This window comes from Musa acuminata, chromosome BXJ3-10 (genome assembly GCF_036884655.1).
Source record: "Musa acuminata AAA Group cultivar baxijiao chromosome BXJ3-10, Cavendish_Baxijiao_AAA, whole genome shotgun sequence".
NCBI lineage: Eukaryota > Viridiplantae > Streptophyta > Magnoliopsida > Zingiberales > Musaceae > Musa > Musa acuminata.
The window spans coordinates 5916926-5989014 of record NC_088358.1 but is presented as its reverse complement, the minus strand read 5'-3'; the positions used below and the strand labels follow the sequence as shown (position 1 = coordinate 5989014).

Sequence of the window (72089 nt, the reverse complement as noted above, 5' to 3'; positions counted from 1 at the left end):
ACACCATTGAGCTGAGGTGTATAAGGAGGTGTCCATTGGGATAATATCCCATGGTCCTTGAGGAACTGAGTAAACTCTGTACTTAAGTATTCACCTCCTCGATCAGATCGAAGAGTTTTGATACTCTTTCCAGTCTGGTTCTCCACCTCATTCTTATACTCTCTGAATTTCTCAAAGGCCTCGGACTTGTACTTCATTAAGTACACATATCCATACCTTGAGAAATCATCAGTAAATGTAATGAAGTAGGAGTAACCTCCAATGGCATGAGTTGACATGGGTCCACACACATCACTATGTATGAGTTCCAACAACTCATTGGCTCTCTCTCCAGTTCTACTAAACGGAGATTTGGTCAGTTTTCCACGAATGCAAGGCTCACAAGTTGCATATGACACATAGTCGAATGGATCTAGATATTCATCATTTAGCAACTTTTGAATCCTTCTTTCATGGAAGTGACCTAGCCTATAATGCCACAGGTATGCACTGTTCAACTCATCTCGTTTCCTTTTGGACACATTTACATTCATGATATGTGGAGTGGTGTATAACATAAATAAACCATTATGCAATGTTCCTTTCGTGATGATCTTATCATCTAATAATATCGAACAACCATTATTCTCAAAAACAAATTTATATCCACTAACTGTTAAACATGAAATGGAGATAATATTTTTGATAATAGAAGGAACAAAATAACATGCATCTAATGCAATAAAAGCTCCACTAGGCAGATGTAGGGCGACCTCGCCAACAACTAATACAGCAACTTTTGCTCCATTACCCATCTTGAGGTCCATCTCGCCTCTCTCTAGTCTCCTAGGCCTTGCCAGAACCTGCAACGAATTGCATATATGATAAGCACTACCGGTATCCAATACCCATGTGTTATCATAAGAGTCTGACAAATGGAGACTGATCATGAATGTACCTGAAGCTTCATCAAGCTTTTGTATCACCCTTTCTGCAAGGTACTCTTTGCAGTTTCTCTTCCAATGCCCATCTTTACCACAGTGGAAGCACTGGCCTTTGTCCTTTGCTGGGTCTTTCTTAGCAACCTTTGCTTTACCTTGTTTGCCCTTGCCCTTTCCCTTCTTAAGGGACCTTTCTGCTTTCCTTTTCTTTCTGGTCTCACCAGTGTAGAGAACTGGCTTCTCTTTCTTAATATTACTCTCTGCCTCCCTCAACATATTGAGGAGCTCTGGGAGAGTCACCTCAAGCTTGTTCATATTAAAATTCATTATGAACTGTGAAAAGGAATCTGGTAGGGACTGAAGCATAATGTCCACACATAAGTTATCCTCTAGGACCATTCCTAGACCTGTGAGTTTCTCTATCCACTCAATCATCTTTATGGTTCTGAACCAGTGTCCCCTCAGTCATCCTAGCGCGGAAAAGGCTCTTGGATATCTCATATCGTTGAGTCCTTCCCTATTCCACAAACAATTTACGGACATGTAGAAGAATGGATCTGGCATCCATCTTTTCATGTTGTCTCTGTAACACTGGAGTCATAGAGCCCAACATATAGCACTGAGCAAGAGTGGAGTCATCAATGTACTTCACGTAGCGAGCGATCTCATCCTCGCTTGCCCCTTCTTCGGGCGTAGGCATCACTGTATCAAGGACGTACACGATTTTCTCCGCTGTGAGAACAATTCTCAAGTTACGGAGCCAATCCGTATAATTTGGACCAGTGAGGCGGTTGACATCAAGTATGCCACGTAAGGGATTTGAAAGCGACATTTTCTGAAAATAAAGATGTAGCAGAAATGAATAACATACAGATTTTACAAAAAATAAACTATCAAGATATGGACTTCTATCTTAATATGCTCCCACTATTTTACTAACGAGTCACGCGACACCCTCAGCACGTGAAACGGAAGTCTCCGGCAGACTTCTAGTGGGGATCAGGATCCAATCAGCGTCTTAGTGTAACCTCGAGGGACTCGACCAATCACACTAAGCCTAAAAGGTAGGCAACTCTTGCCGATCACAACTCCTTGTGATTCCCGTCCTGTTCGGCCTCCGAATCACCATGGCCTCGAGGGACTCGACCAACCATGATGCTCGGTTAAGTCAACACCTTCGTTACAAGATGAGTCTGATTTGATGATATACCCTCGAGGGACTCGACCAAGCATACTATGCCCTCAGGTCACCAGTGACATCTCTATGTCGTAAGCAAGATAGCGAATCGCGATATAGGTGAGTCTCGAGGGACTCGACCAACTCAACCTACACCGGGAATCGGTTCCTACTCATAACGATGGAAGGCCACGTGGGTCAATCTAATTGCATCACGTTTACCGACTTAATATTATCGAGAGATGTTTCTATAATTTGGTCTCCTAATATGACATGTCACACATATACATATTTAATATATATCTATATCGCATGCAAATATATATACATATCTAGTATGTGTATAAGCAATCACATCAGATGATCATGGACCACAACCTAATATGATTAGGCCCGAGCCAGTAGGCCTAATCACTCACATCAAGATCTATGTGTGCAACGGTGCATCTCCATGCCCTGTGATCGTCCATCTCGTCCTCGTCGGTTCCGTCGACATCTTGATGCATCTCCATGCATCACGATCGTCCGTCTCGTGGGTCCCGCTATCGTATCCACGCTCCCGCTGCGCCTCCTCATGTGATTACAACTTAATCATAAGCACGCAGGCCCGACAATAAATGAGAAATATAATGGAGGTTCGCAGACCTCAATAATAATAATCACAAGTACACACATCACACGGTCCATGATCATCCGTCCACACATCATACATCACATATATAAATAATCATCATCATGTAGGATTACTAGATAATAATAAAAATAATAATCAACTAAACCTTTTAATTAATTAATATTTTTCTGAAATCAGGGACATGCAGGGAATTTCTCAATTCCTAAGGGTATTTTCGTAATTTAGACAAAAGACAGAAACTGGAATTTCTCAAATTTCGAGGGGCAAAACTATCTTTTGCCTAGAAAACCCTAATACCCTTTCCCCTTTTCGCTGCTGCCGCCGCCGCCACCCTGATGGCGGCGGCCTGTGCAGCGGGGCGAGGGCACTGCCCTCGCCTGCAGACGGCACGCCCGCTGGCGGCGATGCCGCTGCGGGTGGGTGCCCCCTTCGGGCGCCGCTGCCTCCGCAGACGGTGCTGTACCGCCGGGCGGTCGCCCCTGTGGGGGGGTTTCGCCCGCTGGAGCAGCGGCGGCAGGCGCCGTTGCCCTGCGGCGCCTCTGCCCGTGGGCTGCCAGCCCCGCCAGCAGCAAGCCTGCTGCAAGCAGATCGCCGGCCGGTTGCTGCAGGCACAGCGCTTGCGGATGCGCCGGCGCTGTGCTGCCTGGCTGCGGCTGCGGCTGCCGTTGCAGGTGGCCGCAGGCATGCAGATCGAGGGTAGCAACTATTGCTGCCCTTCCTCGCTTTTGCGTCAACGATTTTGACGTCAATATTCTTCCTAAAGACAACACTCGCAGTTCAAAATTAATCATTCACACGAATAACCTGGCTCTGATACCACTGTTGGGAAATCATGGGGGGCGACATCATATGCGCAGCGGAAGAACAAGAAAACAAAAATCCCCGATTTCCAAAAGGATGTTCATCGTCGTGCAAAGATTGGTGCGCAAAAAATCCGCAAAACACAAAACTACGTATAGAGATTGTGTTACCTAGGGAGATCGTATATCCCTGTTTCCTTGCAGATCCTTAGGAGAGGGTGAAGGAGGTCAAGCGTCCTCCTCTCTAGCGGTGATCCACACAGCAGGGTTGCGACGACGCTCCTCAAAACTCCAGGCCTACTCTGAGGTGGAGAGGGAGAGGAGAATAGGAAAGGCAAGCAAAGACTCTAGCCTATGAGGCTGTGAATCCCTCCTATTTATAGAGATCCCGTGTCAAACCCTAATGGGTCCTTCCCTAGTGGGTATTGGATCTGCATCCAATAAGACAAGGGCTCCGTCGGATATCTCATATCCGAACCTCTACTCATCGCAATGCCTACCATATGTGTGTGACCCTCTAGGCCCAATTTCGAGCTGGCCGTGAGTCATACCTGTTAGAACTCCTTCTAACTCAGTGAATTATTATCTCTGTAATAATTCACTCGACTCATCGACTACGGACGTACTAGGCCACTATGCCGTAGTCCACAGACGATACAGGGGAATCCAATCCATTGGACCTGTCTGTCCTCAGTTACCATGTACCTATAGTCCCTCATCCATCTAATATCCCAGAGACCGTATATCGAGCATGGTGCTGTCAGACCCATACGGTTTCTACTCAAGTCTCGCTCTAATCGGATTCTCCTGGAGAACTCTTTCTCTCTCAACCCGAATGACCCTAGCCAGGGATTTGTCTGAGCAAGAACACATGGGATATTCCTCTCATGACGCCGAGAGTGGATGATCCTCTGTCGACACTCAATAGCCCTCGTAAGGTCGACTACCACTCCCAATGACTAGCTGTACTAGATCTGGGACAGCCAAACCTATAAGTCTGGTATCAAAGAGTGGAGCACTCATACAGGACATCCTTGGTGTCTCAAGTCTAAGGACCAGATACACCACTAGGACTACAAAATCGCTGTCTGACAATAAGGCATCATCAACCATCCAGCATTCCATAAGCGGATCAATCAGTGAACTCATTCTCCAATGAGCACCTGTACTGTATCCCTAGTGTCCCTACACGAGCAGCTATGAGACCAGCTGTATCCATCATATGGACGGGTATACAGCACACCAGTCTATCCGGTTATCACGATTTCCCTCTCGAGTAACCTATGACCGAGATTATTTAGGATATGTGTTTAAAGGTGAATCGATCTCATTATCGTGATCTCATCACGATCCGATTCTCATTGCACAAATCCAAGGACATCACAATATATATATGCATTTATGCAATAGTTATAAAGTGATATACGCCAAAATATAATAAGCAAAAAGATTCTGTATCAAGTCACACGTGCCATCACTCACGTGATTAGCTTGCTGGGCACCTATGACTAGCAGCATTCATATCATTCTTATCCATAGCATATCAAACATACAGAAGGTGAAGTAGGACCATAACATAATATGGTATATCCATTTCTGAATGACCACCAAACATAAGTCTCCCACGTCTGGGAGCTCCATCCACCCACGTCTAGGTGAAGTCAGAGGGGGCCGACAGAGCATCGTAGGCTCTATTCATAACTCCCTTTACCATTTCAATGACATGTTCCGGAGCATATCAATGACATGGAACATTTTGAAGTGTAACAATAATAGATGAAACATTTCGGAGCATATCAATGGGATATGAAATATTTCGGAGCATATCAATAACAAATATCAAACAGAAGCTCAAACGTCGTATTTGACGTTGCATTCATATCATTCTTATCCAAAGCATGTATAGAAACACATAACCAAAGCTCTGGATATCATATCAAACATACAGAAGGTGAAGTGGGACCATAACATAATATGGTACATCCATTTCTAATATGCTCCCTCACTACCACTTGGAATAGTGAGAATAGGAGCACTAGTCAATCTTCTTTTTAACTCTTGAAAACTTTGCTCACAATCATCACCCCATACAAATTTCACTTAGCCCAATCTTAACATTTAAACAAGCGACAAGTTATCCTGAAAAATTTATACAACAACGGGGTGAGCATATAAAGCTCAGCAAGTAACTAACATATCCATGTCAAAAGAGGATAATTTCCAAAGAGATAAAGTTTCAAAATGCAAGGCAGAATATAAGAATTCATAGACGTAATATCATTAGATGCAAAATCATAAATGACATTTTAATCAAACATATTTGGTTCATAACAGATGGAGCATAGAGTAATTGGAGCATATCAACAACAAATGAAATATTTCGGAGCATATCAATAACAAATAAAACATTTCGGAGCTTATCAATGGCATATGAAATGTTCCGAAGCATATCAACGGCGTATGAAACATTTCGAAGCATATCAACAATGAATGAAACATTTCGGAGCTTATCAATGGCGTATGAAATGTTCCGGAGCATATCAATGGCATATGGAACATTTCGAAGCATATCAACAATGAATGAAACATTTCGGAGCTTATCAATGGCGTATGAAATGTTCCGGAGCATATCAACGGCGTATGGAATATTTCGAAGCATATCAACAATGAATGAAACATTTTGGAGCATATAAATAACAAATGAAATGTTTCGGAGCTTATCAGTGGTGTATGAAATGTTCCGGAGCATATCAACGGTGTATGGAACATTTCAGAGCATATCAATAACAAATACCAAACAAAAGCTCAAACGTCGTCTTTGACGTTGCATTCATATCATTCTTATCCAAAGCATGTACAGAAACACATAACCAAAGCTCTGGATATCATATCAAACATACAGAAGGTGTAGTGGGACCATAGACAGAATGTGATTCATCCATTTCTGAATGACCACCAGACAGAAGTCTCCCACGTTTGGGAGCTCCATCCACCCATGTCTAGGTGAAGTCAAAGGGGGCCGGTAGAGCATCGCAGGCTCTATGTATAACTCCCTTTACCATTTCTGGCAAAGGTACATTATCCCACAACACCAGAGTACAAAAGGGTAGTATGAACAATAATAGCATATATTGGAAGCACACGCGGAACAACAAAACATACATGTGCCTTTACGAGTCAATACGATGTAAGCGACAATCTCTCACAAATGTATTCAGATTATAAAGGAAATGAAAGCAAGAGTATACACGGATTCCAAGCAATCATATATAGCTCAATTCAAATAAGAAGGTTAGATGAATTCAATATCCAAAGGAATAAAACTAGGATAGGCATATATCGAAAGCAAATGCGGAACAATGAGATATACATGTGCCTATATGAGTCAATGTGATATAGCATAAACATTACACAAAATATTTCAAGAATGTAAATAATTTATAGACAAGAATAAACCAGAATTCAAGCACTAACATAAGCCTCAATTGAGTAGAGGGAACTGAATGGAATTAATTTCCAATGAATGAAACAGAATACACGAAATCGACCAAAGCTCGATTTCTAACAGAATTGAAGAGGCACATTGAACAAATACTTCAGATTATCAATTATGCTACAATACCCTTAAGAAAGCTACTGTTGAAAGATATATAAATCTATTTTTTGATGAAATAAGTTTCATATGAATCAAGGTTTCCAACAAGGAGTTACCATTGATTTAGTGACCAAAGGTCAAAAACTAAATCACTATTTTACAGAATCCATAGGGTGGAATCAATAGATAGCAGAATAGGCATTTGAATTCTAAAATTTTCAATCTATATATCAAAAGAAAGATTCATAAGTCTAATTTCAAATGAAATCAGTTTAGTACAAATCAGAATTTCCAACAGTGACTTATAGGCATTTTAGTATCAAAAGGTCAGAAATTTTGATCCCTGTTTTGCAACATCCATATGCTTATTTGAAACAGATGTTTAGGTAAGTATTCGGTGTCCAAAATTTTCAAAATTAGTGTTAAAAGAAAGATATAAGAGTCTACTTTCAAATGAATAAGGTCTTGCCTAAATCCACGTTTAGTGCTAAAAATTATGGCTGAAACAATGTATAGGGGTCAGTTTACCGAAAAATTTTAGATCCATGATTTTGTATCTAACAAGAGAAATATCAGGTTCTAGGCTGAAATCTTTCGAATAATTCAGAATAAATATGAGATCAAAGACTAATAATTCTGTAGGATGGGATTAGAACACTTGTCTTTGAGAATTATGACCCTAAATGAGAAGATTTGAGCCTCAAAGCCCCAAATTTTTTCTTCTTCTTTTTTCCCTTTTTTTTTTCTCTTCTTCTTTCTTTCTTTCTCTGTTCTTCCACGCAGCTGCCTTCTCTAATTCCTTAAGAATGAAGGCAGAGAGGCTTAAACGGTGGAATTTGTAATTTTATGTATTTTATAGTTTAATCCTTGTATTATTATATTTACGATTAGATCCTTAGTGTTTATATAGATCCTCAGATTTTTCTTTTTTGAACAAATTCCTCGAATATTATGAATAAGTTCTCAGATTCATACTTTGACTCTTTTATTAAATTTAAAATAGATACCTACATTATAACTAGAAACTTATACGAAAATTCAGAAATGAGAGATGTTACAGTTAACCTATAAGATTAGAAAATAAAACATACATAGGAGATATATCAACACTAAAAAAGTTTCAAATATATTGATTGATGTCTCAAACCTTATTGTATTCATTCTAAAATGATAAAATTTAAACAATGTAAAATGAGATTTACATTACATAATATGAACTAAAATAGGATGATGATTGGAACACATTATAGGTAAGTGTTTAACCACATAATTCCCAAACAGATTGACTATTGATAATTAGCAAAAACTGGATCCTAGTAGACAAGAAAGCATTTCCCCTATAGCCAAATCACATAACCTAGCATCTGACAAAGAAAAAATTATTAAAATGTCTAACCAAAGAGCATTAAAAAAAATACAAGTGAAGCATCAATCTTATCTTGAGTACCAAAAAATACAATTAAAACTCACAAAAAGAATCATCCATGGAAAATCATACACGCGAAGCATACCTAATGCATTCAATAGTAAAGTTCACTTAATAAGAGAAATATTTGGATAATTGCTAGATAAAATCCAAGGCTCAGAATCTAGATATTAAACTACAATATGCAAAGAATGAGCTTCGTTGATAACACCTTAACTTTGACAGAGATAAAGTTCCACAAAGATGCCCTAACCGTCAAGCCACTCTATAAAGAAACTTATTATGGAATGTGTCTCATGTAAGATAAAATGTTGATAATCTATAATGGATTTTTCCTTAGCCCTCTATAATTCTAACGTAAAATGTTTATAAGATTACAAAAGAGGATAAGAAAAAAATATCCTGAATAGAAGAGTGAGAGTTCAAATCGATATCAACCATATAAATCCCTTAGTGGTGAAAAGATCGCTAACTTAGTGTGGTAGAAAGATTAATCTTTGTGCACGCATTTACTAATCAACTACGTTCAAACTTCAAAACTGGTCATCAATTTTAATAGGACACCACAACACTTTCATAATTACAAATAAATATTCTTGATTTGAATACTCACAAGGTGTTGGGAAGAAACCTGTTAAAGCGAAATAATTCTTTCCCTCTTTGTGTATCAAAATAGGTTCCTCATCAAAATACCAACTTGATATCCAAATGAAAATATCAACCAGCACAGCATAAACAATAGAGCAAAAATCAATCACACAGTGAGACCAAATCTTTTTAATGTGGAAAACCCAATGTGGGAAAAACCACAGGACCGTAGTCCACCTCAAACTTCCACTATCAATAATAATGATAACAGGTTTACAGTAGGTCTTCTCTAGAATAACTAGAGGATCAGAATAACATCAAGATCATAGATCTTGGCTCAAGAATAGCATATCTTCATCATATATGATGGATCTCCTCAAAAGAGAATTCTAGGTCTCACAAAGTGGATATCACATGAAAGTACCTTAGAGAGGGTAAACTGCAGATCAACACTATTAGGATTGTAGAGTTTGCTGCAAGGATTCTCCACATAAAATTTGGGCCGAAACTGACAACGTTTGGCCACCGATCGTCAAGCAGAAAACTCAGAAACCTAATCTTTCTCTCTCTATTTCTCTCTCCTCTGCACGCCGCACACTGCAATATGATCTCTATTTCTCACCTTCTCTCTCCTCTTTTTAATTTCTTTATTTGCTGATTTGGGCTCAATAGGCCCAATTGACCAAGCCCACATATGGCCTGGACCCAACAATTCTCCCCCTCCAGCTCATATGGTGGGCTGTACCAAGCCCGCTCTTTGTCTACATGCTTCAAGCTTCTCCTTAGGCAAAGACTTTGTCAATATATCTGATCCATTCTCATTAGTATGCACTTTTTCTAACTGTAATTCTTTCATCTCAAGCACATCACAAATTCAGTGATATCTCACATCAATATGCTTGGATCTAGAATGGTATATTGAATTCTTAGAGAGGTGAATGGCACTCTGACTGTCACAGTAAACAGTATATACTTCTTGTTTCAAGCCCAATTCCTGTAGAAACTTTTTCATCCATAAAGTTTCCTTACAGGCTTCAGTAACTGCTATATATTCTGCTTCTGTGGTTGATAGAGCAACACACTTTTGTAACTTAGACTGCCAAGAGACTGCTCCTCTTGCAAATGTCATCAAGAATCCTGAAGTGGACTTCCTGGAATCAGTATCACTTGCCATGTCTGCATCTGTGTAGCCTTCTAACACAGGTTCATCACTGCCAAAACATAAACACAACCTGGAAGTACCTTTTAGATATCTTAATATCCATTTCACTGCTGCCCAATGTTCCTTTCCAGGATTAGAGAGAAATCGACTGACAACTCCAACTGCATGAGCTATATCTGGCCTAGTACAAACCATAGCATACATCAAACTGCCTACTGTAAATGAGTAAGGCACTCTGGACATTTCTTCTTTTTCTTTCTCACTTGTAGGACATTGTTTCGAACTAAGCTTGAAATGACCTGTAAGTGGGGAATAAACTGCTTTGGCTTTACTCATATTGAATCTTTCAAGAACCTTTTCAATGTAAGTCTCTTGAGATAGTCAAATCTTCTTTTTCTTCCTATCACGAAGAATCTTCATGCCAAGTATTTGTTTCACCGATCCCAAGTCTTTCATGGCAAAAGACTTACTTAGCTCTCTTTTAAGCTTTCCAATTTTTCCAACATCATGGCCAATAATCAGTATATCATCAACATATAGCAGTAAAATAATAAAATCATCATCTGAAAATTTCTTCATAAACACACAATGATCAGATGTAGTTCTATCATACCCTTGGCTCATCATAAAGGAATCAAACTTCTTATACCATTGTCTAGGTGCCTGTTTGAGTCCATATAAGCTTTTCTTAAGCTTACATACCAGATTTTCTTTTCCCTTGACTTTGAAACCTTCTGGTTGCTCCATGTAAATTTCTTCTTCTAAGTCACCATGAAGAAATGCTGTTTTTACATCAAGTTGTTCAACTTCTAAATTCAAGCGGGCAGCCAAACCAAGAATAACTCGGATAGAGGACATTTTTACAACCGGAGAAAATATTTCTTCAAAGTCAATACCTTTCTTTTGACTGAATCCTTTCACGACTAGTCGTGCCTTGTATCTTTGTTGTGAGCTATTATTTTCAGTCTTCAATTTATAAACCCACTTATTCTTGAGAGCTTTCTTCTTTTTAGGAAATCTTACCAAGTTATAGGTATGGTTCTCAAGCAAGGATCTCATCTCTTCTTGCATGGCATTAGCCCACTCATTCTTATTCTCATGTAGAATAGCTTCTTGGTAAGTTTCTGGCTCTCCCCCATCAGTAAGCATAACATAATCATGTGGAGGATATCTGGTAGAGGGTTGTTGCTCTCTAGTGGATCTTCTCAATGGAATCTCAACTGGTGGTGGAGGTGCTTATTCAGTTGGTTCAGCATCATCAACTGCAGGTGTATCATCACTGGTATTCTCACCACAATCTTTATGTTCATCTCCCCCATGATCATCATGAACTACAGGTGAAGGAACTGGACCCAAACTCCAAGGAATATAAATAGAGGTTTTTGGCTTCTCAATATTATCACTATCATCAAATAATTGGTCTTCAAGAAACACAACATCTCTGCTTCTAATAATCTTCTTGTTCACTGGATCCCATAATCTGTACCCAAACTCTTCATGACCATATCCCAAGAAGATACATGCTTTTGCTTTACTATCAAGCTTGGACCTCTCATCTTTGGGAATATGAACAAATACTTTACACCCAAAGACTCTCAAATGATTATAAGATATATCTTTTCCTCTCCATACTCTCTCTGGAACATCACCTTACAGAGGAACTGATGGAGAAAGATTTATCAGGTCAACTATAGTTCTCATAGCCTCCCCCCAAAATGACTTCGGTAACTTGGCGTGAGAAAGCATACACTTAATCCTTTCTTCAATGGTTCTGTTCATCCTTTCTGTCACACCGTTCTACTGAGGGGTTTTAGGAACTGTTTTCTCAAGCCTGATACCATGAAACCTACAATAATTCTCAAAAGGACCCCTGTACTCGCCACCATTATCTGATCAAATACACTTTAGTTTTCTGCTAGTTTCTCTTTCAACATTGACATGAAACTCCTTGAAAGCATCGAGTACCTGGTCTTTAGATTTCAAAGCAAAAGCCCACACTTTTCTAGAATGGTCATCAATAAAAGTAACAAAATAAAGAGCACCTCCAAGAGTTCTAGTTTGCATAGTACAAACATCAGTATGAACTAAATCAATAACATCTGATCTTCTAGATGATGGATATGTCTGAAATGCAACTCTATGTGTTTTTCCAGCTAAGCAATGATCACAAGATTTAAGAGATGTACCTTGCAACTCTGGTAAGAACTGTTTTCTAGCAAGAGTTTGAAGTCCCTTCTCGCTGATATGTCCAAGCCTCTTATGCCAAAGATCTATACTTTCACCTTTTTGAATTGCATTAATATCTCCTTTGTGTATCTTAGCTTCTATGACATAAAAAGAGTTAATCTTCTTTCCTTTTGCCACAATCAGAGAACCTTTAGTGAGTTTCCATTTACTTTCACCAAAATAGTGTGCAAAGCCCTCATCATCAAGTCTACCTGTAGATATCAAGTTAAGATGAATATCTGGAACATGCCTTACATCTTTGAGTATCAATTTGCTCCTAATACTGGTCTCCAAGCAAATATCTCCAATACCCACAATCTTAGATGTACCACTGTTTCCCATTCTGACATTACCAAAATCACCAACAGTGTAAGATCTAAAGAAATCTCCATGAGAAGTGATATGAAATGAAGCACCAGAGTCAATTACCCAATTACTGTCCTGAGCTACAAGACTAACACAACCTTCATCACAGACAATAGTGATATTACCTTCAGCAGCAACTGTATTGGTTTCTTTCTCATTTTTCTTCATTTCATTCTGTTCTCGCTTCCAAAACTTATACTCTTTCTTCATATGACCTGGCCTTTTACAGTGAAAACATTTGATATCTCTTCTAAACTTGGATCTTCCTCTATAACCATGTGGATTTCTGCTATGACTTCTTCCACGCCTTTCTTGTTTTTCAGTAACAAATGCCCCAGAAGAAGATTCACCCTGTTCTTTCCTTCTGGCATCTTCATTTAGCAAACTGTCTTTAACCATATCAATAGTTAGAGTTCCCTCTAATGTGGAGTTACAAATAGTCACCACATACGTTTCCTAACTTTCTGGTAAAGAGCTGAGAAGTAATAATCCCTGCATCTCATAATCTATATTCATTTTCATAGCAACCAACTTATTTGCAAGACTCTAAAATAGGCTTATGTGCTTAACAATGTTACCACCATCTTTATACTTCAAATTTACAAGCCTTTTGAGGAGAGAAATTCTATTTCCTACTATCTTTTTCGCAAAAAGATTTTCTAACCTTTGCCAAACAATATCAGCTCTGATTTCATCTGAAATATGCTCATGCAAGTTTATATCAATCCATCTTCTAATATAGGCAATAACTTTTCTATGTTGAACTTCTCATTCTTCATATTCCATAGTCTTCTCATTCTTCATATTCTATAGTAGAAGGTTTATCTTTAACCTTGATAGGCTTATACAAATCTTTGCCATATAGAAAATCTTCCATCAGACGCCTCCAAGTAGAATAATTTGATGAGTTCAATTTAATCATACCATCAGACTCCATTTCAATCACACAAGAAAAACTAGCACCAAACAACCTGATGCTCTAATACCACTTGTTGGGAAGAAACCTGTTAAAGCGGAATAATTCTTTCCCTCTTTGTGTATCAAAATAGGTTCCTCATCAAAATACCAACTTGATATCCAAATGAAAATATCAACCAGCATAGCATAAACAATAGAGCAAAAATCAATCACACAGTGAGACCAAATCTTTTTAACGTGGAAAACCCAATGTGGGAAAAACCATAGGACCGTAGTCCACCTCAAACTTCCACTATCAATAATAATGATAATAGGTTTACAGTAGGTCTTCTCTAGAATAACTAGAGGATCAGAATAACATCAAGAATAGCATATCTTCATCATATAGGATGGATCTCCTCAAAAGAGAATTCTAGGTTTCACAAAGTGGATATCACAAGAAAGTACCTTAGAGAGGGTAAACTGCAGATCAACACTGTTAGGATTGTAGAGTTTACTGCAAGGATTCTCCACATAAAATTTGGGCCGAAACTGACAACGTTTGGCCACCGATCGTCAAGCATAAAACTCAGAACCTAATCTTTCTCTCTCTATTTCTCTCTCCTCTGCACGTCGGATGCTGTACGCTGCAATCTGATCTCTATTTCTCACCTTCTCTCTCCTCTTTTTAATTTCTTTCATTTGCTGATTTAGGTTCAATAGGCCCAATTGTCCAAGTCCACATATGGGCTGGACCCAACACAAGGCAACCCAACCCCGAAAGTTTGATTCAAACAAAACTACACTTGAAGGTTTCGATTAAAATTTGGATGTGAAGGAAACATATGAAGAAACTAGCCCCTAAGGGACTAAGGTCCAAGAATAAGAACATTAAGCACATTAGCTTTAGAATGAAAATTTAAAAAAAAATCCATTAATCATATCTAAGACCAAAGAAGGAAAGGGAGAAAAAAATCTGTTAATTATATCTAAGATTAAAGGAAGAGAGGAGATGATACAAGCCTTAAACACAAAATCATTAGGGATGTGCAAGGTAAGAGGAGTAAGAAGCGTGTCTTTGCTATCCACAAAACTATCATCAAAGGATTGTTTAATTTTATTAAAAATTAAAACAGATAATAAGGAACCAAAAATTCTCTTTGTACCTCGACCAACCAGCAAAGGTCACCCATGAAATAATATTATTGTTGGGAATGATGGGATATAAAGAGAAATAATTTTTGTATATGAACAAATACTAGCAGGTTATGCAACGGAATTAAATAAAATTACAATCAAATAGAACACCAAGATATACAGTGAAAACCCCTCCAATGTGAAGGGTAAAACCCACGGGGCAAACTAGAGATAATCCACTATAATAATAATGAATATAAAAATCTCAATCTCTTGCCCAAAACCTTAGCAACAATCACAAGAGAATAACTGAGATACAAGAATCACGTCATTGTGCACAATATCTAAATCATCACTAATTCTCTCCAAGTAATCACAGTAAGAATCTACTGTAGATCTGATCTAACCTAAGATGAAGGCACAAGATTGTGTTGTCCTTATCTTCTTCCCTTTCTTTCTCTTCATTTTCTACCTTGTTCTCCTCCTTTTCTTTAGAATCTCGTAACTACCAAAAACTACCTTGTTACTACCTTTTTCTACCTCTCTTTATAGCCACCATACCCCCTCCTCCAATATAAATTAGGGTTAGGTTAAGAGGAGGTGAGTTGTGGGCTGAATATGGGCTGTCAGCCCAACATGGAGCATTTATATGTGATGATAAAGTCTCCTCGGTAATTCTAATAATAGCCTTGAATGAAATAGAGTAATTCTAATAATAGCCTTGAAGGAAATAGGTACCTCTATCAGAAAAAAACATCGTGCAAGAGGGGTGATCCCCAAAGAGAAAGAAGTAGCCAAGATAAGAGTCAGAGAACTCAACGAACCCTACCAATATGAGTCTTGTCACACTACAAAGAAAGAAGTGAGGGTCTCTCTAGAGGCATGAGAATCCTTAATAAGATAATTGAAATAACATATACATCAAACAATCGACGGGATAAGTCAAGAAGATGAGGGCGTTGATGGGATTTTTGATCACCCACGAAATTGTCTGTTAGTGTCACTTAGAACCTATCTAAATAGAGTAATTAGATTTTACTTCATTCAAATTCTTACTATTACATAAATATTGTTAATAAGATTTTTTGTCAGGACTTGATGAATCATATATCTTGAGAGGAAAATAGAGTGGTTGATTACTTAAAAAATCATCCATGATTTAACTAGATTAATTATTTTTGTAGGAAGATTTTCTCTTAAGCTTTATGTTCTATTACTCTCAAAGGTAGAGGACAATATGCATAGTCACTCCTTATGACCTAATACAAGTTTTTTGATAAAAAAAAATATTTTTAATGATAATTAATTATTTCTATTAAAAATATTTATTTTAAAGGAAATTAAGTTTTTTTATTCTATTACACTTATGTTATTAAATCCACGTTCACATTATTTTTTGTTTTAATGTGCAAAAAACAATTGAGATGAAGATGTTGAGGGTGGCCAAATTCGATAAAGTTTCAAATGTTCACTCCATAAAATTTCATTTAAAAAAATAAGAAAATAAATATAATTATATATATATATATATCAATAAATGAGTTTATTACTATTAGTTTGCGTCTATTGCATGTGATGTATTTTGAACTCTAGATTTAGTATACTAATGAGTTGAGGTATTAACTATTTCTATTTTATAGCAGGAGTCGAATTGTTTATTGTTCGTTTCCGCAACGTAAATGATTTCGTCATATTTGACAACTCCACTGTATGACTACTACGTCATATTTGGCTTGATATGAGCTCAATTACAATATCATCTTATATATATATATATATATATATATATATATAGTTTGGACGGTTGATGCAGAGTTAAAGGACATAAGACCGTCTTATGCTAATAATTGTCGGATTTTAATCTAACGATTGAGATTTCTTCAAGAGCCCAACAAATAGGTCAATCAAATTAGAAGCACTAACCCTTTCACTTGAGTTAGCTTGTGTTCGACTCGGACTCCGTCTGTGAGATGTAGCCCAGGCCGACGAGTCCGATTCGAACCCAATGAGGGGTTCGGTCGCATCGATTTAGATGTCTTGCCACGGCGTCCAACTTCGTCTCTCTCTCTCCCTCTTTCACATCGATTTATAGGTATTGGCCCGGGTTCCATCTCTCTCTCTCTCTCTCTCTCTCTCTCCTGCGGCAGCGGACACCGAGTTCGCTCATTTGCTGTCCATTTGTTGGAGGAGAACCACCGAAGACAGGTGTCAGCGGGAGGAATCCGTTTCCGCATCCATCGTATCGATCCGCGTCGTCGTCGAATTCCGTTTTCTTTTATCGGATTCGAGCCGATCGGCCGTCGCCATGCCGGGCGCCGGATCTGCCGCGGCATCTCGCAGTTGGCTTCTTCTGGTCCTTCTGCTCCTCTCCGCATTCGTCGCCCCGGCCGCCGGATTGGGATCCGCCAAGAAGGTTTTCATGAGGGAGAAGGTCCGGAAGATGTGAGTGGAATCGTCAATTCGCCTCCGTTCCTTGGGGTTTCGTTTGTTCGATTCAAGTATTGTGAACTGGTATTGGGATTTACTTGCCGTCGTTCTAAATCGTGGATTAAAGGTTTGATTTGTTCGATTTAGATAAAAAAAGGCGGTAATTTGGTCCGATGAGATGAATATTTAGATAGGGTGCTGTAGAATGATGGGTCCAAATTATATGAGTTTATGTAATTAGCTCATCCATTCATGACAAGTTACAGATCCTCGTGTATTAGGCCCCGTGTCAGTAAGATCTCAGCTCCTCTTCGTGTTTATGTAGATTTAGTCCTTGTTCTTGAAAGATGGTGGCAGAAGGAAGACCTACGCCCTGTACCTCTTCACCGCACTGCGCTACAGAGTTCACTGTACTGCTTAAGCTTGCTCTTATTTAGTCAACTGACGACAGATATTAGGTGCTTCTAGCAAGAAAGATACAGAAATTTAGTACCACATGATGCTGATGGCTGGAGGACAGTTGTTTTTTTTGGCATCAATTGAACTTGGTGGTGTGGCAGGGATCTGTAGATGTTGATGGTATACCTTTTTGTCCTACTTCAGCTTTTTCTGGTCTAATATTAATATTAGGGATTGAAATTTCCACCCATTTCCGGTACATGTAAGCAATCGGATTGGTAGGGTATCAATACCATACAAGTGTATCGAGTTGATACCAGTTGGTATCAACCAGATCACTGCAAGCAGGGAGATATAGAGAGAGAGAGAGAGGAGGAGGCTAAGCAAGAGGAGGCAATGACTTAACAACATGGCCAGGAAGAGGTGGAGGAGGGTTGGTGGTGGTGGGAAGGAGGTTGTGATACAGTGCCAAGGAGAAGCAGAGCAGTGGAATAAGAGAAGAAAAAAGAGAAAGAAGAGTGGTGCAACCGTTCCAGAACTAGGCAACATGCTCATTGCTAGGTACAGCCGGGTATAAGTCAACTTACCATGTCATAGTCCAGTATGGTAAGCAACTTGACGGTTAGACTAGTCCTGAATTGTACTGGGATTGTCCAGTCTGAGTACTGGTCAACTGTTGGACTGTTAAAAACTGGTTGTACTGGCGGTACGATTGGGTTTTAAAATCTTGAGTGATATTCTAGGGAAGTAGGGTACTTCCGAATCATAACTTTGTTAATATGCAGTTGTTTATGAAAATTGCATATTTTACACTGTCATGATCATATCAAAGATGAAGTTGTCTTTTCTTTTCCCCCAAGGTATGTATTTTTCTTTTCACAATTATCACAAATATACTTCTAAAATTCGATAATCATTTGCTTATTAATGAAGTGATACATTGTAACTTCAAGATAGAGTTGTTGTGCTCATGCTTTATCTCATTTTAATTGAATATGAATGGTCAACCATCTATCCTCATGTTGAGATTGCTTTTATTAGAACTTCTTGAATTGATTACTAAAGCATTGATTATAACTGATACAAGAACAACAATCCCATAATGTCCCAATTATTTGGAGTCGGCTACGTAGTATTCTTAATTAGATTAAGAATATTTAAGTCTTTATTTATAGTTTCTAATAGGGTTCCTCAATCTCTTCTCATGCCATTAATAGGCCTTATTAGCACATGTCCATACTATTATAAATGATTATTCTTTATTTTATCTCATTTTATCCTTTATCGAGATCACATTTGAAAAAAATTCTCTTAAAAATTTTTCCTAGTAACACAACATAGTCATCTCAATATTCTTATTCCAACGACATAAAGTTTTTGTATATATTGATTTTTAACTGTCCAACACTCAAATCCATAAAGTATCGCTGGTCGAACAATGATCTTCTAGAGAATTTTTTTTATATATGTTGTTTCTTAATTGGCCAATACTTGGATTCACAAAGCATTACTTACAACCGATAAAAAAACATAATTTGTCATTTTTATCTGACAATGAATTTCTTTTAGGTACTGCCATGCATATGAAAACTACATGATTTCCAGTGAGTGTTATAGCCATATGACAATTTCTTTATCCATTTTCTTTGATGTTGTTTGATGTTTTCGTTTCAGGTTTTACCATGCATATGAAAACTACATGGTTCATGCATTTCCAGTGAGTTTTGTAACCATATGACAATTTCTTTATCCATTTTTCTTTGATATGTTTTGGTGTCTTTGCTTTATCAAATATGGAGTACTTTAAATTGCAATCTTCTTGTTTTACAGCATGATGAGTTAAAGCCTCTCACTAAAACTTTCACAGACTCACTCAGTGAACTTGGAAATTTAAAGGTGGTAACATTCTGATATGTGTCGTATCATTTCTCGGTTGTGATATCCAAATAAACTGTTTGCTCAAGCACCTGTTCATCTGTCTTGTTTTAGCTGGAACGCTTGCCCCAGAATTACAATGGATCGGCATTGACACTTGTTGAATCATTGTCAAGGTATCTATTTGGTCTAGCAAAAATTGTATTTGGTGATACTAAATGTAGTTATTGAGTTTTCGGTGTTTCCTCTCCAGTTTTCCTGATCTTATTCACCTGTTTTCCTAATGACTTTCCATTTAATTGAGATTCAATTATTACTGGAGCATCATTTTGATTGAAATTTGGATCTAATAAAAGACTGTGCATATATGTACAAAAACTGATACAGTAGACAAGCCAGAATTCTTTGAATAGCTCATGTGTGGTTACATTAGAAGAGCTTTTATGTGCATTAAGATTGTGCATCCACATGATATATGCTCTGTTTTCATTGTAAAAGTTGGGTTTTGCTCTTGGGAGGATGTCAAGTTCACATATTCTTTTTCTTCGTTTGTTTCTTTAATTTTATTTAATAGTTGAATAGATGATGATCCTCCTTTTTCTGTAGTCTCGTTGTCTTAGGTAACTACACAGAATTTGAAAGAGGAGTTCTTTGGCTTTCTGACAACCTTACATTTGATGTGGATGCTCGTGTGAACCTGTTTGAGGTATACCTCTTAGTTACTTTTGACTTATCGTATGAAACTGAGGAAGGTTTATTTAGTTGGTTAAAATTGGTGAATATCATGGAGACTTAAAAAAAATGGCCTTTAAAAGGAATGGCTATGTACTTCCTAGTAAATTTTGTAGATGATGTTCCAATGCTTTTAACCCTATTTTTTATTACTTCTGTAGTGCAACATAAGAGTTCTTGGGGGGCTTGTTTCTGCTCATATTCTTGCAACTGATTCTAAAAGCAGGTTAGAACATGGCTTGTACAAGAATCAGTTACTTGATTTGGCGAGAGACTTAGGTCAGCGCTTCTTACCTGCATTTGAGACTCCTACTGGATTGCCATATGCGTGGATTAATCTAAAGGTAACATATGTAGCTAATGTATCTTCATTTTATATTTGTTCGTCGCATCTAAATTTGTCGAGCACTTCACAACATTTAAGTTTTTCTAATGTTGCTAATATAACCCCGCTGGCTAGTTTATAAGGTTGCCAAATTATTAGATTCATTCCAGAAATGTGACATTATTTTGCCACAACTGTTCTGCAGAATGAAGAATGTTATTTGATGGCAGGTTTATCACATGTTAGCCTAAATTATCCTCATTTTCAAATTTGGATCATTTTTTAAGGCTAGATAGGTGATATATATTGGCAAGGAATGCAATCTCAGGTATCCATATCGGTCAAGTACTGTGTGTGTGTGGGTATGCTGGTACATCCTATAATACGGTGATACCATTGGGTTGTGAGTTTTTGATTTTTTTGGGGAAGAAGTACCGGCAGGCAGTGGACGATGTTATCAGGCTTCGGTGTGGACTCATGAGCAGGCACAGAGGCTCAGTAGTCACAAGCCTTAAAAACCCATGTTAATATATATATATATATATATATATATATATATATATATATATATATATATATATATATATATATATATAGGGGCAGACAGTGTCCTTGTTGGCTGTCAAACTGGTAAATACCCGGCTGAAATGTACAAAACAGGTCGATTTTGCATTCCCTGATATATGTAATATATTTTCTTTAGGAATGACATTAAAAGTTTAATTATAAATTGTTCTGAACAGGAACATATGTACACTGCTTGCTGTATAATATTCTAGTTAACATCCTTTGAATACTAACTCGCAATAAATGAACAAAGTTCAAACAGTTGGAAACCAAGAGATTCAAAGATCTCATTTATTATGGTCTTTGAGACAACTTAGAACTATAAATGACACCAACCATCAAACTATCAAACACATAGTTATTTACATTTAAACTAATTCAATACTGCTTTTTACAACTTAAATTAGCAGATGAACATAACATATAAGGTGAGCATACAACAAAATACTCTGCAGATATTTTAGTTCATTAAGTCTGTAGCTTTTCTCATGGAATGCCAAGGTTCAAGTCTCACCATGGAGCATGGACTGCTTACTAAATTTAGATAATGAGTGGTTTGGTGCAAGGATACTGTCTTTCTGCATTTGCTCCTGAAACTTGTCCATCTTTGATTTTGGTTGGTGAAACAGGCCTATAGGCTATGCAAGTATCACATGTTACCAGATTGGAGATAAGAAAAGGATAACTTCTGAAAAGGGCCAAACATTGTTATAGCACTGACATGTCAAACAAAAAAATTATTTGTTAACATCAGTTTGTTAAGTTGATGTTACACAGAGGTACCACCAGCATTAAGAGATACCAATCTAACAGTGATGCAACTTATTCTAGAATTTTGGATAAATACTAACCAAAACCAGGGTTTAAAGTTTTGTTCTGAATCCATACCAGTCCCTAGTTGAACTGATACAATACTTGTATTTATTTTCTTGTATTGAAAGATGGAGGGAAGAATTGAATGAGGGAGAGAAGAGGGGAGGTTGTGACAGAGAAAAAAGATAAGAGGCAGAGGAGGTGTGCCAATAGGAAGATTAGGTGGTGTGGTGGGGATGATAAAGAGGTGGAGGAGAAAAAAAGAGGAGGTGGCAGAAGGGGTGGAGGAGATGAGGAGGCAGCAGAGGGGAGAGAGAGAGAGAGAGAGGAGAAAAAATAAATTTTATCCCCGTAAAAACAGAAATAATTAAAAAATCTGGTACTGGTACTTACTGTCTGATACAACTTCTACTGATTGGCTTATAACCGATAAGTCTAGTTCGGTGAGCGTATTAGGTAGTAAGCTCCATTTCTGACTACATCAAGAAAAATTGTCTGATTTGTGTGCCTATCGAACATTGGATTGGTTAGGGTTTTGAATATCGGTTCGTACCGGCGTACCAAGCTCTGTTCAGTATGATATGTACTAGTATGTACCGTTGGTACGCTAGGGCATACCGATTGTATATCTTAAAACCTTAAAAATACCTCCACCTATCACGCTAGGGCATACCGACTGGTACGCCTTGGTAATGATAGAAATTCGGGGTGGTACCGGTTGGCATGCCTTGGTATCGGTCGGTATGCCTCGGTATCGGTCAAAACACTAATATTGCTCGGTAGAAGGTGGTCCGCATATCGGTATCCTCTCAGATCGGTATGTACCACTCGTCTCGGACGGTACACATCAAAATTGAGAACCTTGGGACTTGTAAATACCGGTCCATATTGGCCATTACGGTCAAAACATTAGACTTTGCATGTCACAATGCTGATACCGGGCGGTACACATCAAAATTGAGAACCCTGGGAATTGTAAATACCAGTCCATATTACCCATTACGGTCAAAACATTAGACTTTGCATGTCACAATGCTGAAGGGCGTCACGTTGAAAGTTTTCAGTTTCAGCGATTGTTATGTATGCATATTACATTGCTAAGTTCCTTTTATCTCATGCCATTGTAAAATTTCACGATTTGTAGTATGGAGTAATGGAAGATGAGACAACAGAAACAAGCACATCAGGGTGTGGTAAGAGACTTGAATTTAGGTTATCGTGGATGAAAGTTTCAGCTTCATGTTCAAAGAAGTAAATAAACTATTTCTAGCTTCAGGTTCTCTTATTCTTGAAATGGGAGCATTATCACGATTAACTGGTGACCCTAGATTTCAAGCTGCTGCTCTTCGTGCTCTTCGTAAATTATGGAGCATGAGAAGTCCTTTGAACCTTTTAGGTACTACTCTTGATGTTGTCACTGGAGACTGGATAGAGTATTCATCTGGAGTTGGCGCTGGTACTTTCTCTTACTTCAATAAATAAGTTTTTATGATCTGCTGATGACAAAGATTGAATTATTAAATTGATTATTAAACAGCTTTGCTATGTATCTGTTTGGTTGGAATTCTGTAGCGTGATTGCTTCACTTCAGAATATTTGTATCAAGTTCTTATGCTTAATATTTTGCTGATGATTTCTTTTCTTTTCTGATGACTTTTGCAGGAGTTGATTCATTTTATGAATATTTAATCAAAGCCTATATTCTTTTTGGAAACGATGAGTTCTGGGACATGTTTCATTCATCTTATCTTGCCGTGCAGAAATACTTCCGGCATGGCCCATGGTGCAGTACCAACAATTTCTTGACTTTGTAATTGCAATTTTCAATTCTTTTTAGTGTATTTTTATATCTTATAAGCTGCATTTTTTTAAAAGATATCCTCTACACTCTCAGACAGACATTATTACTCAATGCTAGAAAGTTGATGCCCAATAGAAATTGTTCGTTGATGTTCTGACAGTTTAGTGTAGCTTGAAAATATTGTGAGGAAGTGTTGTTGTTATTGGTATAAATCATTGATTGTTGTACCGCCTGAAATGGTATGAAACGGGTGGTATGTATCAATTCGGGCATGGGCTGGTATGTGGACTACCCCCATTTCAAGTGGCTCGGTCCAGTTCTATAAAAATAATTAAAAAAATAAAAAATATCGGTGGGGCCCGTCTAACTCGACATTAAAAAATAAAAAATCCTAAAATGGAAATTAGGGCTCATGAACTCGAGCCCTATTCTTGTGTTCAATGCTATTTCCGTCATTGCAACTTCATCATCGTTGAGGCCAATGTCACTGTTTCACGACGGCACTTCTTTGCGACGATGCTACCAACGTTGTTGCCGTCGTGTTCCTTCTTCTTCCTAGGTACGCTCCCACCTCTACTTCCTTCTCCACCCTTCTTATTCCTTTTTCTTCTTCCTTCTTCTTCCTTCTTCTTCCGCCTTCACTACTTCCTCTTCTTCCTTCTTACTTTCTCCTTCCTCCTCTGTTCCTCCACCACCCCTTCCTCTTCTCCCTTTTTTCTCTTTCCGAAATACCAGTACATATCGGTGTACTGACACATGGTACACTAGTACTGATTGGTATGTCGGTATGTCTCGGTGTGACAAATCATCGAAATGGGTTTGGTACCCGAAATGACGATCCTTGGTATAAATAATAATTTATTCTTTTATAACTTGGGTAACTAATAATTTATTTGTATTATAACTAGGATTCAACTGTCCACTATTTTCCAAGGACAGTCCTTTCATTCTCTAAAACCTTGTGGTAGTTATTCTTTGATTGAGGAATTGCTGTATTAAATTGGACAAATCACTTGTAAGCTGGATTGAGCTTTTATGCTGTTGGATATTCTTTGGGTTCGACGGTTGTACTGTACCAAGCAGTTTGCTGAACTGACCCATATCTGGGCTCTAAATGGTTAAAAAGGCTGTTCTAGGATAAAATAAGCCTTGACTCTATCCCCGGCTTATGGGAGAGGCTCGACTTGATTTCGAGCCCCATTAAAACACATGTACAAATACGTTTATATGTGTTCACACAAACCAAGGTTTGAAATATGGGTCTGTACATATATTTGTTAGTGGTTGGATCAGTATGATATCAATACAAGTGAATATGCTGACACTTGATATGGCATGAATTGGTACCTGCAAAATAGATAGAGAAGAGGACTCACATAAGGAGACGACAACTAATAAGACCCCTAGGGTTTTATCGTAGAAGAAGAGGGAGAAAAGGGATGATCACTTCGAGGGCATCGGCCTCCTTGATCACTTCGAGGAGATCGGTCTCTTAGGGTTTGTCAAAGACTAGAATAATATTTTATTGATTGTCGAAAAGAAACAGTTACATCCCTATTTATAGAGTTCTACCTAGAGTTCACTAGGACTTAGACTCTTAATATTAAATAAATATTAAATAAACCCATATCCGACTCTTACCGAATTAAACAAACTCAACAAAACATTATTCAAAAGCTCAGAAAATAAAGGGATCCTAACAATTCCTCCCCCTTCAAATCAGTCTTGTCCTCAAGGTTGAGCAACATCAAACTCGGGGAGTTTTTCTCTCAGCACTTAAGTTGCAGGGTATCTACGACGCATCACAACCCGTTGATCAAGTAAGTACGATCTCCACTTCTTGATAGTGTAAGCAATAGGTCGGCCTTTCGGTGTAGTAGTCGTTGTAGTCTTCTGAAGAACCCTCTCCATCTGATGGCTAATGGCAGTTGTGACCTTACTTCCATGTCTTCCCTTTAGGATCACCAGCTTTCCATTAATAAAAAACTTTATGATTAGTTTAGAAAAATTTCAAGAAACATCACCCAGGGTTGATAGCTATTCAATTCCAAACACCACTTCGAAGTCTTCCAAGGGTAGCAAAAGAAGTCCCCAAGCAACTCTTGGCCCTGTATAATCAACTTTATCTTCGAACATTTGCTATCACAAGTTAAAATTAGTCCAACAACGACCTTTATTTCGAATTTATTATAGCCTTCAATGTGGTAGGTCAATCGGTCAGCAACCTTACTGTCCATAAAATTGTTAATGCTACCAGTATCAATCAAAACTGTAACATGCTGATGTTCCAAAGTTCCTTCAACTTTCATAGTTTGCGGGTTAGAGTAGCCGGCTAATGCATACACTGTATGTATGATAGGTCCAACATTTTCATCAGAATCTATACCTTCATGACCAGAGTCCACATTGTTAGCTTTTGGATCCTCCCTAATTAGTTCAATCATCAGAAGTTGCCATTGTTTACATCGGTGCTCCTTACTCTACTTTTCATCACAATGCCAGCACAAACCCTTCACTGATCTTTCCTTGAGTTCTTCTCAGGTTAGTCTTTGGGTGTGTTCCGGTTGGGAATAGATGGGGTGGGTGGCTTACTGATCATCTGTTTGTTGTCACTTTTGTTTCGATGATTTTCTCTATTGATTTTTTCCTCATGTAAACGTGCAAATGATATTGTAGTTGTCATAGTGTGGGGTTGGCGAGCTTTGACTTCACATTAGATATCTAGATTAAGTCATTCGATAAATGTACCCACCAATTGTCATTCAGACTAATCTCTGGCTTGATTTGACAATCGTTCAAATCTACTCTGATATTCTAACACTATGAAAGTCTGACGAATTTTGGCGAGCTGCCCATCAACATTCTCGTATTCAGATGCTCCAAAGCGAATAAGAAGTCATCTCTTGAATTGCTCCTATGAGGGAACCCCATGGCAAGTTTTGTACCAATCATACCATTGGATTGCATCTCCATCTAGCTGGATTGAGGCTATTTCCACCTTCGATTCTTTTGGGGTTCTGTGAAAACGGAAAAATTTTTCTGCCCTAGAGATCCAACTGGTCGGATCTCCATCTTCCCATCTTGGAAATTCCACCTTCATGCGTGGGTAGCTTGTGTCCTGTTCTTGGTTCCTTTTTCCCGTGTCTTCAGATCGGTTCAAAATAAGATTTGAACTTTCATCTTGTTGAAACTTGCTGAAGCTCTCCAATAGGCTCTTTTTGAAATTGTTAAGGGTTTCTTGTAGCCGGTTTTCAATTCTGGTTTTGAAGCTGCTGAGGAAGCGGACGCCAAGGGCAGCGTAAAGGCTTGCTACGGTCGCTGCGAGAAAAAAGTTGCTGCCCTGTTTCTGTCACTGCGTGGGGTGAGAGTGCTGCGGTCGCTGCGAGGAGGCGGCGTCGGCGTGGGGAGCGGTTCGCTGGCCGGGAACAGCGGTGGCGGCCCTTTCTCGCTTGAGCAGGATGGGGCGTGGCTGCCCTCATGCTGCAATTGGCTGGGAGGTGCGTTGTTAAGGGCTGGGAGGCTGCGTGCGGTTGCGGTGGAACGAGGGGGGATGGTCGAGCGGTAGAAGATGCAGAGGATGGTGGATCTAGTGGCTACGGCTGCGACCCAAGGGGAGGTAGCAAGGGTCGCAGTTGGGAGGCGGGGGGCGGTGGTTGCTGGCTGGGAAGCAACGGCGACGGTGGTGGCAACTAGCGGCTGCGGCAGTAGAGGGATCGACGACTAGGTAGCAGAGGGTACTATGTTTCTATCGCATTGCAAAAGGAGTTGTTGGCGACGCCGAAGGATCGCGAACGGTTGAGGAGAAGGCTGCGACGCTTGGTAGCGATGGTGGCGCAGTTGGGAGCAGCGTCCCCAAGGGTTGCTGAGGGTTGGGATCGACAAGGGGGCTGTGACAGCAGAGGGAGCTTTGTTTCTGTCGCATCATAGAAGGAGCCGCTGGCGACGCCAAAGGATCATGAGCAGTTGAGGAGAAGGCTATGGCGGCTGGCAGCGGTGGTGGCGCGACTGGGAGCAGCGTCACCAAGGGTCATTGAGGGCTGGGATTGACGAGGGGGCTACGACAGTAGGGTTGGGATGGACGAGGGGGCTGGTTCGCTGGCCTGGAAACAGTAGCGGCGTCGGCGTGGGGGATGACGAGGGGGGTGGTCGCTGGCCGGGAAGCAGCGGTGGCGGTGGAGAAGGGGAAGCGGGGGTTCCTTCTCGGTCGAGAAGGATTGGCGTGCATGGTTGCCGACTTCAATTTATTTATTTATTTATTCTTTGAGATAATGATAGCTACGACGAAGTTATGTGAGAAATTACAACGAGAACGTCGAGGATCATTGCTTTGATACCAAATGATAAGACCCATAGAGTTTTATCGTAGAAGAAGAGGGAGAAAAGGGATGATGACTTCAAGGGGATTGACCTCCTTGATTACTTCGAGGTGATCGACCTTCTAGGGTTTGTCAAAAGACTGGAATAATATTTCATTGATTGCCGAAAAGAAACAGTTATGTCCCTATTTATAGAGTTCCACCCAAGGTCCACCAGGACTTGGACTCTTAATAATAAATAAATATTAAATAAACCCCTATCCGATTCTTACCGAACTAAACAAACTCAACAAAACATTATTCAAAAGCTCAGAAAATAAAGGGATCCTAACAACAACATGCACTGAATAAGGCAACGATATGAGGAAGCATCATGGCAACATCAACATAAGGAGAAAGTAGAGGAAACGGTGATGTAAGGAGGTGAGGATGATTTGAGGAAATAGTGGTGATGGCAGCATAGGGAGGCAGCAGCAGCAGAGGCGGCGATGGCAACGCAAGGAGGCAACAACAGAAAGGGGGTGGATGCGGAGGTGTGGTTGGAGGTCAAGGATGCTGCTGTGATGGAGGTGGGGCTGGAGGCAAAGACAAGATGATGTTTGCTATGGAGGGGAGACTGAGAGGAGGAGAAGCTATAAGAGAGAGAGAGGAGCTATCAACAACTGTTGGTAGCTGTTAAAAGAAGAAGAGGGGAGGAGGGCTCAAATTCAGTAGCTATTGACAAAAGAAAAGAGAAAGGCCCATATTAAAAGAAAGGTTCAGAAAAAGTTAAAAATGCATCATGGTGTATAAAGCTACATATGCTGACCCTCTCTAGATCCTATCTCAAATTGGTGGGAACCCCACACACTAGTTTATCCTTTTTAGAAAAAGCTAAGAATATTCTGGTATCCGATGGTAGACTTTACTTCTGGATACTGGGTGGTAGACTTACTACTCCTTACTTTATTGGACAGTGTGCCTGGTAAGTTGACCTTACCAGATGGTATTCCTGGTATTGAATTAGACCAGGCGATTTATGTACAATCTCAGCTATCGACCAGTAAATATTGGTTTGTACTGACCTGTACTAATGATATTTAAAACCTTGAGACAAACAATTATGTATATGTATTTATTTATGCTTAGTATATGTTATAAAGAATTGGGGTCTCAATCCTGTCATTTGAACATTAAAAACATGGTCCTCCAAATTAAAGCATAGCTCCATTGAATATGATCTACATTATTAGAATTTAGAAAACCTTAGAAATCCAATATTTTTTTTCGGAATCTTTTGTATTTTCATCATGTCCATACAAAATGAATATTGTGAAAAATATTTGTGGCACACTAGCCTATGTTTTATGCCATTTCAATTGAGGTTCTAAACCATTGATTCTTCTCTGATGACATGCATACCAGAATATGCCATTTCAAATGAGGTCCAAAACCATTTATTTTGATCTGATGACATGCATAGCAATAACCAACATGTTTTGACATGTTTAGATTGTTAGTGAAATCAAAATATATTTTATGCTGTTAAAATACTAATTGTCACACACATTTGATGCATAGGTATGAGATTCTTCGAAATTTATAGGTTTATGCAATATGGTTGACCATGTATATGATCTTATCTTCAGTTTGGATCCACTTGGATTGATTATTAATAAGAATGGAAGAAACAAAGCCTCAATCCTCCAGACAGAGTAAATCAAGTATAAGATTAAATCACATATACATGCATGTATTATACACACAAATAAGTCAGAGGTTTCTAGATAGTTAGTTTTGTTCCTATTGTAAAAAGAATAACAGTCTGTCTTAGGATTTGCTTCAACATGTCATCATAGTCTCCATGAAGACATCCTTATGTTCTTGACTTCTATTACTCTGTGTTTCGGATTTAGTAGTATCACCTGCAGATATAACACATTCCAGCTTTTGACTGTGTCAGGTATCACGAAGCTGATATGAGGACAGGAAAAGCAACATATTGGCAACTTACAAGCCTTCAAGCCTTCTGGCCTGGTCTTCAGGTTTTCATTTTGACCTTGAAAGTTACAAGATCATAGGAAATCAAACGTATATAATCCTGTGTTGCATTATTGCCATCAGATTCTTGTTGGGGACGTAGCTGCTGCCAATTCATCACATCGTGAGTTTTTCTATGTATGGGACAAGTTTGGTGTACTACCAGAAAGGTATATTCTTTGGTCAACTTATAAACATACACATATTTTCAAACTATCACCACTTTGATTCTTATTTAACCTTGCATGAAATTATATGTATAACTAAAGAGGAATATTTCCCTCCAAACTTGTTTAATCTTTGATAATTTACTTGTGAAGATACTTTCTTGCTGTTTACTGTCTGGAGGAGAATATTTCAAGCCTGCTATCAAATAATGTACTTTAGTTTGTAGAGCCACATGATATCAGGCACCTAATAAAGATTGAGATCCAAGAGACCATTATGAAGTCTCCACGAGACAATCACTTGCACATGCTTCAGAGAATATAGAAGGATTGTGGATGTGGTTGTCAGATTCAGAGGTTTAAGGTTTTTTTCTTATAGATTTATTAGTTTCTCACTTTTCTTTCAAATTCTAGATGGATCATTGGGTAGAGGCTTGAGAGGATGAAACAGATTTACTAGGCTAAATGATTCAAATCGACTTGTGGCAAGTAATCTAGTAAACTTCTCATAAATGATGAAAAATCATGATATCATGACCAGTAGCAAGTAGAAGAGTTATTCCTCAGTGACAATTTTTATGACTTCTTTGAATGAAGTAATTATCTGTGGTTCAGATACTTCTATATAGTTTAGAGTTGCTCTTTGATGAAGTATTGTTTTGGACAAGGTTTTTAATTTCGAATAATACCGTCTGGTACTGGTTTGCCAGCAGATCGGTACATGGACCGCCCGCTACCGGGTGGTACCATTGATTGGGTTGTTTCTACCTTGTTATCGTCTTAAATTGACGATGACCGAGGGAAAAGAAAGAAGAGGGAGAAGGGGAAGAAAGAAATGGGAGAAGAAGAGTACCTGTGCCGCTCTCCCTTCTTGTCTATCGGCGACTTCTCATCCGTGTAGGGAGAAGAATCCTTGGCGTTGCGAGGAAAAGAGAGGCGACGTCGCCTTGACGAAAATGGTTTTTTTTTTTACTTTATATATATATATATATATATATATATATACTGAGTGGTATACCGAAATATACTGCTCGGTATACAGTATTGTACCATACCGAGCGAATCTCGAAATTCTGCTATAGTACGAAATTTCAATCCTTGGTTTTGGATGTAATATCTTCCCGACTTTTGTCTTGGAAGCTAATATGGAACCAGTCCTTTCAAAAAAATATACAATTTTATATTTTATTTTGAGACAAAGGAGAACAGCAACTGATCCTATTTCATTAAAAATCTGAATAAGTAATAAACAGACCAAAGAAGAAAAAATAAAGAAAGGGAAAGAAATGGAACATAAAAAAGAGGTCTCATAAACTAATCCACAAAATCTTCAAAACAATGAATTTTCCTTTTAGGTACAGCGTGTTATAGTTTATAAATTTTATCGATCAATTTCTTCTTGATAAAAAGTAGTTTGATTGCTTTTGTCAGTAATCTCTGTTTAGTTGCATCATGTTTGAAAAATAAAGAGTTCTATTCAGTATCTGCAGATATAAATTCATGCTAATATTTGTCCACCCATTTTTGTTTTTTTATGACTGATATTATGAATTTATAGTAATCACTAGTAAGAAAGTGAGTCGATTTAGCTTTAAATCATTAGAATATTGTACAGACACCTTTAGGACTCATTGCATAAGTAGTTTCAGTTCAAATTATATACATTTTTTGATAATGAGAGGATAATATCGCCAGGAATAATCAGAAATCAATTAAAAAACATGATGCATAATGAAATTATATCAATATCCTCACTTGTGTGGAAGTATGGATGACTATGGCATGACTTTATGACAAGATTCAGATATACAAACAAATATAAAAAATGATAAGACATACAAATACAACAGTAAAATATATGCTATATATTAATATCACATAAGGTAAATCTTTTTTTTAATAATGTTAGAATATCTAGTTGGATATCATGATAGATAATGCTTAGCAGCCCTAATACATTAATTTCTAAGTAACATACTTCGAGAGTCCAAAGAATACCAATAACATATTATAATGGAAGTATCATCATTATTTTTTATTTTATTAATATAATCGAATGCTTGATACAACAGTCTACCTAATCTTGTGTCCATATTGTCTATAATTAAAACATCATGTAAGGAAAAAATCTTCCGAGAATTATCCACAAAATATCCCAAATCATTCTAAAAATTCCTATTTTTTCTGTAATTATTTCAGAATCAGATAAAAGTACCTACCATTGTGGATTCAGTAAGCATCCATGTTTCATAGCTTTGCTTTTATTTATTTCTTTTGCTTGTCTTATGCAAATTGCAATAAAAAATTGTGGACTTATTCTTCTATATCTTCTTAAATTATATAATTTTTGATCTATTATATGATACAAAAATCTGCTGAAATAACAGATTAAAACAGTAACTTTGTAAATGCTCTTTACATCTAAATTTTCATCTGGTTTCTCTATGCAAATATCTTCCTGTATGTTATAAATGTATTATTTAAAGAAATTTACTACACATCTTAAAACTTAACATCTTTCTTTTTACAGGTACCTTCTGGACCATGGCATGTTGCATCCAACTGAGAAATACTATCCATTGCGCCCTGAACTTGCAGAGTCTACATTTTACCTTTATCAAGCGACTAGAGGTTTCACTTGTTTGACTTTGTTTTTATCATCAGAACTAAATAACTTTGGATGTTTACTGTTTATAAAATAATTTGAGACACTTTGGGTCAATCACTGGGGGCCCATTACATTATGGTCTTCAAACAGTTAATGCGACCCTCTACTAGTCTTTCACCCCCCACGCCCCTAGGGAAAGATGCATGCAGAAGTCCACTTGATATTGGTGAAAAAAAATAGTACTCCTGGCTTGATGCATGTGATCTTTTAGCAAAAAAACAGAATATAAGCTTGGTTGTAGTAGGTCTGAATCCTCAGCCATATAGGAGAAAATATCAACACCCACGGTGACTCACCAAAAACTCAAATTTGGCAGCATTCATATAATAATTTTTAAAATATTGTATAGGTCAACCTCATATGAATTTATATTTATATATCAGCTAATAGTAAGATTGTGGTTCACTTATCATTTATGCATTATTATGTTCCAATTGCTTTATCTAGACTATAAAATATTAAAAATAATTCCCCCTTCACAAATTACCTTCTCTCTTAGGGAAATCTTTATGGAAGTACCTCATTTTTTAGCTTATGTTGCTATCTGCTTCCTAATGATAATATTATTGTGTTTATGTCATTTTATGATTTTCTTTGGTTTACTATAGTTTATATAGTTTGCCTTTGTTATATTTCTAATTTTTTTCTTCTTAATTTCTACCCTGATGCTTCATTTGCATATATCTTTAAATGGTCTATTATAGTTTGAATTATTTCTTATAGCAGTTACGACAATTGTTTTTCTTTGCATTTTTTTGTTCGTATTTTTATTTTTTGTTTTAATTGATCCCTAACTTCGTTTCTTGTTGGTTATAGCACCCTATAGTAATCTTAATTTTGATTTTTTTTATCATTAGGGATTCTTGTATGCGTTGATACCAAGGTTTGACATACTAAAGCATACCGCTCGGTATGGGCGATTATGTACTAGTCTGACAAAGGATCAGTATGGGCGATACATCAGTACACTATGGTGTACCGAGTGTCGGTACGCTCGGTACAGCTCGGTACGTATCATACCGATAGCTGATCGATACACCGGTATGGATCGGTAATACGAACCATGGTCGATACCCTTTAAACATATAATTTTTTATTATATGCATTATGCGCTAATACACTTGAAGGGATAAGGGCTGCATACATCAACAGGGAGCCTCATACATTGGGTTCACCAATTTTGTACCCTTTAAACAAAGGTTCGTCGTACCACGTTGTATCGCTCCATCACGGACAAAGCTATAAATAGGGTGTTCGATATAATGCTTATGTATGTCCGTGTCTTTCGATTTTATTCATGCTTTGCATAGCATGTAGAGGGTTTGCAGTAGGCTTGACAGCTCTATTTTGATTGGCTTTTGTAGTTGTTTCAAGCTTGTAAACGCAGGTTGTGTGCAGCCGTCGTATAGAGACAAAATTGCTCAGAAACAAAGCTATCTAAGTAGTCATTTTAGGGGTTTTCTAGCTCCACAAAGTGGTGCGGAATGTCAGTCAGCACAACACCTAGGAGCTACCCGGGTGGCACGATTAGATGCGCCTTTGGGGTAGTGTCTAGGGTTGGTTCGTTGCTTTGTTTCGCAGTAGTATCATATGGGCACTTGTAGGGACTTTTGGCCGCGGTGGACCACCTTGGACCCAGTGATTTAAAAAGTGCTAGGCGTTAAGATCCAAAAACGCCCGAGCGCTCGCTCGAGCTAAGCGAGGCGCTAAAATATAAAAATATATAATATAATTAATAAATATAATTATTTAAATAAAAGTATGATATTAAATTAAGAAATCTTGTAAAATTACAATATCACATTAACAAAAAGTCTCAAAATTCAAAACAATAACAATAATTTCAAATAAATAAAAATTAACAGTATTAAAATCAAAATAATATATTATTAATATAATAAATAAAAATACTATTACTAGTATACAGTTAGTAGTATACTGTTAATATACTGTTAACATTATACAAAGTGAGAAGAGTGTGAGTAAGAGGAAGATCGTGGTTGTTGACTGAGAGCAACGGTAGCGAGAGTGGCGAGCGACGACAGTGGCAGTGGTAACAGCGAGCAACTGGAGCGGCAAGCAACGACAGTAGTAGTGGCAGCAGCAACGGTAGCAGCAGTGGAAGCCAGAGCGACGACATTGGCAGCGATAGCAGCAAGCAGCGGCAATAGGAGCGGGAGCGATGAGCGACGATAGTGGCAGCGGCAGCGGGAGTGGGAGCGGCGAGCGACGACAATGGCAACGACAACGGTAGCAGTGAGCAGCGGGAGAGGCAATAGTGGCAGCGGTAGCGGCGAGCGACGATAGTGGCAGCGGTAGCAGCAAACAGCGGGAGCGGCGACAGTGGTAGCGGTAGCGGTAGCAATGAGCAGCGGCAATAAGAGCGGGAGTGGCGAGCAGGGTTAGGGTTGGGAAGTCGCGAGAGGAAGGCTGATATCGGTGGTTTAGTTGGTTCGATTGAACCAACTAAAGCACCGGAGACCGAACCAGACTTCAAATGTTGGTTCGGTCGCCTAGTTTAACCCGGGCGCTCACTCGAAGCGCCCGGCGCCTAGGCTCGGGCGAGTGCCTAGGCGGCGCCTCGTTGAAGCGCACCGCCTAGAAATGAAGTGAAGTGCTCAGGCCTCGCCTTGCCTCGCCCGAGCGCCTAAGCGAGCGCCTGAGTGCCTAGGCGAGCGCCCGAGCGCCTATTGAAATCACTGCTTGGACCATTTAGCGTGCGATCATTCAAAGTTTGCAAAGTCTACGTTTGTAATTTGCATTGCGTATCAAGTGTTTGTTGAAATGGCTACTTGTGGATCCCGAGTTAAACGCTTCCTATAACCTGTTTTCTCTTTTGCAGGTCCTAAAGAGACTATAAGAGGTTTTAGGGAGATTGACCTTTTACGGATGGACATGCAAGGGTGCCGCACAACTTAGGCAAAACCAGCTAAGTCCGTGATAGCTCGATACGGGCGGTATGTACCGATCCAATAGCGGATCAATATGGGCGGTACTTACCGATCTATCAGTACACCCCATCATACCATGTGTCGATACATCGGTACATAGTGTACCAACCATCGGTTGGTACACCGGTATGGACTAATAAGGCGAACCATACTTTATACATATGTATTATGTATAATAAGTTACTATAAAACAAGGTATGCAATACCGTACCATACCGGTGTTTTGAGGTTGGCTCGGTACGGTACGGTACCATGTACCGAGCGGTACACCAGGGCGTAATGAGCAGTACACTAGGGCATACCGAGTGGTTTTATATATTTCTTCCTCTACTATAGCACTGCTACAGTGTAGCACTATAGCACGTTCCGTCCGGTAGCGGGCAGTCCACGTATCGGTATGCCGTCGGACCAGCACGTACCCCCCGTACCAGACGGTACCATTCGAAATTGCATACCATGCTACAAAGTACTATCAAGCAACTGATAATATCAATATTTTGATTTAAATTCAATGTCACGATTGCATAACATCTATTAAGTGTTGTACCCTCCTCTATCTGGTTCTTCTTGTGGCTTCTAGACCTTGGTGCTTGTGTTTGGTCTATGTTCATTGCATATATATGGCCAGCTTCTCTGTTGATTAAAGAAACACGGAAAGATCTAAAGCAGTTGAAAAAGCAAATCTCTGAGCAGATCAATGAATTTGCATCACTTGTCATGGAAACTTTTTTTTATGACACTTTGTGATTATGACATAATACACCATCTCCAATAAATTTTTTCTGCTTACTCACCCTTAGCAAGCAATGCTCTTTCAGGCCAGAAAATATGGTAAAATCTTGGCGTATTTAAATATATAATATCCCAAGGGCCCTTTAACCAGGTTACAAATCCTCAATATTAATTGGTATTCCATTTTTGTAGACATTTGTGATCTTATTCACTTATCACTTATTTTTGGTAGTTTTGTTTTCTATGATTATGTAAGGCCTTATTTTTAGCAGACATTATGATTCATTTGTCTGAGTATGGATGTGTCTTAGGCTTCTAGACACTCTTAAAGACATGGCATCTGCAAATCCATAAGCGGACCTCTATGGCTGAATTCTTCTCCATAAAATGAACAGTAATGAGGGACCTAAGAACAATTGATACTTAAATTTTTGGAAGCTATCTTTGATTTACCAATAATATGTTGTCAGTCGTGTAGGAGCCCCAGAAATACATATAAGCTGTGACTTTGATAGCAAATTTTTCTATACAAAATCCGATTATGGATATTTGTTGTACTTAATCATTGTGATGCATGTAAAGTTTATGTTAAACATATGTGCCTTGAATATTTTGCTATTCTAATTGCTTATGTTTTCCAGGATATGCTAATGTTAATTTACATTTGAAATATATATATCATTTATCTGCTGTTGGGATTGTTGACAAATTAATTCTACTGCCACAGATCCTTGGTATATGGAAGTTGGTGAGACAATAATTAATTCTCTCAATTACTATACTAGAGTGGATGGTGGTTTTGCTAGTGTTAGAGATGTTACAACCATGGAACTAGAAGATCATCAGCATAGTTTCTTTCTTTCTGAAACGTGAGCCATACGAAGATTGATTTAATTTCTGTCTAAAAAACTATTAAATATCTTGAATCTTTTTACTTTTTCATGGTCAGGTGTAAATATCTTTATCTTCTCTTTGATGATTCATTCTTGGCTGGTCAGAACTATGTCTTTACTACTGAGGGTCACCCTCTGCCAATCAGAGGTTCCTGGCATGAGAAACTTCCAGAGGCTTACATTCCTGCTAACTGGACTTCAGTAAAGGTGTTCCATGCTTCTGGTCTTTTCTTCCTCCTTTCTTTCCTTTTTGCTGATCTATTTGTTTATTTCTTTTTCATTATCTTTATATTGTATTGTTTGTGATTGATCTCTTTGCTAGATATTGTCTCCACACAAGCTTCTTAGGTACATGCATTGTGTGCGCACATACACGTTACAAACAAGCTGAAAGTTTAGACTAAACATTGCATCATAAGAGAATGAATCAAACATATTATTTAGTTCTTATATTTTAAGTTATCTATAAATGGATTAATATTGCCACAAATAAAGTAATGGTGGGAAAAGATCCATATATTCAGCCCCAAATAATTGGTTTATTATTTCAGTATCAATAAATTAGATGTAGTGGCTTAATTAGTCACTCTTAATCAAATAAATATGTTAGATACTCTCCAGGTAGTTTAGGTAATAATTGTATGCATGTTGTCTTAGGATATTATTTGAAGCATATATGTGATTAATAATTGTTTTGATTATAAATGTTGACTACACATTATTTCTATATGCTGACATATTACAGCATCCAAATACGACACTCCACTTATAAGAAAGTTTGGATATGGCATGACAGACTAGAATATTGAAAAGCAAAATGAAGATGGAAAACCACAAAGAAGGCAACTTTGTTTGTTGCAAATATTTTCTACTATTCAGCTTATTAAATGTTTCTTCATTCATGACGTTGCAGAATGAAAATCAAGCAATTCGGCTAAGTGCTTTGTCTCAACAAGTTTGTCCTGCAACAACCACAGGAGGAAGCATCTCACTGCAAATTGAGAGTGCTTGCCATATCCCCGATTTACATGCTGATCACAGATGTAGAACCGACGATGAGTGTGGGATTGATTCAACAACATGTAGGAAACGGGTTTGCAGCATGGCTGGCTTTTGTGGATTGTGGTTATTCATACCATAATTCTTGAGGCAAAATCAATGTAGTATAGATATTCTTTTAGGCAGGGGAATAAAGAGAAGAAAAGTAATTTTTAGAGTTGTACATTTGGTGTAGCTGTTCTCGGCCTGAGCGTATCTTCAACGATGCTAGAGGGGATCCGTGATATGGGGTATCCAATTATATTACCTTGAGGATTATAATTCACGCAAGAATCATCCTTAATGTAGAATTTATCCTTGTCAATTTGTTCACAATTAATTTAATCCTGTGAAATTGTGTTTGTGCTGGAACAAAATTTCCACAGTATGTGAATCAGATTCCTTGTACAATTAATTCCGTAAAACTGATACTTTTATTTCCAGGAATTATTTGTCCGTTTGTAGCTAAACGGCTCATCCATATGTCACGGCCTCAGGTATCTATCTTCCAGTCTGCGGTTTCATGTGCATGCAAGATAGTTAATTTGTTTTAACTTTTTAATAAAAGAAATATTTATTTTTAATACTCAAGTAGATGAGTTGCAATTAATTTTTTTTCCTGTCCTTTTTAGCAGATAACATACATGTTCGTTGATTCTGTGTAATAGGCTGCGAGTTGCTCCAGGGTTAAAATTGACAGGGACGAAATGGTATGAATCATCGTGAAGCACATTATAATTGTTTTAATATTCTCGCTGGATTACATTTCTGCTTTAATTGTTTTTAATATTTTGGTCTTAAATATCTTAAGATGTTTATATGTAATTCTAAATATTTTGTGGATATATATTTTATATCAAAATTTGAAAGGGTAAATAATGCTAATTCTAAACTTCAAAATGACAGAGATCTTAAACTTCTTTTTCTTAAGATGAGAATACGAATAGATAAACTAATCATGATTAATAATGTTTGTAATGGTCTCTTAAAAATGGTTTTGTGCATGGTTTAAAACGTCAAGAATTTGAGTCATATCGTAAGCATAAAAAAGCATCAAATGTGTATATTATGTAATGGTCGAGAAAAGATAATAATGTTTGAAACGTAATCTCAGCAAGTGGGTGAGTTAACCGTGATGACAAAAGCAACGTATATTTTTTTTTGTGTTGTGTGGGGTGTGGGGGTTGGTGGTGATGCGAGGCCCACGAAGAAGGATGGGTTCGATCCTGATCCCACCCCGCCGACACTCCAGTTCTGGAATTAGGGTTTGTCTTTTGCGGTGGGTCTTCCGCCCCTTGATCTAGGGTTTGGCTGCTTCCCCGCGCTTCGGTTTGAGGTTCGTTGATTGGATCGAGAATCGATGGTTCGCACTAAAGGAGGGATGCGAAACCACCCAAACTGGGGAAATAATTCAAGGCTACGTATGGGCTGGAAGGTGAGGAAACAAAACGGCCGGCCGCCGCTTCCGATGTTATAGCAGTACCTCCCCCCTCACTCTTCTGTCGATGTATCCGGCAGCGACGTCGGAGCCCCCCACCGACCCCACCCCTCTCTAATTCATTCTTAGAGGTGCTTCCTTTTTGCGGTTTCGCGTATCTGTTATTTGTATGCTGTATGGTGAACCGGTTTAAGTATATTATGATGTGGTGGTTGGATATTTTCTTTCTCCATTGGGTTGGATTTTTCGTTTTTGCTTTTTCATTTGCTTGGATATTTTATTTCTTTGTTTTTTTTTTTTATCGTGATGGATATTTTAAATGTGCGGTCTCGATTTTGGAATTGGTGTTGGTGCACCGTTGAAATTTCAACCAATGTCCTTAGTTCTTGCCATGCGGTGGGTCAGAGTGAATCACATCCTCGATAAATAATAGATAGATTTAGCAGCCTTGGCTTGAAGGATTTCTGGGGTTTGTATGGTTGTGTGCATTTTTACTATCAAAGTTAATGAGGTTACTTTCCAGTTGAGGGCAAACTCTCAAAGGTATATTGTAAACTCTGACAACTTGTTGTGCCAGAGCACAATAAGATTGGATGTTATTTTCTAATTCTGATGATGTGCAACGAAAATGTTGTGAACTAATGATATTTCAGTCGACCCAAACCCAATCACAATTAGAAAAACTCGTAATTGATTGAACAAGAGATGAATCAAAAGCAACAATACTTTCATAGGAAAATAGGATTGGATGTTATAAAATAAAGAAAGGAAAAAATGCTTCTGTCTTTTTTTTTTTTTTTCCTGGCCCTGGAGATTTGGGTATGCTCATTGTAGTTGCATAGCAGTATTGGAGAATTGAGTCTTTTGGCTGGACCTATAGGTTTCCCGGCAACCCTCTTTCTTGAAGATTTTGAAGGGTTGGATGTTGGAAGACTTGGTTAACATCACGCTAAGAGTTGGCTTTACATTGGTCTCAAATTATAGTGTATATTAATATAATTTAAAATGTTATGGATTTTTCATTCTATGGTATGAAGATATTATAAGTTTTAATTGTATCTACTAATGTGGAAATGCTGCATTATTGACTTGGATAATTTGGTTTTGACTTTGTTCTTGAGGTTATGCTGCAAATTTAAAGCCCCTTGGCTGGCCTTGACTTAAGATTTTAGATGGATAATTGGAAGAGTTTGGTGATTATTATTTTTTATTTGTTAGATAAAGAACAGTTGGTTCATGTCATATAATTGAGATTGATTTAAACTCAGACTTTTGCCTGATAGATCAGCTGAATAAGTTGGGGCTTTACTAAGTTGGTATTTTATATCCTAGTCAGGAGCCCTAATCAAAATTAGTCTCCATGGCTGACTGAATTTAGCAACAGATAATCACACAAATGTTTATTTCTGCCAACCTATTTTATTCTTCCTTCACAACCCATCTCTCTTATCCAACTCCTCCAAAACTTTCTTCTCCTCTTTTATTTTCTGATAACATTTGTAGCAGCTATCATCTGCTATAACCTGTATAACTTAAGTCAAAGTTGTGGCTCCAGGCCTACAGGAACAGCAAACTAGATTTGTCTGAGTTATTCCAGCAGATTTTACCACCTTCGAAACAAGGAGGTATTGTAGCATTTGAAATTAGATAGACTACATCAGTTTATTACAGGAGAAGCTAATCACATTACAACAAACTGTAATAAGAACAGAGAATCCATGATACATTTATAGAAAAACAAAGAACTTATGGGACTTTCACAGAGAAATACCTCCATAAGGAGGTATTGTCTTTCGATGTGTGTTCTATGCCCATCATATTTTTTTGAAATATAGAACAATAACAATGAGAGAAAGCATTTGGTATTAACTTATTTTATTCATAAAGTTCTTATCTTATGATTTTTTATATTTTAAATAGAAATTGTTTGCGAATTAGTTGTGCTCCTTTTGCTCAGCATGGTTTGGCGAGTATTCCTACAGCATACTTTAGCTCTTGAAACTTGGTATAAGCCATGCTTGAATGTTAATTTGCCTTTCAATTGGAGATCCATTAGAACGTAATTAATCTCAGATATTTGAGGTAAACAAAGGATTTTCACCATTCTAGGATCATCCAAAAACTTCTGTTCTGAGTATTGAGATATTGATCTGTCAGATCTATGCTATAAGGAACTTCTGTTTCAGCACTGGTTAGAGGGAACTATGCACAGTCCTATTTGGTTTTGTTTACAGGGGAATCACAACCAAACTGGTTAATTATGGTGTGTGAATTTTCAAACCATACCATTTTATTAAACCAAAATGTTGTATAGTCTGCTTCTTGATATGATTTATTCTTCCTAAAATTATGACATATAAAATCATATTTCAACTTAAATTATCTATTTTATGTGTTTTTTTATCTTGGTCTTGTGGAGTCATTATGAGAATAGTGTGGAAGATGCAAGAAGAGACTGGTTTTCTTGGTGCAAACCTGCTAGGGATGGGCCTGTTTTTTATTTACTCGATAATGGATAGGCACACATTTGTATTGTCATTTATGTCGGTGCATTGATCAACCTTCAACCTTTTTCTTTTCTCAGGAACAGTAGGAAGCAGTAAAGTAGCACTTTAACAAACCTCGACTAGAGATGCATGCAGCAGTCCAACCCGATGGACATTCACCAAAATATCAGAACAACCCTACAAGCATACAACACTTCAAATCTAGTTCAGACTGTGCGCTAAATAGTTGTACTTCATCTTTTCAGTCTAAGGGAAAGAAGAGCAACGATCTTGCTGCTTTTGCTGCCACCCTTGTCGCTCACCACCAGCCAAGCAATTCCCACAATTGCTCTTGACGTCGCCATCTCCACCGTCATCTTCTGCCGTAGATTGAATCAATCTACTGTCATCATCTCCAATTGCATCGAGATCTGGTATTCTCGTATCACTAATACCTTTTGCTGCTGTAATTTTTCATTCAAAATACCAAGAAGAAGTCTTTTTATCTATCCCGTGCTGCGAATTTCTTTCGCCATAAAAGTTATCATCTTTGCGAACGAAGGATTGCTGTAGAAAATTTTAACCGCATATTGTTGCCTTTAATCGGTCTATTTGCTATTTTTTTTGAACGAAATTTCTTATACACTTCATAGATCGTCTTGGCTTCCATCTGAGATTGATCTATTAAGGAATTCATCTCTAAAACATTCTTGTGTTGCTACAAATTTTCGTCACAAACCGTTGGAATTTTTCGACGAGAATTCTGCTATCGCAACTTGCACCGATTTCCTTGCTATTATACTGTCAAAATCTTCTTAATCAAATTTGTCATCATTGCTGTTATCTAAAACGAGATTTTGCTGTTAAATTCCCTCCTCAAATCACTCGATTTTTGTTGAAAATTTCGTCGTGAAACCGTTGTTTCTTCGACGACAATACTATTTTTACAAACCTTAATGCTCCTTTACTAATGCTGAAGGAGCATTAGTGAGTCCAAAAGGCATTACGATGAATTCATAATGGTCGTTATGTATGCAGAATGCAGTTTTTGGAATGTCATATTCACATACCCGAATTTGGTGGTAATCGGATCGGAGGTCTAACTTCGTGAAGACTCGAGCTCCTTTTAACTCATCAAGAAATTATCCACCACTGGTATTGGGTACTTGTCCTTGACGATGATGTCATTTAAAGCTCGGTAGTCGTTGCACATTTGCCAAGTTTCATCCTTCTTGCGTATAAGTAGCACCGGTGAGGAATAGGGGCTGCAACTTGGTCGAATCACCCCTGTTTCAAGCATCTCCTTTACAATCTTTTTAATTTCATCCTTTTGGAGGTGTGGATAACGGTACGACCGAGTGTTCGCTTCAATTTCTATTTTCTTCCCCTCTGGTTACTGTTGGAGATGCATAAAAAAGCCACAATTTACCTTGTGTAAAACTTTCTTCATTCGTTGGGTCTAAACGGTGGTTACGTTGCTTCCGCGCTTTCCGTGTACGATGATATGTTTGCCTTTGCAGTAGAATTTTATAATTAATTTGGAAAAGTTTCAAGAGACAACACCTAGCATCGTCAGCCATTCTATGCCAAGCATGGCCTCATAATCATCAATTGGTAGGAGGAAGAAGTCGGCGATAATTTCTTGGTCTTGCAGTAATAGTTTCACCTGCAGGCATCTTTGGTTGCACTTTAGGATTCTGTCGTCGGCGACCTTTACATCGAACTTGCTGCAACCTTCGATGTTGAGCGCCATCCGAGCAGCAACCTTACTGTTTAGGAAGTTATTAGTGATGCCCGTGTCGATGAGAACAGTGATCAGTTGTTGTTTGAGAAGGCCTCCAACTTTCATTGTTTGCGGGTTTGAGTAGCCGGCTAGCGCGTGTACCAAAAAGTCGATCGGTTGTGGCTCTTATTTCGCATCTTCTTCTTCATATTCAAGGCTCTCTTCTGAATGTTCAATGACCTCTTCTTCTACTGGTTCAATCACAAGAAGTTTCCCTTTTTTACAACGATGCTCGCGACTCCACGGCTCGTCGCAAAGCCAACATAACCCCTTCGCAAATCGCTCCCGAAGCTCTTGTCAACTTTTTTGGTGCAGAGGCTCGACTGACAGTAGGGGGGTTGAGGCTTCGGTATTGCTGATCGGGGAGCAACTGTAGTCCTCCTGGCTTCATGGTTCAATCGCTCCTCTTGAAGTCGTGCGAAAGAGATGGCTGCCATAAGCGTGTACGGTTGTCGTGCTTTAACTTCTCCCTGGATCTCTGGCTTCAAGCCCTCAATAAAGGTCCCCAATAGTTATTTTTCAGACCAATCATGAGTTTGATTAGATAACCTTTCAAACCTTGTTTGGTACTCTTAAATGGTGGAGGTTTGTCGGATCTTTGCTAGTTGTCCGTCAATGTTCTCGTAATCGGTTGGTCCTAAGCGGATCAGCAGTCCTTCTTTGAATTGTCGTCATGAGAGGACTCCATGAGTGTGTTCAAACCAGTCAAACCATTGTATGACATCCCCTTCAAGATGTATAGTCGTAATTTCCACCATTGATGCGTCTGCAGTTTTGTGGTACCGAAAATATCGCTTCGCGCGCGAGATCCAACCAATCGGGTCTCCACCCTCATGCGTGGATAGTAGGGATCGGTCACAGAGCCTCCCCTCTCTTGGAAGTCATCTCTTCGGTCAGAGCTCTCTCCTTGATGTGATTTCTTCGGGCTCGGTGGTCGGCCTAAACTGAGTTTGGTAAAGAGAGTCTGAATCTTATCCTTCATTCGCGTCTCGAAGGCTTCGAATTTAGCATTGATTGCCTCCTTAGATGCCATAGTATATGCCTCCAAACCTGTAATGTTAAGATCTCTCTTTTGTTGTCGGGTTAAAGGCATGTATCAGTTAAGAGAAGTGGTGGCCGAAAGGGTTGGTGGATTGGTGTATGTTGGCTCTGGTTTAGGCTTGTTTTGTGGCTGTTTTGTAAGAGCAAAATTGTCGTCGAAGAAACAGTGGTTTCACGACGAAATTTCCAGCAAAAACTGAGAGATTTGAGGAGGGAATTTGACAGCAAAATCTCGGTTTAGATAACAGTAATGGTGACAAATTTGATTAAGAAGATTTCGGTAGTATAACAGCAAGGAAATCGGTGCAAATTGCGATAGCAGAATTCTCGTCGAAAAATTCCAGTGGTTTACGACAAAAATTTACAAAAACACAAGAACGTTTTAGAGATGAATTCCTCAATAGATCAATCTCAGATGGAAGCCAAGACGATCTATGAAGCATATAAGAAATTTCGTTAAAAAGGGATAGCTAATTGATCGATTAAAGGCAACAATATGCTGTTGAAATTTTCTACAGCAATCCTTCGTTCGCAAAGATGATAACTTTTACGGCGAAAGGAATTTGCAGCACGGGATAGATAAAAAGACTTCTTCTTGGTATTTTGAATGGAAAATTACAGCAGCAAAAGGTATTGCTGATAGGAGAATACCAGATCTCTTGATGCAATTGGAGGTGACGGTAGTAGATTGATTTGATCTACGACAGAAGATAACTGTGGAGATGGCGATGCTAAGAGCAATTGTAGGAATTTCTTGGTTGGTGGTGGGCGGCAAGGGTGGCAGCAAAAGCAGCAAGATCGCTGGTTTGATACTAGATAATAGAATCCCCTAAGCAGCAAAAATGGCCATCTCCCTTCCTACCATCGGCTTCCTCGAGGACATTAGGGAGGAATGAAAGAAGGATCCAGAGATTAACAACATCATAAAAAAATTGGAGGAGGATCCAAGCGCAATAGGAGGATCCAAGCGTAATAGCCCACTACACTTGGGATTCGAGGGATTTACGCTACAAAGGTCGCATTGTGCTTATACCCGACTCCCCTTGCATCAAAATCATCATGCTCAAAATTCACTTCACACCTTCAGTAGGGCACTCCAGATTTCTGAGAACCTACAAAAGAGTGAAGCAAAATTTTTATTGGAGAGGGATGAAAAAAATTATTTCTGAATATGTGGCACAATGTGATGTATGCCAACAACAAAAGGGTGAAACAATGGCGAGTCTAGGGAAGCGACAACCACTACCCATACTGGACTCGGTGTAGACTGACATCTCTATGGACTTCATCGAAGGGCTGCCACATTCCAAAAGTAAAAGCACAATCCTCGTGGTGGTTGATCGACTTACGAAATATGCTCATTTTTGTGCTATGCGAAATCCCTACACTGCTGTTAGTATTGCTCAGATTTTCATAGAAAATATTATTAAACTGCATGGGATGCCAAGGTCCATTGTAAGTGATTGTGACAGGATCTTCACTGGTAAATTTTGGATCGAGTTATTTCAGTTACAGGGCACCAAACTCAAGATGAGCACAGCATATCATCCACAAACTGACGGTCAAACAGAGGTGGTGAACAGGTGTTTAAAGACGTACCTTCGGTGTTTCTCTAGTGACCAACCAAAGGAGTGGGCGAAATGGCTTCCCTAGGTCGAATGGTGGTATAATACTACATATCATTCATCTATAAAATGTGCCCCATATGAAGCACTGTATGGTCGGTCGGCCTCTGTAATTCCAAAGTATGTAATTGGCTCGGCTAAGATAGATCAGGTCGACGGTCGACCAAGATTTAATTGACAGGGACAAACTTATACAGCTGCTAATGGATAATCTCTCTACCGCTCAAGACAGAATGAAGCAGTAAGCCGACACACGACGAAGCGAAAGAGAATTTTCAGTAGGAGATTGGGTTTATCTTCGCCTACAACCATACAAGCAATTCTTCATCAACACACGAGCCTCCGTGAAGCTATCCCCACGTTTTTATGGGCCCTATCAAATCACAGAGCGTATTGGAGTTGTGGCGTACAAACTTAAATTGCTTGAGGATGCCAAAATTCACCTTGTCTTCCATGTGTTATGCCTGAAGCCCAAGTTGGGAGAACACGAGTCACCCCAGATCCAACTGCCCAACACCACAAGCTATCGTCGACCGTAGAATCATGATGCGTCGTCGACGTCCCACTACTGAAGTACTAGTGCATTGGAATAATTTACCACTCGAAGACGCCACATGGGAATCATATGAGGAGCTGAAGACCCTAGCCCTAGGGGCTACTTCCTAAGTGAGTTACCCCTTTTGTCCTCAACCCTAGCCGACCGACCTAGTAAAAAAGGGGGTCACCACAAGATCGACACAGAGACTGTAAAATAAGATCTTGGTACTGAACCTATCCAGTGAGAGAATTCTGCGAAGCCTGATGATGGCAATTATGATACCTTTATGTTTGAAATCATAAAGGGAGAAGTTGTCAAAATAACAGATAAAGGGAGATTGTAAGCACTAAAGGGGTTGAGAAGTTAGTGAATGTCAACATGATAGAACTGAGAAAAAAAATAGATTTGCCTGGTATAATAATGCTTGTAGATGTCATTGGAGCTATTGATAAATATGATTGCCTTGATAGGTTTGTGCAGCTTAGGGGAGTGCCTGTGTTGGATGATTGGCTCCAGGAAGTGCGTAAAGGAAAGACTGGTGATGGCTTTAGTTTCAAAGAAAGTGACAAAGTAGTTGAAGATTTTCTTGTCTTTGCTTTGTGCATTGGAAAAGTTGCCTGTAAACCTCAACGCACTGCAGACTTGTAACACCAGTGAGTTGGTGACTAATTTGCGCATTCATACAAATTTAGAGATCTAGAAAAAGTTAAAAATCTTGTTGACACCTGGAAGAAACGTGTTAATGATGAAATGTCAAAAATCTAATATGCAAATTATGTTCCATCTAGCCAGCCAGTTCCATTGCTGGTCAAGTGAGGTTATTCTAATGTTACTCATGACGGAAATAAACACACTGGATCAATTGAGGTGTCTGCCAAAATGACTGTCACGTGAATGTCAACATGCGAAGCTCTGCCTAGCAAGCCTAGAGCTTCAGATCATAGTATTTAATCAACTTTGCCTCCATCCAGTGTAGTTACTTCAAGGGATTTACATTGCAAAATGGTTGCTACTAATGGGGGTTTAGAGTTGCCACCTATAGCTGTTGAGGAGAGGAGTAGTGGCTTCAATCAGTCTCAGAACAACAGCCAATCTTTTTCTGGTAATCAAGCAAAAACAATGGTTTCTTCATGGAAGGAAGAACAGTGATTGAAAAAGGCGCTCGGGCGAGGCGAGGTGAGGCCCGAGCGCCTCGCTAATCTCCCAGGCGGCGCGCTTTGGGCGAGCGCCTGGGTAAACCAAGGCGACCGAACCAGGATTTTAGGTCTGGTTCGTTCCTGGTTCAGTTGGTTAGTTGGTTCAATCGAACCAACTAAACCGATATAACCCTTACCCAACCCTAACCCGCTACCGCTGCCACTCCCGATCCCGATCCCGATCTCGATCTCGCTGCTCACCGCTGTCGCTGCTCGTAAACGCTGCCGTTGTCGCCGCTCGCCGCTGTCGCTGCTCGCAAACGCTGCCTCTCTCGTCGCTCGCGCCTCCCGCTGCTCGTTGTTCCTGTCGCCGCTTGCTGCTGTCGCTACTCGCAAACGCTGCCTCTGTCGCCGCTCGCGCCTCCCGCTGCTCGCCGCTCCTGCTCCCGCTGCCGCTGCTCGCCGCTGTCGCCGCTCGCGCCTCCCGCTGCTCGTCGCTCCTGCTCCCTTTCCCGCTGCCGCTACCGTTGCTCGTCGCTGGCCGCTGTCGCTATCGCCGCTCGCCGCTGCTTCCTCGTTTCTCAATCAGCAGGCTCAGTATACAGTATACTATTAATATTAAGTTTATTTGAAATTATTAATTTTCAATACTGTTAATAGATTTTCTTAATTTAATAGCATATTTTTATTTAAAATTTTAAATAATTATATTTATCAATTATATTATATATTTTTATATTTTAGCCCCTCGCTTCGCTCGGGCGTTTTTGGACCTTGGCGCCTTTTGACGCCTAGCGCTTTTTAAATCGCTGAGGAAGAAGCAAGGAGCTGAACAGCTGGGTCAATGAAAACTAGCAAGCTAGCTGGTTGTTCATCTTGCCCCTAAAGGTCAAGCAATGGTCTAGGAACAAGTATATCTGGAATTCAAAAGGAAAGTCATTCAAGTAGGATTAAATCTGCCAGCAAGGCTATGGCATTGGAAAAAGGATCACAATCTGCACAGATATGTGAAAAGCCACTCGATATTTCTATTGATGATCATGGAAATAACAACACGCTGATTAGGAGGTTTCCTAACCCTGGCAGAAGCCTTGGACATAGTGCCAGTGGTGGCTCTTCTGAGGGCCCATTGGTTATGGGTATTATATCATCGTCTCCTGATATTCCAGATAAACAAGACCATACACGAAGAAGTGATGTTTCTGGGTCTCATGCAACTACAGACAGTAATACAGTGTCATGGCATGGCAATGATGTTAAAGAAGGGTTACTTGGAGCTGAAGGTGTTAGATTGCCAACAGCTATACTTGATGAAGAACACGGCAGAGTTGATGAGGAAACTAATAAGGTTCCAGAACCTATTAGAACTGTCTGTTCATTGTCAGGGAATGAAAATGAAGTTTCCTTGATTGAACTGAGAACAAGAAATTCTTTTAGTTCTATTCATGCATTGATGGAAAGCTGTGCCAGGTGCTCTGAATCTAGCACTCCTTTGGCTGTTGGGGTTGATATGGGGATGAATTTACCTGCTACTGTAGCAGCCAGGGAAATTTCCAAGTCTGTTATATGTCTCACTGAGTCACCTGAAAGTTCACCTGCAATAGAAGATATTTGTACTGGAAATAGTGAGTCCAAATTGAGGCTATCATGTGATAGTGATATATTTCAAAGAAACAACCATCATGATGAAGCTGCTGATGCCAATTCTGAGAAGCAAGGGAGGAGTTTTGGTTCTGTGCTAGCTAGAGATCCATGACAAGACGTAGGGGCCAGCTTTACAGGTGACAGCAGAAATGCTATGCAATTGCAGGAAAATAAATCCACTGGTGATCCAACAACACAATCTACTACTTCATGTGTGAGTTCTCATAAAATTGGAGATTCCTGTATCATTGTTGAGGTAAAGCCTGGGGAAGAAAAAGAAGATAGATGTTCTTCTGTGTGTAGACCAGCAGAAGTGGAGGGACATAATGGTGGTGGAGCCACTCCACTTGAGGATACTAGAGGACATGTTTCAGCATTAGCACTGATGGTAAGCCTAATTTGACAAGCCCATCAATGGATAGGAACAAATCCTTCGAGTGTGATCATGAAGAAATTGGAGATGGAAGTATATGCACTTCTAACATCAAAATAGGTGATGGATCTGATTGCAATGCTGCTTCGGGTAGAAAATTACAGAAGCTGCTTGTTGAGGATCCTATGTCAGGTCCTGTAGTTAAGGAAGAACTAGGTAGTGCTAGTGCAACTGACCAGCAGCAGCTACCATCATTAGATGCTGTAGATGAAAGTGTTGTTGCTGTTGTCTCATTGGCTGCTGATAATGTTCCATCTCCTAAAGCTGTTGATGAGTCTATGACTAGTAAGTCTGAGAACTCTGGAATTGGTTACTTCAAATTGGGGGATGAAACAAAAGAGAAAAACAGTATTTCTACTTCTAGCATTGATGAACTAGTTAGATCAGCGATGGTCTCTCTTGTCACTGCTGAGATTGCTAGTGAGGTAAAAGAGGTTCATGAGAGTTATCCAGTTGGGTCCAAAGGTCAAGAACCACCTTCTACTTCTATGATCAAAGAAATTGAGAATTGTGAAAAAACTATTGGCTTTAACTTTAAGACATCTGGGTTCAACGCAGATAGAAGGGGCGAGCTTGCATCATCTACAGAGTCATGCTCATCGGGTGTTTCTGCTGAGCCAGATGTTATCAGTAAGCTTGAATTTGATTTGAATGAGGGCATTTCTGGTGTTGATGCCAATGAAGGAGAGCCAGCTATCTCAACTGCAATAATATGCTCATCTGTAATTCGTTTGCTTAGTCTATCTCCCTTTGCAAATCCAATGTCGAATGGTTTTTTGCCTGCTTCAATAACAGTAGCTGCACCAGGAAAAGTACCGTTTATGCCACCTGAAAATTTGTTGAAGGCTAAGGATGAGACTGGATGGAAAGTCTCAGCAGCCACTTGTGCATTTTGGTCAGCAGAACCACGAAACATTTCTAGAGATGCCACCTAATAGTTCGCATATGCCACCATCTTATTTTGCCAGAAAGCAAGGCCATCCTCTGCTAGACATTGATCTGAATGTAGCTGGTGAGGGAGTTCTTGAAGACATGGCCTCTGAGAGTACTTCTCAGACTACAGTGTCCATTTCAGGGACTGTTAGTACTCATCATGCACCATCAAGAATTGCTGGGGGAGTTGATCTTGATTTAAATAGAGTTGATGATGGTCTGGGACTCTGGAAAATGGACAGCTCTTGACAAGCAGTAGCCATAGATTAGAGGCACCAATTTTGCCTACTCAACTTGCATCTGGAGCATTTCCTGGTGGAGAGGCAAGTGTGCTAAGGAACTTTGATCTGAATGACCGACCAGGTGCTGATGAAGTTGGTTTAGGACCAACACCAAGGAGCCAAAAAACAGAAACTACAAGTGATGTGCCATTTTTTGCTCCACTTGCAGATATAACAAATAATCTTTCATGGATCTGTCCTACCTCTTTTCCAGCTGTTGCTACATAATCTTTACTGCCTGATAGAGTGTAGCAGTTTAATCCATTAGTTGCAATTCCAGTGCCTCAGAGGATTTTGTCAGTAACTGGTGGTGGCAACTCCTTGAATGATGATTATAGAGGCTCTGCACTTTCATCATCACCAGCCATGACATTTGCTTCTGTGACATCACTTTCTTATGCAAGATTGCCCTTTGCTTCTGGTTATTCAATCAGCTCAACCTCTTTCTCAGGTTGTTCAACGTCCTATGTTGATTCTTCATCAGCTGGTGGTTCATTCTCTGCTTTTCCTTCACTGCTTGTCAGACTTCCTAGTGCTGTATTATCTCATTATCCAAGGGTTGCCTAATAAGCTTTCCAGATGGTAGTACTAGTACTGTGTCTGACAACATTCTGAAATGGAGCAGACATGGGTTCGATCTCAATACAGGTCCAGGTATTGGAGATTTGGAGGCAAAAGATGAGAAACTATCTTCAGCATCAAGACAACTGCTAGTTGCCACTTCGGAAGTATTCATGGACGAACAGGCAAGAACTTATGGTTTTCCAGGTGTAAGTTCGAAGTGGAAGGAAGCTGAAGGGAGTTGCCATGCAGAGAAATATACAGACAGATCTGTTAAGCAACTTCCATGGAAGTAGGGAGATTATTGAACACAGCAACTGCAGCTTCCATATCTGGTAAGCTATCAATCTATATACTCTTTGTTGGCTCTGAAAATTGGACAGTTGATATAAAACATATCATAATTTATTATGCAGGCACGATCTTGTGTGGAATTTCTTTCTTACTAGTTTATACACAAGCAACAATCACAAACATACTAGTGTTTGCCTTGATGTCTGAAACTCTCAAAGGGGATCCGAACCATTTCTGTAATTCATGTCAATGTTTAGATATGATTCACTCCAATCATTTCACATTTCACAACTTGCTTTTTTTAGCATTTAGGGTTTTCAGTGTAAGTTTGCTGCCTTTTCTAATTGAAATTATATATATTTCAGGCCTTCAAAGTTGGATGGTAAGTGATATCATTTGAATATTCCAGTTTTTCATTCTCTAATCTTTTTCTTTTATGCCACTGCAAGTGTGTTTTTGGATTGTTCAGAGGCATTGTTATCATATTTTTCACTTGTCTAGTTCCTGCAGATTACCAACTGTATGTACTTCAGAATGCACTTAATATTTTGCAGCTCAGTTATGAACTTCTGGTTGTCTGTATTTATTTCCTTAAATTGTATCTTTGTCAAATTTTGTCTGTTAAATCTGTCTTAGATGAATCGATCTGACATATAACTTTGGAGTCAAAATAGCAACATGTTTGTTGATTTCTTGTCTTTTTTTCTAAGGGCAGATGTGAATGAGGATTTAGTTTCATTGGTTTCAACTTTTGTAATGATTGATAATGGTGACATTTGCCAATCCATGGCTTGTTGGACAAAGCACATCTCAAGCTTCTTTTGATTCCTAGAGGGGGATGACTTGTAGATAATATCAATGTGTTAAACTCATTCAGATTTTAGTTTGTTCTTTTTTCTTGTTGGTTGTGTTGCTTACATGATTTTGTCGATTCCAGACTACTCTAACAATTGAACATGGAAATATGTGTGTTGAGCATTCTGCATAGGGGCATCATGACCTGGTTTCCATGGAAATATGTGCTATTTAATTTTTATTGGATTCATTATTTTTCTTGTTATGATTTTTCAAGTAATAAGTTCTTATTATGTCTTATGGCATGGGCAAGTGAAATTCAAAGTTAACATCCTGGTTTCTACGAAAGCATATTTTTATTTTTCTACTTCTAGATGAATCTATTTGATGTCATGAACTTATCTTTGTTATTCTTGTTGGCAAAACTTATGTTGTGAAATTAAGATGTAAGTTCAACTTGGTACCTGATTATAGTCATCAATTTTAGTGTTTGCAAATTGATGCTAGCTGGTTGATCAAACAGATGTTTGTAGTACATGTTCATCAGAAAGAAGAGCCTCAAGTGATAGATCATTATTGCTCTACATGTTCACAAGTTTTGGTAATTAGTTGCTCTAGTTGCTCATGATCTTTGTGCCTAAATAAGATCTGTTGCTTCCTCTTTGTTTACACCCAATGTTGAACTCACTTCCCAAAGATGTATTAGAATTATTCATTAGAATCCTCCAAACTGTTTGTTAGGTAAATATGAGTCATTTTTTAAAACATAACTTTGGAGAACATTGTGACACACTACACAACGAGGGAATATTTCATTCCAATAAATCTTTTAGTATTAGAATTATTCATTAGAATCCTCCAAACTGTTTGTTAGGTGAATACGAGTCATTTTTTCAAGCATAACTTTTGAGAACATTGTGACACACTTCACAACGAGGGGATATTTCATTCCAATAAATCTTTTAGAGTTTGACCTGAAGCCTTGCAGGGCTTAGAGCTTTGACATAACCACAATTTAAATAGCCTCGATTTCTTCAAAGGGAAGGAAAATCCCAAAACGTCAGCCACCCAAAAGTACAAGGACATTCTTCAAAATCATCAAGATGCCATAATTTTTGGTATAAATCAAGAAAAGCATTCTCAATCAAATCTTGTTCATGTCATTCCTGCCAAATTTTGCAAATCTAAAGTTATTCTATGAATCATTGTTGTTTCATGAGACAAAAGAAAAGAGAGTGAGAGGTACCTCTCTCTCTCCCCATTTTGGTTCCACTTTAACCTAGCCCTGTACCACCATTTAATGTTTAATTGTCTTAATAGTTCATACTATTTTCTACTATGTAAAACCAACTCTTCAAGGTCCTTGGCATGAGCACACCCCATAAAATCTCTCATTTTAGCTACTTTCAGTTGATACTAATTAAATTCTTAAGTCATATTGATATTATCTTCAGTATTTTAGTTAAAATTTTATTCTGGGATCATATGGCTGATTGAGACAAATCACCAATGTACAACATGTCAATGAGGCATTGGTTATAGACCAACTTCTGGTATCCACATGCTTTACACAAAAATGTAGGCATAACAGGACTAAAATTTTATTCTGGGATCATATGGTACATTGAGACAAATCACCAACGTACAAGATGTCAATGATATATTTTCTACCTCCAAGCATTGGTTGTAGACATCAACTGCTGAGGTTCACATGTTTTACACAAAAATGTAGGCATAACATGACTACCAAGGTTGTCATGATGAACTTTTATGCCAAATCTACTTTGCATGCTCTTCTCTTTTGTAATCATATAAATTGATATTGAAGCATCCCAAGTGTAGTCATTATCATCATTTAGAAGCTTTGTAGAATATGCAGAGCTACTGTTGACAAGTTTTTCTGCTTTTGAAGTGTCCCCTCTGGATTCTTGGACTTGTGTCATTGCTGAAAGGTTGATATAGATTAATCTACGTCTGCTATAACTTTGTTTGAATTGCAGCTTGGTTGCTGAGCACAAGAAGAGAATAGAAAAAGAATACCAAGAGCAGCAGCTCTTAATTAATTATAGCACAATGTTAGCTCCCATTTGACTAAGTATCAGTTCTGCAATTTTCTTTTCCTTTCTTTCGTATGTATTTTTCTGCTTAACCACATTATCGTGTTACCTACCTCCACTTTGCTACAATTGCTGTCTCTTTTGTGGGGTTATATAAGTTGACTTGGATACTAGCTTTATGCCAAGCTTAGTATTGCTCATTTTGTAGTTATAATTTAATTAAAGTATGCTAATTTTTCTGCTTCCCCAAGCAGATTTTCAATGAACTCCATCTTTGCTAAGGGATCTGTAAATCCTTGTAATGAGACCAAATTTTTTGTTATTGATTCCCACCTCATGAAAACTTCATCAAACATCCCTAATTGGGATGAGATTATGAATATTGCTCCTTGCTGCTGAAAAGCTGAAGGGAGGTTCCAGGTTTTTGAAAAATCCTTTGCCTTAAACCTTGGTTGTCTTGAGTGCCCTTCATATGCCGGCCTTTGGCTTGTGGATTCTATATTCACTGTCGGGGGGTAATTTGCTGGCCCCATAGTTGAATCCGTAGGTGGCCTGTAATTTGACACAGCAGATGATGAATATACCTGTTGTGATAATTTTGCTAGTTGGGGGTATTCCATTACTAGTTCTTCTTCTAGTCCTACTGCAATCACTTCCTTTTGGGGTTTCTGGGGGTATGGCATCTCCCCTTCCCCTTCTGAGATGTAGGTATCTTGAAAGTAGGAATTAAGGTCTTTGCGTAGTTCCTCCGCCTCATTGTCGCTGTCGTCTGATAATTGAATGTTGACAGCTATTATGTGACTCCTGATTTCTTCTTCATCGCTGAATGCTTCGTTGTCCGCGGCATTGTAGTTGATCCTGCTGGATGTTGATGCGGCTTTGTAATTATCGAAACTAATGGAGATCCTTCCATCAATTAGGTTTCGACTTCTGAGTTCGGCAGGCTGCATTGGGATTGAGACCTGAGTTGGCCTAATCATCCAGTCCCTTCCTTTGATTTCTGTTGTGGAATACCTTCTGCCTGGTAGAGCTCTTACGCCATGGCTTGTCAGGTAATCTACCACCCCAGAAATTTCATAAGCAAAGGCGACATTCAGGGTATTTGAAAGTCGCCCCACCATTCCCCTGGTGATCAACAAATTTGCTTCTCCATTCTGCCATGTATCATATCCACGGGTTAGTATGGAGATTTGTATATTGCGGTAAAAATCTCCTACCGTCATCATAGTATCTGGCATGACATAGACCAGTTGACTTCCTCTGGTCAGGTCTACTTCCATGGTTGCAATGATGGACCTGTCATCGGCCCACCTATTGTCTCGGAATACTAATAGTGCTAGTGTTCCTTCTTCATGCCTGTGGAGCGTTTGGATTCTAGTTTGTAGGATCCCAAGATGAATATATCTCATTCCGCTTCTGACCAGTTGGTCAAAGCTTTGCTCCTGTATGAAGGCCCTGTCTTCCTGGTTACTGGTGACTAGCATGGATCCAGTGGCGAATGGCCTATCCGGAAGAATACCAACTGCTGATGGCCAACGCAGATGGAACCGGAGGAACGCAGAATATCCTCTCACAGCTAAGGACAATCTTCATACTAGAAGACCCATTCCAGGGTTCAACAACGTCGCAAGAAGAAGCCTACAGAGACTTTGAAAGGTTATCCTGCACGAACCTCAAGTATATTATTCAATTCTTAAACGATTACATGAGGCTTGCATCCAAGACAGGAAGGCTGTTCATAGGCCCAGAACTCTCCGAAAAGCTATGGTCCAAAATGCCTGGAGAGCTAGGAAAAAGAATCAAGGAGGCGTTTGAAGCAAAATACAGGGGAAACACTATAGGAGTAATCCCAAGGATACTCTTCTCCTACAAATACCTGGAAGCGGAATGCAAGGATGCTGCATTCAGAAGAGCATTAAAGGATTTATCATTCTGCAGTGAAATCCCTATCCCAGGATACTACAATAAGCCCGAGAGGAAGTATGGGGTAAGGAGGTCAACAACCTACAAGGGTAAACCCCACTCATCCCACGCCAGAATTGAGAAAAGAAAACACTTGATAAGGAACAAGAAATGCAAGTGCTACCTATGCGGAGAGGAAGGGCACTTTGCAAGAGAATGTCCTAATGACCGCAAAAATATCAAGAGAGTCGCTATGTTCGAGCAACTGGACATCCCAGATGACTACGAGATACTATCAGTACAAGAGGGGGAAAACCAGAGCGACGCAATCTATTCAATTTTCGAAGGAGATGACATAAAAGACCTACAGTATGGTATTCACTCCTTCACTCAAAAAATTTTTGCATTAATAGAAGATAGTAGAACTTGGTGGATAGGACCCGAGTCAGGGTACCGGGCAAGGATACAAGTTTCCCAAGTACAAGCCGAATGCAGACACATATGGGAAATCAACACCGAGCTACCACCCAGTCTGGAAAGGTGTAAATGCTGCAAAAGAGCATCACAGAAGAGGCACAGGAGGCATTGTCCCTTGTGCAAGATCACTTCATGCGGGATGTGTAGTATGTATTATTTTGACAAAAGAACCCCCATCATGATGGAAGAACTCACAAGGTATGAGCCCAAAAACCTGCTTCAGCAACAACAAGATTTCATTAATCATTGTGAAGCAGAGATAAGGAGGCTCAAGATGGCTGTAGAATCCGAACAACAAAAGACCAGAGAACTTGAAGAAATGCACGTCCAGTCCATAGCCATAGCCCAAGAAAACCTCCGTCTGAAAAACGAGGTACTAGAGCTAAAGGAAAAATATGACAAACTGGAAAGGGAAGTAATGGAAGTAGTCAGACTGAGACTAGAAAAGGCTGATCTCTTAAAGGAAATACAAAGGTTAGGAAAAGGGGAAATGGAAGAAAGCGAGGAAGCCTTCGTCCTACTGGAAGAAGAAACTCAGAAAATCCTGTCCATGGAAACAAAGGAAACAAGTGGTTCAAAAAGATCCAAGAATATGCTCTTTAACTTAAAGGTACAAATTGAAATCCCGAAAATTCCCCCTTTTGAAGTTAATGCCATACTAGATACAGGTGCCACTACCTGCTGCATAGACGAAAAAGCTGTACCAGATGCCGCGATGGAAGAATACCCCTACATAGTACATTTCAACGGGATTACCTCCAAAACTACAGCAAATAAAAAACTGAAGGGAGGCAAGATGACTATTGGGGATAACACCTTCAGAATCCCTTACACTTATGCGTTTACAATGAGGCTTGGGGATGACATCCAGATGATAATCGGATGCAATTTCATAAGGGTAATGTAAGGAGGAGTAAGGATAGAAGGTAACATAGTCACTTTTTATAAGAACCTTACTACGGTTAACACACTACCCTACATCCCAGCCGCAGCAGCCATAGAGGAATTGGATCTCGAAGAAGATGACTACATCCAGATCCAAGAAGCAGTGTACTTCTCAGTAGAAACCCAACAGAGCGACAGTACTATCAGGACAAAATTTGGAGGTCTACTAAATCAACTAAAAGCCCAAGGATACATCGGAGAGGACCCCCTTAAGCACTGGGGAAAGAACAAGATTCAGTGCAAACTAGAGATCAAAAACCCTGATTTCACAATAGAAGACAAGCCCCTGAAACACCTTACACCGAAGGCCAAGGAAGCATTTTCAAAGCACATAAGGGCCCTACTGGAAATAGGAGTGATAAGACCCAGCAAAAGCAGGCACCGGACGACGACCATAATTGTCAACTCAGGGACAACTATTGATCCAACTACTGGAATAGAGAAAAAGGGCAAAGAAAGGATGATTTTCAATTACAAAAGGCTAAATGACATTACGGAAAAAGACCAATATAGCCTTTCCGGAATCAACACCATCCTAAAAAAGGTCAGCAATAGCAAAGTATATTCGAAATTTGACCTAAAGTTTGGTTTCCATCAGGTTGCTATGCACCCGGATTCAATTGAATGGACTGCCTTTTGGGTTCCTGATGGACTATATGAATGGCTTGCTATGCCATTTGGGCTGAAGAATGCACCAGCAATATTCCAGAGAAAGATGGATGAATGCTTCAAAGACACAGAAGAATATATAGCAGTATACATTGATGATATCCTGGTCTTCTCTGAAAATGAAAGTGACCATGCCCGACACTTGGCCCAAATACTAAAAATCTGCTAGGAAAATGGCCTGGTATTAAGCCCATCAAAGATGAAGATAGCAGTCAAGGAAATAGAATTCCTCGGAGCAATATTAGGGAATTCAAAAATCAAACTACAACCCCATATCATTAAGAAAATCACGGAGTATCAAGAGGAAGATCTCACTACCAAAAAGGGGCTCAGGTCATGGTTAGGGATACTCAACTACGCCCGAAACTATATACCTAACTTGGGCAGACTGCTCGGCCCACTCTACGCGAAGACCAGCCCAACTGGAGAAAGGAGGCTTAATAAGCAAGATTGGAAGCTCATCAGAAACATCAAAAATCTTGTTAAAAACCTCCCAGATCTGGAGGTACCTCCTGAAGGAAGTTTTATCATCCTCGAAACTGACGGATGTATGGAAGGATGGGGCGGGGTATGCAAATGGAAAAAACATAAAAATGACCCCCGAAACACTGAGAAGGTCTGTGCATATGCCAGCGGAAAATTCAGTCCCATCAAGTCCACTATTGATGCAGAGATGCATGCGGTCATGAAGACTCTGGAATCCTTAAAAATATATTTTCTGGATAAAAGGGAGATCATTTTCAGGACAGACTATCAAGCAATTATCAGCTTCTTCAACAAGTCTGCCCAGAACAAACCCTCCAGGGTACGGTGGATGGCTTTCGTAGACTATATAACAGGAAGCGACGTAGAGATAAAATTCGAGCACATCGAAGGAACAAGTAATATCCTCGCCGATTCTTTATCCAGACTAATAAATATTTTAGTTTCAGGATGGCCAAACGAGTAAGTGTTTTTACTACTGGAAGGCACTTAGGAAGTTCAAATAAACCCGAACCCGAAGGCAACGGCATGTCTCAACCGACTATTGAAGACCCTGTCCAACAGTACCAACAGAAACTGGATGAGCTCAGATCAGGGATCCAGAGAGGAACCCCTCTCAGCCAGATCCAGGCCACCGAAGGAGAGCTCAGAGCCATTCAGAAAGAGGCCGCCCGACAAGCCTGTAAAGCACTACGCTGCTTCCACGACATTCACTCAACAAAAGCAAGAGAGTACCAAAGGAGGAGTGGGGGAAGGGATAATTGGTACAGAGACTGGTTGCCAACTATCCTCCAACAACAACAACAGCTGGAAAGGGCGCTAGCACTCACCGAAGATTCCACCCAAAGGATAAATAGTTTCTGCCTTTGAGAAAAGGCGAGTACCTCTCTTTGCACTGAGCCTCGAGGAGCCGTGCATAGATTGGAACCTAGTGTCGATGCCTTTTTGCGTCCCTGGTTTTAATAAAAACCACCGGCGCCTGCAGTTTTGCGCCCCTGGTTTTAAGTAGAGGTAAAATAGAAAACTAGGAAAAGGATGTCGATAGGGGCCAATGACCACCCGATCCTCTTTATGTTTCTCTATATAAGCCTTAGATCAGCTCATTGCAGAACGCACGGAAGACATCCGAAGTTCTACTTTGAGTTCTACTTTGAGTCCCAAGTGCAAGATCAGAGTCTGTAAGTTTCTTTCTAGTTCTTATTACCTATCTCTGAAATTGTGTTTGGAAGCACACTTCTTGTTTTGGAGGTAATCCCGCTGAAATGTACTATGTAGGGGTTTTCTTCCATCGCGGCATCTGGTATAGCTTTTTCGTCTATGCAGCAGGTAGTGGCACCTGTATCTAGTATGGCATTAACTTCAAAAGGGGGAATTTTTAGGATTTCAATTTGTACCTTTAAGTTAAAGAGCATATTCTTGGATCTTTTTGATCCACTTGTTTCTTTTGTTTCCATGGACAGGATTTTCTGAGTTTCTTCTTCCAGTAGGACGAAGGATTCCTCGCTTTCTTCCATTTCCCCTTTTCCTAACCTTTGTATTTCCTTTAAGAGATCAGCCTTTTCTAGTCTCAGTCTGTCTACTTCCATTACTTCCCTTTTCAGTTTGTCATATTTTTCCTTTAGCTCTAGTACCTCGTTTTTCAGACGGAGGTTTTCTTGGGCTATGGCTATAGACTGGACGTGCATTTCTTCAAGTTCTCTGGTCTTTTGTTGTTCGGATTCTACAGCCATCTTGAGCCTCCTTTCTCTATATATAACAAGAAGCGTGCTTCCAAACACAATTTCAGAGATAGGTAATAAGAACTAGAAAGAAACTTACAGACTCTGATCTTGCACTTGGGACGCAAATTAGAACTCAAAGTAGAACTTCGGATGTCTTCCGTGTGTTCTGCAATGAGCTGATCTAAGGCTTATATAGAGAAACAGAAAGAGGATCGGGTGGTCATTGGCCCCCATCGACATCCTTTTCCTAGTTTTCTATTTTGCCTCTACTTAAAACCAGGGGCGCAAAACGACGTCGACACTAGGTTCCAATCTATGCACGGCTCCCCGAGGCTCAGTGCAAAGAGAGGTACTCGCCTTTTCTCAAATGCAGAAACTATTTATCCTTTGGGCGGAATCTTCGGTGAGTGCTAGCGCCCTTTCCAGCTGTTGTTGTTGTTGGAGGATAGTTGGCAGCCAGTCTCTGTACCAATTATCCCTTCCCCCACTCCTCCTTTGGTACTCTCTTGCTTTTGCTGAGTGAATGTCGTGGAAGCAGCGTAGTGCTTTACAGGCTTGTCGGGCGGCCTCCTTCTGAATGGCTCTGAGCTCTCCTTCGGTGGCCTGGATCTGGCTGAGAGGGGTTCCTCTCTGCATCCCTGATCTGAGCTCATTCAGTTTCTGTTGGTACTGTTGGACAGGGTCTTCAATAGTCGGTTGAGACATGCCTTTGCCTTCGGGTTCGGGTTTATTTGAACTTCCTGAGTGGCTTCCAGTAGTAAAAACACTTGCTCGTTTGGCCATCCTGAAACTAAAATATTTATTAGTCTGGATAAAAAATCGGCGAGGATATTACTTGTTCCTTCGATGTGCTCGAATTTTATCTCTACGTCGCTTCCTGTTATATAGTCTACGAAAGCCATCCATCGTACCCTGGAGGGTTTGTTCTGGGCAGACTTGTTGAAGAAGCTGATAATTGCTTGACAGTCTGTCCTGATAATGATCTCTCTTTTATCCAGAAAATATATTTTTAAGGATTCCGGAGTCTTCATGACCGCATGCATCTCTGCATCAATAGTGGACTTGATGGGATTGAATTTTCCGCTGGCATATGCACAGACCTTCTCAGTGTTTCGGGGGTCATTTTTATGTTTTTTCCATTTGCATACCCCGCCCCATCCTTCCATACATCCGTCAGTTTCGAGGATGATAAAACTTCCTTCAGGAGGTACCTCCAGATCTGGGAGGTTTTTAACAAGATTTTTGATGTTTCTGATGAGCTTCCAATCTTGCTCATTAAGCCTCCTTTCTCTAATTGGGCTGGTCTTAGTGTAGAGTGGGCCGAGCAGTCTGCCCAAGTTAGGTATATAGTTTTGGGCGTAGTTGAGTATCCCTAACCATGACTTGAGCCCCTTTTTGGTATTGAGATCTTCCTCTTGATACTCCGTGATTTTCTTAATGATATGGGGTTGTAGTTTGATTTTTGAATTCCCTAATATTGCTCCGAGGAATTCTATTTCCTTTACTGCTATCTTCATCTTTGATGGGCTTAATACCAGGCCATTTTCCTGGCAGATTTTTAGCATTTGGGCCAAGTGTCGGGCATGGTCACTTTCATTTTCAGAGAAGACCAGGATATCATCAATGTATACTGCTATATATTCTTCTGTGTCTTTGAAGCATTCATCCATCTTTCTCTGGAATATTGCTGGTGCATTCTTCAGCCCAAATGACATAGCAAGCCATTCATATAGTCCATCAGGAACCCAAAAGGCAGTCCATTCAATTGAATCCGGGTGCATAGCAACCTGATGGAAACCATACTTTAAGTCAAATTTCGAATATACTTTGCTATTGCTGACCTTTTTTAGGATGGTGTTGATTCCGGGAAGGCTATATTGGTCTTTTTTCGTAATGTCATTTAGCCTTTTGTAATTGAAAACCATCCTTTCTTTGCCCTTTTTCTCTATTGCAGTAGTTGGATCAATAGTTGTCCCTGAGTTGACAATTATGGCCGTCGTCCGGTGCTTGCTCTTGTTGGGTCTTATCACTCCTATTTCCAGTAGGGCCCTTATGTGCTTTGAAAATGGTGCTTTGAAAATGCTTCCTTGGCCTTCGGTGTAAGGTGTTTCAGGGGCTTGTCTTCTACTGTGAAATCAGGGTTTTTGATCTCTAGTTTGCACTGAATCTTGTTCTTTCCCCAGTGCTTAAGGGGGTCCTCTCCGATATATCCTTGGGCTTTTAGTTGATTTAGTAGGCCTCCAAATTTTGTCCTGATAGTACTGTCGCTCTATTGGGCTTCTGCTGAGAAGTACACTGCTTCTTGGATCTGGATGTAGTCATCTTCTTCGAGATCCAATTCCTCTATGGCTGCTGCGGTTGGGATGTAGGGTAGTGTGTTAACCGTAGTAAGGTTCTTATAAAAAGTGACTATGTTACCTTCTATCCTTACTCCTTGCATTGCCCTTATGAAATTGCATCCGATTATCATCTGGATGTCATCCCCAAGCCTCTTTGTAAACGCATAAGTGTAAGGGATTCTGAAGGTGTTATCCCCAATAGTCATCTTGCCTCCCTTCAGTTTTTTATTTGCTGTAGTTTTGGAGGTAATCCCGCTGAAATGTACTATGTAGGGGTTTTCTTCCATCGCGGCATCTGGTACAACTTTTTCGTCTATGCAGCAGGTAGTGGCACCTATATCTAGTATGGCATTAACTTCAAAAGGGAGAATTTTCAGGATTTCAATTTGTACCTTTAAGTTAAAGAACATATTCTTGGATCTTTTTGATCCACTTGTTTCCTTTGTTTCCATGGACAGGATTTTCTGAGTTTCTTCTTCCAGTAGGACGAAGGCTTCCTCACTTTCTTCCATTTCCCCTTTTCCTAACCTTTGTATTTCCTTTAAGAGATCAGCCTTTTCTAGTCTCAGTCTGTCTACTTCCATTACTTCCCTTTCCAGTTTGTCATATTTTTCCTTTAGCTCTAGTACCTCGTTTTTCAGACGAAGGTTTTCTTGGGCTATGGCTATGGACTGGACGTGCATTTCTTCAAGTTCTCTGGTCTTTTGTTGTTCGGATTCTACAGCCATCTTGAGCCTCCTTATCTCTGCTTCACAGTGATTAATGAAATCTTATTGTTGCTGAAGCAGGTTTTTGGGCTCATACCTTGTGAGTTCTTCCATCATGACGGGGGTTCTTTTGTCAAAATAATACATATTACACATCCCGCATGAAGTGATCTTGCACAAGGGACAATGCCTCCTGTGCCTCTTCTGTGATGCTCTTTTGCAGCATTTACACCTTTCCAGACTGGGTGGTAGCTCGGTGTTGATTTCCCATATGTGTCTGCATTCGGCTTGTGCTTGGGAAACTTGTATCCTTGCCCGGTACCCTGACTCGGGTCCTATCCACCAAGTTCTACTATCTTCTATTAATGCAAAAAAATTTTGAGTGAAGGAGTGAATACCATGCTGTAGGTCTTCTATGTCATCTCCTTCGGAAATTGAATAGATTGCGTCGCTCTGGTTTTCCCCCTCTTGTACTGATAGTATCTCGTAGTCATCTGGGATGTCCAGTTGCTCGAACATAGCGACTCTCTTGATATTTTTGCGGTCATTAGGGCATTCTCTTGCAAAGTGCCCTTCCTCTCCGCATAGGTAGCACTTGCATTTCTTGTTCCTTATCAAGTGTTTTCTTTTCTCAATTTTGGCGTGGGATGAGTGGGGTTTACCCTTGTAGGTTGTTGACCTCCTTACCCCATACTTCCTCTCGGGCTTATTGTAAGTATCCTGGGATAGGGATTTCACTGCAGAATGATAAATCCTTTAATGCTCTTCTGAATGCAGCATCCTTGCATTCCGCTTCCAGGTATTTGTAGGAGAAGAGTATCCTTGGGATTACTCCTATAGTGTTTCCCCTATATTTTGCTTCAAACACCTCCTTGATTCTTTTTCCTAGCTCTCCAAGCATTTTGGACCATAGCTTTTCGGAGAGTTCTGGGCCTATGAACAGCCTTCCTGTCTTGGATGCAAGCCTCATGTAATCGTTTAAGAATTGAATAATATACTTGAGGTTCGTGCAGGATAACCTTTCAAGGTCTCTGTAGGCTTCTTCTTGCGACGTTGTTGAACCCTGGAATGGGTCTTCTAGTATGAAGATTGTCCTTAGCTGTGAGAGGATATTCTGCGTTCCTCCGGTTCCATCTGTGTTGGCCATCAGCAGTTGGTATTCTTCCGGATAGGCCATTCGCCACTGGATCCATGCTAATTTTTCTGCTTCCCCAAGCAGATTTTCAATGAACTCCATCTTTGCTAAGGGATCTGTAAATCCTTGTAATGAGACCAAATTTTTTGTTATTGATTCCCACCTCATGAAAACTTCATCAAACATCCCTAATTGGGATGGGATTATGAATATTGCTCCTTACTGCTGAAAAGCTGAAGGGAGGTCCCAGGTTTCTGAAAAATCCTTTGCCTTAAACCTTGGTTGTCTTGAGTGCCCTTCATATGCCGGCCTTTGGCTTGTGGATTCTATATTCATCGCCGGGGGGTAATTTGCTGGCCCCATAGTTGAATCCTTAGGTGGCTTGTAATTTGACACAGCAGATGATGAATATACCTGTTGTGATAATTTTGCTAGTTGGGGGTATTCCATTACTAGTTCTTCTTCTAGTCCTACTGCAATCACTTCCTTTTGGGGCTTCTGGGGGTATGGCATCTCCCCTTCCCCTTCTGAGATGTAGGTATCTTGAAAGTAGGAATTAAGGTCTTTGCGTAGTTCCTCCGCCTCATTGTCGCTGTCGTCTGATAATTGAATGTTGACAGCTATTATGTGACTCCTGATTTCTTCTTCATCGCTGAATGCTTCGTTGTCCGCGGCATTGTAGTTGATCCTGCTGGATGTTGATGCGGCTTTGTAATTATCGAAACTAATGGAGATCCTTCCATCAATTAGGTTTCGACTTCTGAGTTCGGCAGGCTGCATTGGGATTGAGACCTGAGTTGGCCTAATCATCTAGTCCCTTCCTCTGATTTCTGTTGTGGAATGCCTTCTGCCCGGTAGAGCTCTTATGCCATGGCTTGTCAGGTAATCTACCACCCCAGAAATTTCATAAGCAAAGGCGACATTCGGGGTATTTGAAAGTCGCCCCACCATTCCCCTGGTGATCAACAAATTTGCTTCTCCATTCTGCCATGTATCATATCCACGGGTTAGTATGGAGATTTGTATATTGCGGTAAAAATCTCCTACCGTCATCATAGTATCTGGTATGACATAGACCAGTTGACTTCCTCTGTTCAGGTCTACTTCCATGGTTGCAATGATGGACCTGTCATCGGCCCACCTATTGTCTCGGAATACTAATAGTGCTAGTGTTCCTTCTTCCTGCCTGTGGAGCGTTTTGATTCTTGTTTGTAGGATCCCGAGATGAATATATCTCATTCCGCTTCTGACCAGTTGGTCAAAGCTTTGCTCCTGTATGAAGGCCCTGTCTTCCTGGTTACTGGTGACTAGCATGGCCTCTTCTGATCGATGCGTGTAGACCCTATGATGCGAATCGTCTCTCCTTGAGTGATATAGTATTTCAGCTGGTGCTATTGTCGCTCTTTCCCTCATAGATAGCTGTAGTTGTGCTTGAGGGTCTATCTGCTATTCTAGAACTTGTATGCTTGGGTCTGGGCTCCTGAGAATGAATTGCCCCAGTCGCCGTCTAGCGTTAAATATTCTCCTCTGGTTTCTCCTATAACTTCTGATCTGATCTTCTATAAGAGGAGTTGATGTGGATACTTCCTGGGTTTGCATTCTGGAGGTCATCTTTTTGCTTCTTGAAGGATTTTTATAGGATCCTTGAAAACCAGAATTTTGCCTTTTGTTTCCTTAGGCCTTTCTGAGGGGCCTAGGTTAAGATTCGCTAATTTGGTGATCAGATCGTCAGGCACCACCTGAGATTGTATTGATCTTGTTTGTTGTAACTCCCGTATTGTTTGTAGTTCTGTTCGTATTCCCTTTATGTCTTCGGCTATTTGTATCAGGAGTTGTATCTGTACGTTGTGCTGCTTGATTACGGCAACTTGATGGCTAAGAGTTCCCGGAAAGTCACTTGTTTTGAGGAATCCAAGTGATGGGGGGTCAATGGACTCAGTAGCCTTAAGAGCTTCTTTGTAGGATTCTGTGTTCCTAGAGGATATGTGATTCATCCAAAGATCTGTTTTTTTATTTTGGACAAGAGGATTTCGATTCTTTGGAGTTTTTGATTAAGGTCCTGCGACAACCTTAAAGCTTCCTCTTCAATAAGCTTGGGCTGTTTGGATATTTCTAGGACCAATTTTTGAACCTTAGATTGGGTGAGAGGCTTGTTCTCAGAAAATAAGGAGGATAATATTTTTACAGAAGATTCAAGTTTCTTAATCCTCTGTTCAATGTTATGGTTTTCTTCAAGCAAGAGTTTAAAATTTCTCAGATTTACTCGGCTTGATAAACAAGTTCTGTCATAAATGACAGAGATATTGTGGGCTAGTTCTTTCCTAGTGGGTTTTATGGTATCAGAGCTAGATATTTATGTTAAATTGCTAGATAGAGTTCCTTGTATGCCATTTTAAAACAGTTTCCCACTAAACCGTTTTGATATTAATGCTAAAATTGCTGGACAATAACATCTCTTGCGGTCCAAAACCTATGAGGAGCCCGAGGAGGGCAACAAGGCCAAGGGTGCCGTAGTAAGACCTTTGACGCAAGCTTCCAAGGTTAAGGGAGTAAGAAGATTTAAAACTATGCAGTTTTAGCATATGTCTAAACTTTAGGAAGAAGCTATTCAAAAGTGGTATACAGATTCTCACACCTCTCATCTTGACTATTTGAATCTAAATCAGATAAGTGCTATAATCATAATTTTATGATTAAAGTATAATCGTATGTATTTTTTGATAAGACCTTAAAGTCTTATCGTAGGCTCTGATACCAAATGATAAGACCATCAAAGAAAGGGGAGATCGGCCCTCCTTGATCACTTCGAGGGGATCGGCCTCCTTGATCGCTTCGAGGGGATCGGCCCTCCTTGATCACTTCGAGGGGATCGTTATCATCCCCATTTCTCCCCTTTCTTCCACGATAAGACTTTAGGGTCTTATCATTTGGTATCAGAGCGACGATAAGACTTTAGGGTCTTATCAATTGGTATCAGAGCCTACGATAAGACTTTAGGGTCTTATCATTTGGTATCAGAGCAGCGATCCTTAGCGTTCTCGCTACAACGAAGCTATCAAAAAAAAAAAAAAAAAAAAGAAAGAAAGAAAGAAAGAGAGAAGAAGAAGCAGCAACCGCAGCCACGCACTCGTAGCCACGCACCCCTGCTTCCCCTGCTTCCGGCCAGCCCACCCGCCGCCCGTCACTGCTCTCCAGCCAGCAACCGACTCTGCCCCACTTCCGGCCAGAGTCCACCGCCGCCTCCCACCCGAGCCACCACCGCTGCCAGGAGACGACGCTGCCAGCATCTCACTCCGTCGTAGCCCTGCTCCTCTTCTCTACCGCCGTTGCAGGGCAACTCCTCCACCGCGGCCGCTGCTTCCTGGCCAATCGATCACCGTCGCCCGCCTCCCAGCCGCAACCCTAGCCGTGCCCCCCCCCTTGGGTCGCAGCCGCAGCCGCCGGTTGCCGCAGCCCCTCATTACAACGGTTGCAGAAACAGAGTTACTCTGTTGTCGCAGCCCCTCGTCGATCGCAGTCGCGCCTCCACCAGCCGCGCCGCCTCCAGCACTCCTCTTCCCCTCCAGCGCCATCGCCGCCCAACCGACCCATCATCGCTACGGGCCATCGTGCGACGACCGCCGCACGCCTCCCAGCAACCGATCCTCCTTGCTCTGCATCCGTAGTGCCAGAAACAGGGCAACTCACCGGTTGCCCTTGTTCCCAACCGCGACACCGTCGACTCCTCCTTCTCCACTGTTGTCGCTGCTTCTTGGCCGCACGATCACTGCCGCACCGCCGTTGCCAGCATCGCCAGCGGCTCCGGCTGTGGTGCGATAGAAACAGTGCACCTTGTTTCCCATCTCTAGTATCGCAACTTCCCGGCTAGCGACGACGCTCGCTACCTTTTTCTCCACCGCCAACGCTGCGCTCCGGCCAGCGACCACCGCTGCTGCCAGCCACCGCAACCTTCTCCTCAATTGCTCGTGATCCTTCCGGCCAACTCCTTCAGTGGTGCAACAAAAACAGAGTACGCAGCAACCACCACGCAGCAACAAAAACAGTGGCACCCTTTGCTACCGTAGCCGCCAATTGTAACCACCGTCGTCGCTCCCGGCCAACGACCAACCCCTCGTTCTGCAGCAGCCGCCCTCCAACAGCGAACGCAGCAACCGCAGCAAGTACGCTGCCTTACCTCAACCCCAGCAGCGCACGCAACACCGATTCCTCTTCTCAACCTCGGCCGCATCAACGCCGCCTCCCCCTTGCTTAGCATATTCTGCTACAACCACAGGTTGCCATCACCACAGGTTGCCATCACTGCAGCCTCAACCCCGTTGCTCGGCGATCGCCCCTTGGGTCGCAGCAGCTACAGCCACATCAACGCAGTCGCCTTCCAACCCCGGCGCTCTCACCTCACGCAGTGATAGAAACAGGGCAGCTACTCTTCCTCCAACGCAACGACCGCAGCATTGCCCTTGGCATCCACCTCCTCGGCAACTTTGCATCGACAGTGTTGATGCCCTTGATCGACACCAAAAACAGGAGTTAAGATGATTTGCAGTCTTACGCAATGGCCACTGATAACTCGGTGAAAGCACAAATGGAAGCATTGGAAATCAGAATTGAGAACCGACTGCAAGAAACACTTAATGATTTCAAAAAGAGCCTACTAGAGAGCCTTAGCAAATTTCAACAAAATGGGGGCTCAAGTTCTACGTTGCACATATCTGAAAATACAGGAAAAGGGCCCCAAGATTGTGACACAAATTACTCACACATGAAAATGGAATTTTCGAGATGGAAAGATGGAGATCCGACCAATTGGATCTCTAAGGCAGAAAATTTTTTTCGTTTTCACAGAACCCCAGAAGAATCCAAGGTAGAAGTGGCCTCAATCCAGCTCGAGGGAGATGCACTCCAGTGGTACGATTGGTATGAAACTTTCCACGGAGTTCCTTCGTGGGAGCAGTTCAAAAGAGGGCTTCTTGTTCGCTTTGGCCCATCCGAATATGAGAATGTTAATTGCCAGCTCGTCAAAATTCATCAGACTTCTACAGTGTTAGAATATCAGAGTAGATTTTAAAGATTGTCAAATTAAGCTAGAGATTGGTCGGACCGACAACTTCTGGATACATTTATTGAAGGGCTTATTCCAGAGATCCGGTGTGAAGTTAAGGCTCGTCAACCCCGTACTATGTACTATGATAGCTGCGATCTCATTTGCAAATCTACATGAGAAAAAATTAGCAAGGAAAGATCAGCAAGGGGTTTGTATTATGATGAAAAATGGAGTATGGAGCACCAATGTAAACAAGGGCAACATATGATGATTGAGCCAATTGGAGAGGAACCGAAAGCAGAAGAGTTGGACTCCAATTATGAAGGTGTGGAAACTGATGAAGATATTGAAGTCATCATACATACAGTGCATGCATTGGCTAGCTATGCTAACCCACAAACTATGAAAATCAGAGGAACTTTGAAGCATCAGCCTGTCACTATGTTGATTGATACGTGCAGCACTAATAATTTTATGGATAGGAAAGTTGCAGCCCGATTAGCTTAATGCATTGAAGGCTATGACAGATTCGAAATAAAGATTACTGATGGACGGATTTTAACTTGTGATAGCAAAGGCCAGGAGTTTCTTGCAATGATTACTACACTAAAAGATCGATCTGTTGCTTACACTGTCAAAAAGTGGAGACCATACTTGATCAACGGGTGGTGATACGTTGTAAATAGCCTATGATGGAAGTGCTGAAAGAGAAGCTCCCCGAGATTGATATTGCTCAACCTTGAGGACAAGGATGATTTGAAGAGGGAGGAACTGTTAGGACTCTTTTTCTGAGTTTTTGAATAATGTTTATTGAGTCTGTTTAGTCTAGTTATTTATTGAGTCGGTTTAGTTCAGTTAGAGTTAAGTAGAGGTTTATTTAATATTTATTTATTATTAGAGTTCAAGTCCTAATGGACTTTGGGTGGAACTCTATAAATAAGGATGTTACTACTTCTTTTCAGTTATCTATTAAA

The 72089-nt window shown here is 40.0% G+C and overlaps 2 protein-coding genes across 12 annotated transcripts; both read left to right on the top strand.

Moving 5' to 3' along the window:
• The first annotated feature begins 17011 nt into the window (after nucleotides 1–17011).
• Nucleotides 17012–39028, top strand: LOC135584215 (alpha-mannosidase I MNS5-like). Of its 10 annotated transcripts, none has more exons than XM_065171170.1 (16): nucleotides 17018–17370; nucleotides 19429–19471; nucleotides 19585–19650; nucleotides 19744–19805; nucleotides 20236–20335; nucleotides 20523–20705; nucleotides 23211–23259; nucleotides 23337–23384; nucleotides 23463–23522; nucleotides 23729–23876; nucleotides 30126–30207; nucleotides 30287–30372; nucleotides 32900–33000; nucleotides 37448–37589; nucleotides 37670–37820; nucleotides 38527–39028. In XM_065171170.1, the coding sequence occupies exons 1-16, from the start codon at nucleotides 17234–17236 to the stop codon at nucleotides 38752–38754; spliced, it is 1686 nt and encodes a 561-aa protein (XP_065027242.1). In that variant the 5' UTR covers nucleotides 17018–17233; the 3' UTR covers nucleotides 38755–39028. The 10 variants fall into 10 exon arrangements, with proteins under 10 accessions (XP_065027249.1, XP_065027247.1, XP_065027245.1 ...); XM_065171171.1 differs by having other exon boundaries at nucleotides 17019–17370; nucleotides 23343–23384; XM_065171175.1 differs by having other exon boundaries at nucleotides 17013–17370; nucleotides 23337–23522; nucleotides 37719–37836; nucleotides 38527–38665.
• A 672-nt stretch (nucleotides 39029–39700) lies between these two features.
• On the top strand, nucleotides 39701–53127 carry LOC108951336 (uncharacterized). 2 transcript variants are annotated; one of them, XM_065171179.1, is made up of 3 exons: nucleotides 39701–40086; nucleotides 42674–52885; nucleotides 52967–53127. In XM_065171179.1, exon 2 carries the CDS (start codon nucleotides 50757–50759, stop codon nucleotides 51708–51710), a length of 954 nt encoding a protein of 317 aa, XP_065027251.1. In that variant the 5' UTR covers nucleotides 39701–40086; nucleotides 42674–50756; the 3' UTR covers nucleotides 51711–52885; nucleotides 52967–53127. The 2 variants fall into 2 exon arrangements, with proteins under 2 accessions (XP_065027251.1, XP_065027250.1); XM_065171178.1 differs by having other exon boundaries at nucleotides 39701–40220.
• Nucleotides 53128–72089: the final 18962 nt, after the last annotated feature.

What these genes read in the sequence shown, in the direction of transcription:
- LOC135584215 (XM_065171167.1), top strand. Translation starts at nt 17,234, where the DNA reads ATGCCGGGCGCCGGATCTGCCGCGGCATCTCGCAGTTGGCTTCTTCTG. An exon ending in CTCGTGTGAACCTGTTTGAG is followed by an intron (nt 20,336 to 20,522) that starts GTATACCTCTTA and finishes TTACTTCTGTAG; the next exon opens with TGCAACATAAGAGTTCTTGG. An exon ending in ACCAACAATTTCTTGACTTT is followed by an intron (nt 23,877 to 30,125) that starts GTAATTGCAATT and finishes TGACTGTGTCAG; the next exon opens with GTATCACGAAGCTGATATGA.
- LOC108951336 (XM_065171179.1), top strand. Translation starts at nt 50,757, where the DNA reads ATGGATAGGAACAAATCCTTCGAGTGTGATCATGAAGAAATTGGAGAT.